Here is a 72,089-nt window from a genome sequence, read left to right as displayed (position 1 = left end):
AGTCTCTGTAGGAACACTCATTAGTAGATACAGTCTGGATGGAATGAGACAAGGGAATCCTGTATGCATTCCAACCACTGCCTCTCCTGCCTTGTACTGAAGGACCAAAAGAACTGGGCACTGTGAAATCTTATTTGGTGGCCCTTTTTCTACATGTGTCTTACCAAACATCCTTTTATATGAGTTTTATGAAAGGTTTGATTCACTTTCCCTACCAAGCAGGCTGTGATGCCATGGTTTTGCCTTAACTTGGTCTTGACATTTCTCCTGTGTACGCCGTTCGAGCCTATGCACAACCTGATCTCCTGACCTTGAAGAATGCTCTTCATTGGGATTATGTAAGAATGTTGCTTGAATGAACTGCAGGCACTGTTAGTGCCACTGCCCAACTCTGTCTATTTTTTTATAGACCAGTTGGTGCTGAGGACTCGAATGGCCTTTTTACCAATTGTCATGGCTCCCTATCACATTTGGTAATCCATTTCTCTAGTATACCAGGTTTCCTTGCTCCCCCTTTTACCCACGGCCTCCTTTGGTTGGAACTGAAAGGGCTTTTGTCTCTTACATAGATCATTCCAAGGATCATAGATTATAAACTATTTATGGGGTTTTCTGGACAAAGTAATACTGAACAGAAAATGACCTTGTTGAGGTGGATAGTCCTGTGCAGTAGGATCTGTTACAACCTTACCAAGAAGCAGTTCCTGGAAAATCTAAGATGCCATTCCACCATGGATAAGGTTGCTATCACTGAGTTGATGCGAGTTCTACCTGTCCTTGATATCAGCCAGGCTCTGTGAGCATTGGGTCATACGTTTACAAAGCACTACTGCCTTCACAGACAGATTTAACAGGAAGAACAATTTACCTACTCAGCTCTGCGAGATCTTTTGGTCTGAGCAGACTCCACAGATCCTTATCTTTGGGGATGTACTGATTTGGTATATGTATCAAGGTGAGGAATCTGTGGTTAGAAGTAGCCATCAGAAGAAGTTATTCATCTTTGGTAATACTCTTACTGGTGGCTACTCCATTTAGCTGCAGATTCCTCACTGCCCTCCCTTATCCTCATTCTGCGAAATAGTCTCTTTTATAACATCTAAAAAGGCTTCCAAACTAGTACTCGACACACTGTAACCCACAGTTGTTCACACAACTAAGGACACAGAAAGGTTGAAACCAAGAAGACAAGAAACTGATGTCAGCGTTCAGGAATGGCACTTATATGCAGCTCTACTCTCACTTCTGGGATGATATTGAGCCAACACAGGAGGAGAGCTGCACAACACCACCTAGTGATGTGCAGAAACACTGCTTAAAAAATGCTTCGCATCCAGTCTTGCACCTGTGGAGATGGTCTTAGATGAGGAACTATTAGTTTGTTAGATTATCCATAAGAAAGCAAATTATGGTGGGTAAATTACTTGTGCTTAAGGCATTCTTGAACTGACGTCAAGCTACTAATGTCATTCAACTGATGAAAGAAAAGATAGAGGGATACTTTTCAAGCAGTGTCAAGAAGCACGTTCTATACTGATTTCACCATCTCAAGACTGCCCACCTTGTGCAATAGTAGGATGGCTCCTTTGAGACATTGAAAGGAAGTAAGACTAATGTGAAGGTTCACCCTGGTTGGTTAAATCAGACTAAATGAGGTGTCAGTAAGGAGCAGCTGTGGTGTCACATGTGGGAATTTCAAACTGTAGCATGAAATAAGCAACACGTTCAAAGAGGAGAATCGATGCTTGTTAGTGGCTGCACATAAAGCTATCTGGTAATGTTAGGAGATACTACCAAATTTTCTGAACTTAATGTAGCACGTGTACTGAATGTAGATACAGCCAGTAATAGCACATTTTAGAACTTAGAAAGGATTCCCTATATAAAAGAAGAGCTTCAGTTGATGGCTTAGAGTCTACCCCCAGAAGAAGGGCTTATTCTTTACTGTTAAAATGCTCATTATCTTCCTGGAAAGTTTGAGTATCCACTAGTTGTATTTCCTGCATTTTCTCTTGCTTTCTAAAAAAGTTTGTCTTCTATTGAAGGAAGTTTTTAAAAGTGTGTATGTATTTGGATCTTAGTGACACTTTGTATGTGTGTACTTTGGCCTTCTCACTTATCTGTCTCTTGGGTGTTTTACTATGAAAATTTGTAATAACTTCGTTATTTTCATTATATGTTCATGGTTTCGCTTTTTCACTGGTATAACTAGCCCTTCCTCCTCTCACTAGTGAACAAAATTCTTGGTCGCAGTGTGATAATCCTGTCCAGCCTCCCAGGCAGACACTGCACCTGATTCATGTTAATATAAAATAGGAAAAGCAATGCTGTACAGTGCTGCAGTATGAGCTGGTGCCTCTTGTACACCAGCTTCTCCACTAGTGGCCCGTAGTTCTGTAAGAAAACAGACTTTATTCAGGTGTCCCCGCCCTTCCTTTTTGCCCAATTTGTACCACAATGCTAATGGTTTTTAACTCTGAAAGTGCACTGAAGCCTGCTAACCAGGCCCCAGTGCCAGTGCTCTGTTCCTAAAACTGATATATAAATGAATTGGTAACCCCAAATGGGAAGGACTTTAAACACCTTATTTGTACCTGGTAATTGGTACCAGTTGTGCCCATGGCATGGGGTTTAAAGGGGTCACTCGGGCCTGAAGCACTGTTTTTCTTCCACTTAGAGTTACTGAAGTAAACTTCTGACAGCAGTCCTGCCATTCCTGTTTCATGAGCAGTGCAAACTGCTTGAACTCAACTTCGCCCTCACCATGTGTGGCAAGGTCAAATCACTATTTTTAGCTCTTGCCTAGGCAGTGCTTGTGGTGTCTGTTCGAGACATATTGTATTAGGGATACGGGCATGAAGTTCCGCCTACTTTCCGCTCCTGTCACTGTCCTTTGTAAATGGTGGCTTTTCATTGGTCAATAGGCTTAGTAATCCCTCCTTACTACTGCCTTTTCCCTTCTTGTAACCTTCCATGAGGACACCCCATGTTACATGTGTTGTTACTCGGTATGTTTTAATTACAGCCTCGTGGCACTATTTTCTTTAATGGCTCTCCTGCAATGCTTTTTTTAAATTAAACCAGCGCTGCACGTGTCAGCTGGAATAATGGCAGCCGCACCTTTCTTTTTTAGATGGGATTGCTGAAAGCGGCTGCATGCCTTTTTTTCTGTTTATGTACTTTTCTTACAATGGCGTCATCCGCGCTTTATCTTTAAACATTGTTAGCTAAAGCATGAGTATCGTGATTGCTTCAGAACTAAAGAAAGAAAAAACAAATGTTTCGGTCTATTTCTTTACTTTTGAAGCAGTCGCAGCATCCGCCCTTTAGCTTAAAATGTTCAAAGCTAAAGCATGAGTGCTGTAATTAATTTACAATGCGAAAGGTTTCGCTTTACTGATAGTTTGAGATATTGGTGGTGCATTATTATTAGCAAAACCAATAGCTCAAACTTTCAGTAATGCGAGACCTAGTGCATTGCAAATGCTTGTACTTTTTTTTCTCCACAAGTGCTACATTCACCAGATGCAGCAACTTTGTGTCCGAATGCCATGCCAAGAATCACGTTTACAAGATGTATTTATCTATTCTCAAGATGTATTAATCTATGAAAGCAAACAGGCAGCAGTCGGTGCCGAGCAGGCCAGATATTTGCTCACAAGCATTCTATCTCTGCGCGTGACCTTCCTAAATACACAATTCAACCCTCAACGCAAACAGAGCACTCAGTTAACTGACAGAAATGTATGTATACAAATAGGCTAGGGTCCACCCTCTCACGTGACTGTAGTGGCAGTGTTTGCAGAGATTGCACACACTCAATGTAAGTAAGAAATGTCTGACACTTAAATTGATTTATATGTGATATAAATGTTGAGTTATATGTAGCGCGCCAGTTTAGGATTTGCAAGCTGGCTGCTGCCTGTTATAGGTTGAACATCTTTGATTTTTGGTTTACTTTTTCGTGATTAAGTCGTTGGATTTTTATGGTGTCCTGCACACTGCACATTCTGATGGGTTTACATCTCATCTAAAAACTCCTTCAATTTGATTTAAAGCCTCTTTGCTTTCATAGAGCAAATAGGTTTTGCACTTTAATACATTTATTTGTTCATACAACCTTTGTGATTGAAAGACGATGTAAAATATTTCGAAAGGCAGAGTCCACAAACCAATTCAGTCCAAAATCAACTGCCCCCCCCCCCCCACTCCGCCTCGGAAAAAATATGAATATTTGCATGCATCAACACTTTCGAAGAGTCGTAAATTGACTCTGTTACTCTGAGTCCAATTTAGTCATGCTAATTTGCTGCTGCGACATTGTTTTGAAGTTCATTGACTCTTTTTCTTAATAACAAGGCATTTTTGCCTCATTTCACCTGTGTGCAAGATTGCACATTTTAAATGGAACTCATTACCTGTAGGAAGAAAATACCTTAACAGTTTCATTCTGTTAATTGCAAATGATCAGGGCACTAAAAGTCCTAATTTTAGACAACAGTTCCGTGGAAGAAAACAATCCACATGCAAAACATTGGCAATAAAGATGATTGCCGTTTCCGTTTTCAAGCTGTTTGGTCACATTTCGCTGCTCGCTTGCTGGCTGTTGATGTTAGGCGCCTGGTGACTTTAAATGTTCTGCTGCCCCTAAATAAATAGAATAATCAGCCATACCATACAGCAGTTGTCCAATCCTTGGCTCCGGCCACGCAGTGCCATCTTCCTCACTGTTCCTCTGGGCATGTCTTCTAGACAGATGTCTCCCCCACTCTGTCCTTCCTATGTTGTCCGTTTCCTGCGCCATCATGCATAAACCTTCCCCCTGAATTCACCTACCAGCTCTGGAGTTTTCTTTTTTCTTCATGTATGGCATTTACACAAAAGAGGTATGAAAGGGCGCCTGTAGATATTTGTCTACTTTGAAAGCGTTGCATCAGGGTTTTAATACAGCAGTTTTACAGTGGATAACATTTAGCCTAGCCTGTTCATAATTACCCCATCATGAGCTTTGGTAGGTACTTCTCTCTCATATGAGCTTCAGTTTTAGGCCTCGGCAGCCAATGAGTTTAAAACGCAGTTTATTTGTCAGATTAAGCAATGTTAATTTTTGTGTCTTTTATTTGATGATTTTGAGGAAATAAAATCAGTTTAGTGAATTTGTTTTTGTCGATATCACTTTAATTGTATTTTTTATACTTTTAATTTAATCTGAAGCACAGCCAGGCACTTAACAAAGCGTCAAAAGTCCTGCAGAGTGCCTCATTGTGAACTGTCTCTTAAATCGGCTAGTGTTTTAAATGGGCAGGTACAGTCAGATACTGAGTGCCTGTACTTCTTTCATTTGTAAGGTAGAGTGCCTGCACTTCTCAGCATTCCTACAATACATTTAATGAGAGAGAGCTGGTACTTCTCAGGAGCAAACAGGTACTCTAAAGAGTAGCTGCACTTCTATATTTCCATTTAAAGCCCTGAGAACCGATGCCACAGATGTTGGCGACATCTAGTTTATGGAAAATATGGCCCATTACAAGTTGGATCCTGAGGGTCCAATAAGAAATGAGAAATTACCAGGGCAACTAGTAATTCCGAATCTCATTCACTGGTAATTCTTCAGACTTTCATTAGAAGATTTCGACCGCTTTTAGCACCAAAATCTCGAGGTGACAGTAAATAAATCTGAGGCATCCCCTTAGTTCCTTACGTGTGTTGAACCCCTTGTGTGGTGTGTATCAGGTGCAGAGGGAGACTGTGCTACATTTCCCAACACAGCATTGCAATGCCCCCTGATTTGAAAAGGCCTTGATAGAACTCAATAGTGCTCTTCAATTTGTAGGGGTGCATTATAATCATGAGTAGTTTGCACCTGCATATATTCATGTGTGGTGCTAACCTTTGATCATTAGAATGTGAAATGTAATAACATGTAAAGCACTGTGATAGAGGGATTGCGTGCTACTTGGAGGAATTCACATTGTAGCTGTGCTTTGAATGGTAAAGTCTTAATGCTCATTTTACAAATGACCAATGAGAAATTAATTTAATGCCATGTAATGCATTGATTTAGACATGCGCAGCAATAATGCTCACGTATATGTGTGTTCAGCGAACAACTATGGTGATTTTTATGTTATCAGATTTTCTGTAGGTCTCATGTGTAGTTTTCTTTGGCTCTCATAACTGAAGCATTTGTAATGTTCATGTGTATGCCGAATTTGTTCTTTCTCAGGTTTCTGTTGCAGGTGGAGAAATGCATCTTTATTAGTTAGAATAAGGCTTTTGTTTTAATAGTTAGGCATAGAGAGGAGAGGATACATTTGAACGAGGAGTGCTGATAATGTGGCATGGTGTTCTTTCTCACTGAAGAAGGTGTGGGAATCGAGCCAGAGGCTGGGAGGATCGAAATCAACTGGAAATGTAACTATGTGGAGGTGAACATCCAAATGGGATGATCTTGTGATGCAAAGATGGGTGTGTCCTAGGATTTTGATGCTGGAATTAGGGACAGTGTCCTGGAGGTTGAGTTAGGAGAGGAGATCTGTTGGAAAGAGAAGGAGTATCTTAGAACGAGCTCTGTACCTTTATGCTACTTGACCCATTCAATGTGAAAGTACTTCTTAGGTCTAATTAGGGGTGTCACATTAGTGGTAGTGTAGGGAAAGACTAATGCTTTTCACTTACAAACCTCAAATGAAGAATACTCTTGATGTTGGTGCAGTGATTATCTGCGTCCTGATTTTGTAGCTGGTCATTCTTTGCATGCTTCACAGATTAAACTTGGCCAGTAGGTTTGGCTTTGTTTTAGTTCCAATGTATTTCTACACCCTTGTTTGGAGGTGTTTGTATGTCCAATTGTTCTTGGCTTTGTAATAATCTAATTAAACTTAGAACCTGGAGTCAGTGATTCTTCGGAGTCATGGGTTATTTGAATAGTGAAATCCAATTAGACAAGTCATTTCTCCATTCTACTCTTTTAAGCAGGAACAAATGGTCTATTGACCAGGGGTTCCCGAGTAAATCTAGGATGCAAAACCCAGCCCCATCAGTTGGTAGCAATGTCGGATGGTTTCTTCTTGAAGTGAGAGGAGAATTTAGAAAGTTACAGAAGAGTAGAGCCCATAGGGCCCCAAAGTATGAGAGCCCAAAAGATTGAGGGCCGAGAATGACGCACTTTTGCGGAGACCGACGGATATTGGCAATGGGGCGACAACAGCGGTGAACGGTGGAGTAAGTATGACTAGGGATGTTGTGTTAGATTGTGGTGATGATTTGATTGTGTGATGTCTTGCAGAGTTGGGATGAGAGTCGAGGGAATGTGGTTTTGAGCCGAACGAGCACAGTCCATGATGATTTGATTTGCTCTGATGCCAGGCTCGGAGAGTAGCCTAAGATCCTAGTATAGATTTGTGGTGTAGAACACACCGATTTTATGTCATTGTCAGACCAATGATTTGTGGAATGTCGTGAAGCGCTATCAACGACCCGCCTCAGATAGGGAACTTTTGTTTGAGTGGATCTGTTAGAGTCGTCTAGGAAGCCTTGTGCACAAAGGTGGACTGTATAGACTCAAGTGGCCAACACAGGTCGCAGGTCACAGTGTGTGAATGTTCTTCAGTGACTAAATTCTATCGATTTTGCAGAGAAGAGACTTTTTATGTGACTGTCTAATCGTTTCTTGGGCAGACAGTTACTTGATTTGGTTTTTGTGACGTTCGGTCATTTAGTGGACAGACAGTTACTTGTTTCCATGATCGAGAGTGTGAATGTGTAAAGAGAGAGTGAGAAGAAGGGTGAACCGCTGTGAGGGGGAGAGTGATGTCAGAGTGTGCTGCCTGCGATAGGTCGGTTGGTGTAACACCACACTGGGATTGGTGGGTTGTCATCGGGAAATGAAAACAAAAATATATTGTTGGCAAAGAGTTTGATTCAATCATGTAATGCTTTAGAGTAGTACGAGATCTTTGTAGGGGAGATTGGGGAGTCGTGACTTGAGTGGGTGAGGAAGAACCACCCGAGGATACAACAGCAAATTACATGCCAACAAATGTAGGACTCCATACTATAGTTTGGCTTGAAAATTAGCACATTATTGCTGAAAAGGAAGGAGATTTGGCTTTTCCACATTACGGCTCCTTTCATTTGGAGGAGCTATATCAGTTGAGGGGAGTGATGGCTTCATTGCAACCTTCACCTAGGCCAACACAGTTTGAGGCATTAGACGCATGGATGCCAGCAGCACAGGCGAAGAGCAGGGAAAGAAGTCAGGTGAGGATGAAAAAAGCAAGGATGTGCGATGGGAAGCACATTTAAAGAGGTGGAGAGTAGATACCATTGAGGGAGAGAAGTTATACCCATTGTTGGTGAAAGAGGGAGATGCTCGGTACAGGAAGGACGATGATGATAGTGACACCGATGACAGTCTTTTAGACAAATTGTTAGCAGAGCGTCCTCCACCATACAACCCAGACTCGGATGAGGGAAGGCGGGAAATGGCAAACATAGCGAACATGGAGAGAATGGGAAGACTGCAGGATTAACGTAGTGTGAGGGCGGTGAGGAAGATTTCAACTGGAATGGAAGGAGCGTGGATATCAGTTGGAAGCACAGAGACAAGAGGAGTTCACGCTGCTATGCAACTACCAGAAGCCCTTATGCCGGTCACCATTGGATCTATAGCGTCAGTGTATGACCCAAACAGGGGGAAAGTAGTAGTCAGCTACAGTCAGGAACGGGGGAAAGAGTCAACTTAGGAGGAAATGTTACAGCAAACTGAAGTGATCCATATTTGGTGCCTGTAGAAGCTAGTACTCCATTGCTAGCAACTGCGGATTCTTCTAGGGTGCGCTTTGGGTCTAGAGCAGTACGATCAGTGTCATTGGTGGATTTACATTCTGATTTGAGGATGAGGGAAGCTCCAGTCAGGGGACCTGTCGGGAGGATGACAGAAGTAGGAGTCGATCTGGTAGCTTCTGGGGGTCAGCACGTATCGAAGAGTACAGTGACAGGAAATCGCCCCAGAAATCACAGCAGTGAAAGGAAAGAACAGGGCAGCATGTAAAGTCAGGAAACTATCAAGGCTGCAGTAAGGCCAAATGCTGGATGTTGTAAGACTGAAGGCAGAAGCGGAAGAGATAATCAGTGGGAGTCTACCCATGGAGAAGATGGAGCTTTATGAACAGGGCAAGTTGTTGTTTGTGGCGAAGTATGTTACTCGCAAGGCAAGGTGGGCACATGAGAAATTGACAGAATTGGCACAAAAGTATGATGTGGATTTGTAAAAAATGAAAATGTTACAGGGAAGTCACAGGTTAAATTACAGTGATCAGGAATTGGAAGAGAAAAGGGTCGAAGGGTTGAAAACACACATTCGAGAATTGGTTGTAGGAATACATGCATGGAGTATGCTTGATAAGTGGGAAGAAAGGTGGTTGAAGAAGAAGAATGTTAAGAAGGGGAAAGGGAATACACCACCTCCGGAAGGAGAGGGGACAGTAGGAGCAGAGGCTTACCCATTGCGAGAGGTACCGAGTGGTGGGTATGAGCATGTGCCTTAGAGCAGGGGTGGAGAGGTGTGGCTCACTAGTTAGAGGCGGCAGACCCGTAAGCTGAGAATCGGCCAGGGACCAGGGTTCAATTCCCGACGCGGCAGGGTCGTGGACCAGGGTAAAAAAGGACTCGATACTTCTCGACTCGGTACCTACTCTAACCAGGAACACACTCGGCAAGTCTGGGCATTAAGCTTGCCTCATCTCTACAACGGCCCCCCACATACGCTGGGGATGCCTGGTTTCACCTTGGAGATACCCAGAAAGGGACCATCTCACAGGGAGAGCCAGGACGGGTTCCCCAGTGGTCTACAGCGCCGGGACGCCCCGTTGCTGGGGTAGCCGTGCGCTTTACAAGTCTACAACATTTACATTTGGCAGCATTCACAAATGACTTTCCTTGGCTAAGAGAGAAACCTGCTGAATGGTACAAACAAGTAGATTGCTTCGTAAAGATCACAAAAGTATTGTGGATTGATTTGAATTTGCTGTTTGACATTGTGGTATCTAGTGATTTGTGGTCTGCTTGCAAAATTGCTGTTCATTGGCCATATGCCGAACTGGATCGAGACCCCATAATGCATGGTCCTTCACCCTTAGTCATGAAAATGTTTGAGTAGGTAATCACACGGTTACAGTCTAAGTCTCTCACAAGCCTTTAAGCAGTATAGTGGGTTGGACACTCTACAATCTAAGGACATGGGACAGTAAATTTCCAAGTTTGTCTTGGGATTGAGACCAGAAATTAGCTTCATGATTCAACAGCATCTGATTTGCTGACAGAATAAGTCTGTAGACGAGCGATATACCAAATATAGTAGTGACTAAGTGGATTCTAAGCATAAGAGAGTAAAAGATAAGCTAATGCTAGTCCAGAGGAGGAATGCAGATAGGGTGGAAAAAGTGAAGACAAGTGGAGGAACGTTGGGTAGGAAGCAAGGAAATAGTCATGGAGGGTCAGGGAAGAGGAAGACCCATGGATCCCAAGACAGGGAGTGAGATTGTTACCCTGAAGAAAACCACTGCATGTCATTATTATCTCAAAATTGAGCATTAGAAGCGCGAGTGTCGATTAAATCATGCAAACCAGCTTCAAGATGAGGAGGTAGCTCAGGTACCTGAGATTGTGAATTCTGTAATGAGACCCAAGTCCATGAGTGAAGGGGCCTCGGGTCCATAAATTCAGGTTCCCCAACCTCTGTGACTTCCACAGGGAAATCGAGTGTACCAGCAGATGCCTTTTATTGAGGCACTGGATGAGTTTGATCCAGACCCGTTACAACGACGGTGCCTGAGAGGGGAGGAAGACTGTACCCTTGGAGCAGTATTAGAGGTGAACCAGAGAGGGAGTTGTATGTGGAGGCAGATGTGGACAGTCATTCTATTACATTCTTGATTGATAATGGTGCAAGCTGTTCTACTGTGAGTTCTGCAGTAGTTCAAAACCTACCCCTCTCTGGACAACAGATCCAAGTCGTGGAATTGCCAACAGGAGAATGACGAATCCATAAACAGACAAGATACCTGTGAGAATAGGAACCTTTCAAGACCAACACTAATTTGTGGAGTGTGATTCGAGTCCAGTTTGTTTGTTGGGTAGTGACCTTTTGTGTAATTGAATTGTACTACCTATTGCATGCCCAAAGGAGTAGGGCTGCAAACTAATGATATGACATTGCATTCAAACTGGCGAGTCTGAATCTCTGCATAGAGATGTTCCCTTTCCTCACAGTAGAAGATTTAGTATAGGATTTGAGGGAATCTGTCTCTCCAGTAGTGTGGGATTTAACAGGAGAGAAACTGATTCGATGGGTTGAGCCAGTTAAGATACAGATGAAGCCGAATGCTGAGTTTACAAGAACCCCTCAGTACAAGCTAACTTCGGAAACAGAGCAAGGATTACACCTGGTTTGCACCTGCATATATTCTTGTATTGTGCTAATCTGAATCTTTTCTTTCTCACGTTTCTTTTGCAGGTGGAGAAATGCAACTTTATTAGTTAGAATAACACTTTTGTTTTAGCAGTTAGGCATAGGGAGGATAGGATACATTTGAATGAGGAGTGCTGATAATGTGGGACCATGTTCTTTCTCACTGGAGAAGGTCTGGGAATCATGGTCATCGAGCCAGAGACTAGGAGGATCGAAGTCAACTGGAAAGTCACCTACAATGAGGTGTCCAGCCGGATCGGATGATCTTGTGATGCAAAGATGGGTGTGTCCTAGGATTTTGATGTTGGAATTAGGGACAGCTCCCGAGGGGCTGAGTTAGGAGAGGAGATCTGTTGGAGAGAGAAGGTGCATCTTAGAACAAGCTCTGTTGCTTTATGCTACTTGACCCATTCAATGTGAGTGTACTTCTTCGGAAGTGTTCATGCACTGACACCTTTTCCTGAACTTGCTGGGAGAAATGCTAAGTAGGGATGTCATGTTAGTGATAGTGTAGGGATAGACTAATGCTTTTCACATACGAACCTTAAAATGAAGACTGCTCTTGATGTTGGCGCAGTGATTATCTGCATCCTGATTTTGGGGCTGGTCATTCTTTGCAGGCATCACAGATTGAACTTGGCCTCGTTCTGAGGTGCTTGTATATCCAATTGTTCTTGGTTTTGTAATAAGCTAAATAAACTTAGAACCTGGAGTCATGGGTTATTCGAATAGTGAAATCTAATTAGACAAGACATTTCTCCCCTCCACATTTTTAAGCAGGAACCCACGGTCTGTCGACCAGGGACTCCCGAGTAAATCTAGAACCCAGAACCCGGCACCATCAGCCTTCATGAGACCCGCCTGCCACAGTTCAGCACCATATTGAAGACTGCATGCTGTTTTACTGCCGAGCTGCAACAGGAAGTACTGTGGAAGACTAATTCCTACGATGGTGCCCATAACTGGAAAAAACACAATTTTAATTCAACCCATTTTGTTTCAGGTATCTGCTGACACATACCTGCCACTTCTGGTTGCAAATTCATAATAGTTATCATTTATTTATATAGCACTTTTATCTAAAGTGCTTTTTAAAGAACATAATGAATAGAAATATTTATATCTAAAAGTAATTGGTAATCCTTATACCAATCACTGATGAAGAAGTCGACATTGGCGGGACCCAAACCTGTTGATATCAACATGGAGAAACAACTCCATAGGCTCTCTTACCAGAAACAGGGATGGAAGGCTTTATAAGGCAATAGCGGGCAGTGTGGTATGAAAATAGGTAGGCTTTCTATCTTACTCCTCTTTGCACTGAAAAGTAGAGGTGGGTGGACAAACAAATTAACAGGGAGAGCTGAGCCAATGGTCTTTCTCGGATCTTAGAGCCCGTGCACGATCAGAGCCCTGAAAATGTTTGCTTTGTAAATCATACAACCAACATCATGTAAAATATGATAAAGTCACATCAAAATTATATTTGTGCAAGCTTTATGATATGTGTCACATACCCTCCTCATCTTCCTATCCATGTCCCATTCCACACTTGTGGAGGGAGTGTGCATAATCACTCCTCACATGACACCTGTAAAAAAGCTGATTTCTCCTTCTATGAAAGGGTCAAATGGAAGTTCTATAAAACCCCTCCTCTCTCTCTTCCTGTTTTAATTTTTGTGTTCCCTGTTTCCTGTATGGTTGTTGAGGGGTTGCTAGGCCCCCCTCTTGTAATTCAGTTATGTTATACAGCAGGCCTCAAAGCCACTCAGGCTGCCTCTGTCACCCCTGCTGGCTAAGTCAGAAACAAACAGCCCGTCAGAGGCAACTCGTGCTCATGCACTCAAAGCCAGGTTGCAAAGCAGCAACATACAAACCTTGAATCTGCGGTGCCCTCGCAACCACAGACACACAACCACTTGGTCCCCAGTAAGCACCAATTTACAGGTCCTAGAGAACCGTTTTGTAAGCCAAGTCACCCACGCAGCCGCCCGATCGTACTACCTGAAGAAGATGGGGCACCCAGGCAGGTAAACGAAACCAAAAACCATGTGTATGCAGCGCCTTTGCAGCCGTACGCAAATAACATAAACAGCTGTTAGGTCAGAAATATAAATCGAGCAGGATGCCGCAGGCCTCTTAGCACTTGCTGGGGCTTCAGTTTTTCAGGCGACCTGCTTGTCGATGTCTCAGCCAGCAGGGGCGGCATTGGAGGGCCCGCACTGTATTACAGTTGTGTGGCACTGTTTGTAGGTCTCGTCTAGGGAGCACTTGCGCAGTCCCTTCTAGACATGCTGTATTCAGAATATGGGCATGAAGCTCCGCCCATCTTTTTAATTGGCTCCTGCCACTATCCTTTGTAAATGGTGGTTTTTCATTGGTCAATAGGTTTAGTAGTCCCGCCTTAGTACCTCCTATTCTTTTCTTGTAACCTTCCATGAGGACACCCCCTGTTACATGTGTTGTTACTCAGTAGGCTTTAATTACAGCCTCCAAGCACTCTTGTCTTAAATAGTTTTCTCCTGACATGCTCTCCTGCAGCGCCTTTAAAAATTTTTTTTTAAAATGTAGGTAGCACAGCATGCAGTGTCTTTCTTTTATTATTTGCAGTGCCGAACGCAGCCTCATGCATTTCTTTTTCTGTTTATTATTTGACTTTATTATTTTTCAATTGCGGCACCGTGCTTTAGCTGTATACACCTTAAGCTAAACCTGGGGTGCTGCAATTGTTTCAAAAGTAAGGAAATAGAAAAATAAAATGTGCTTTTTTTCTATTTCTTTACTTTTGAAGCAATCGTTGCCTCCGTACTGTAACTTAAAATGTTCGGACACCATTATTTTTTCTATTTGTTTACCTTTGTTACAATCGTGGCACCTGCGCTTTAGCTTTTAACAGATTAAGCTAAAGTTCGGGTGCCACGATTGCTTTTTCTATTTCTTTACTTTTGAAGCAATCACAACACCCGCGCTTTAGCTTAAGATGTATAAAGCTAAGCACTAGTGCCACAATGGCTTTGCTACACAAGTATTTGCAATATAATAGGTCTCGCATTTGCGAGAATTTGAAATATTGGCATTGTAAATGACAATGCCAGTAGCTGAAACCTATTGCATTGCAAATGCTTGTTTACTGGGCTTCTGTGGCAACTTAGAACGTTCAGAGAATATATGAAGTCAAAAGGAAGTTGTGCCTTACCATCAGGCCTGGTTTCTGGGAGGTTACAGAACCTTCATCCCCCTTTCCCTTTAGTGAGCACTAAGGTGTCAATCAACCTGCCTGCACAAACTTTCTCTTTTTTAAGACATTAAGGACCTTTTTCACTAAATAGGCCCTCCTCTGTCTTTCTACTTTGTCTGTCCTGCATTTTGTGAAGTGAACATAGCCAGGCATACAAACAAGACATTTCACAGATCACCTTCCAGTGTCCTTCATGGAGTTTGTGAGAGTCATAAGCACTATTCCCTTTTATTCCAGAGGCTTGAATCCAGGGCATGGTGAAAAGGTTGTCAGAGGCCTACAACAAACATCATGACAGGAGTCCTCCTATGATTTCTCCTGCTTCTTCACTAGCTTTTCCTTGGTCTGTTTCTTCTCCCTCATCTGTATCTTCATGGTCCTCTCTAGAGTATGACGATGAGGAGGTAATTTTTCTTTTTGACTCTTCTTCTAGAGGAAAGTACATTATGAGTGAGGATTTGGAGCCAGTTGTTTCTTATCTTTTCTTTTAATCTTCAACTATCTCGCAATGATGATGATCAGCCCAGTATGAACGGGGAATGGTTCAGATAATTCCAGAGGCCTGCAATACCAAAGCTCTTGTTATTCCTGCCATTAAGAACTTGTTTAAGTGGAATTGGCGACATCTATAGAGAGTCTCTGTACCCAGGTTTATTGATACTCTTCTCTCTAACCTTGCTGGAAAGCCTTCTTTTCGGTCTGAAGACATTACCTTGAGTGACCCTGTGGATACGAAGGTGGAGACAGCATTAAAGAGTGCTCAAGCTGGTCTTAGCTTGTCCTTAAGATCAAACATTTACGCTGTCTATACCTCTCAGTCTTTGGCCAAGGACTTCCAGGTGCTCTTTTTCTATCCAAGAGGGAGAGATTTTTTTTACAGCTGTTTGGGCGTATGGAGGTTCAGGAAAAATGTATTTCTTATATCACTTTGATTATCTTAGAGCCTCAACTATGGTTTCCACCAGTTCTGTAGCTGCAAGAGCGTATTTACACCTGCGAGATTGAAAAGTGGAAGCGGGACAGAAGAATTGTTTTGTGAGAATGCCTTTTCCAGGCAACAAGCTTTTCGATAAAAAATTAGAGGAAGTACTTAAAAGGTCACTCAGATGTCAGAAACATGTCCAATCTTTCCACCATAGACAGAAGTCCTGGAAGTCTGGCAGAGGTAGATCTGACCAGCTCAGAAGAAGGAAGACTAGTTTTGGGCAGAGATTGTCTCGTTTTCAGCAGAAGCAATTGCAACTTTCTGAGTCCTCTCGGCAACCTGCTATGAAAGGTGGTCCAAAGCAAGCTTCCCAACTTGGCTTACCCCTCCAACCTGCCTGTGGGGGTTCGACACTTAGTATTTCAGGAGATATGGAAAGCTTACATTTGCGAAAATTGGGTTTCTCAATTTATATCACAGGGTTATGTATTTGACGTTTCTTCAGACTTTCAGGAACCCTGTCAGACACAATGGCGCAGGGTGGAGGCTCGGAGATAGGCTTTGGGGAACTACTGCAAAAGAAAACCATCACAGAAATTCCCTCTCAGGGGAGAGGTTACGGCTGTTATTCTAGAGCATTCCTTGTCAAAAAGATCTAAGGCGATTTTCGAATGAATTTAACCTTTCTTTTTAAAATAAGGTCTTTCAAACAGTCCATTTCAAGAAAAATACTCTACAGCAAGTGATTGCGCTTGTCTCACCAGGAGATTTTTTTATGAAAATTGACCTCTAGGATGCTTATCTCCTTGTTCCAGTAGCTTTCGCCTCACAAACATTTCTCAGATTCTCTCTCGGAGCATAACACTGGTAGTTTCAGGTGCTCCCATTTGGATTCAAGACGTCTCCTTGGGTCTTTACAAAATTTATTGAGCCAGTAATGGGTCTCTTGCACTTTTAGTCCCTATCTGGATGGCTTGCTAATCCAATCTCCCTCGGCAGAAAACCCAGGAAGTCACATCTCAAACTCTGGGGAAGTTTGGTGTTCTGATCAACCAGGCAAAGTCCATTCTTGTCTGTGTTCAGAGATTGGAATATATAGTGGCTGTCTTCAACACTCTCCAAGGAATGGTCTTCCAGATTGCACCAGATTGTGAATGCTCATTTGCTCCCTTCTACAGAAGAGAGAAGCTTCGGCAAGCAATTACTTACAACACCAAGGGCATATGGTAAGCGGAGTACTTACCCTCCCTTTTGTGTTGCTTTCTCTTTAGAAGTTCTATGGTTTATTTAATTTTTTTCTGTCTTTACTTTCAGGCAACACCTGTGGACGTTGTTCCATTGTTTCATCACTGGATGGGACACATATTCCCATGGTCTCATCACTAGCTGGCACATGTGGTTCGACATATAATTACACATTGAAATGTAGTTCAAGAGACATACAAGGAGTTGATTCCAGTTTCTACATTAATCCATCAGGAGAGGCTCTCCTCTCCTTCAACCACAATCTATGATATTGACTAGATGCCAGTAGTTTGAGGTGGGATGTTCTGCTAGAGAGCCAGACAGCTCATGGTCTAGACACTATTCGAACTGGAAAGAGTTGAGTGCTTTTCTTTTCTTTTCAACTCTCCTAAGGGGTTGGGCAGTGTTGGTTTGCATCGACAACAGTGTGGAATGACATGAAAAGTCTCTCTCTTCTCTCAACACGAAGGGTCTCCTTATCTGCAAATGGGTCGAGAACAATCTGCTGAGTCTCGGGGCCATTCACATTCAGGGGACTCTCAACACTTAAGCAGAACATTTAAGCAGAGCATTTCCCTCTTCTCAGGAGTTTGTTTTGAATCCCCAGGTCTTTCAGCAGATCTGCCACAGGTAGGGCGCTTTGGTAGTTGATCAGTTTGCCTCACCTCAGAACACACAATTTCACATTTCCTTTCAAGGTTCCGGACACAATGGACATTAAGAGTCAATGCTTTAGCAAGCCCCTGGCTGCCAGGCCTTCTGTACACCTTTCCTACCATTTCCCTGATGCTCAGGTTCCTTGCTTGCCTTTCTAAGGGAACCTGATTCTTCCTCTTTGGGTCAGGAGACCTTGGTTCCCCCTTCTTAGACTCATGTCCCTGCAACAGGGACATGAGTATAAGAAGGGGAGTGGAATCCACCTCCCTGCAGTGTCTCACTCCCTTCAGTCTTCCAGGAGGCTTTCTTCTAATAAAGCATATGATCATCATTGGGGTTCTTTTGATCATTGCTGTAGGCAGAGATCTTTATCTCCAGTCTCTGCTCCGATGCCTGATATTTTTGAATTTCCACAGAAAGTGTTTGAGATGGGTCTTTCTGTTTCCACCCTTAAACTTCAATGGTTTTCCAACATGACTTTTTGATCCCCTTGGGACAATCTATCTTCCATTCAGCAAATGGTCTCTAGATTATTTAAGGCTTTTCAGATTTTACCACCTACGGTCTGTCCATCTTTTCCTGCTGGGGATATTCCTTTAGTCCTCTCACACCTTCAGAAGCATCCCTATGAACCTTTGGAGGAGGTTCATTTCAAATGTCTCTCATTTAAAGTGTTCTTTTTGGTGGCCATCACCTCTGAAAGGCATCTGTGGAACTGAATGATCTTGTTTGCCATCCTCCTTATTTGAAAGTATTTAACAGCAGAATTGTCCAGCCTCTTGATCCTAAGTTTGATCTAAAGATTAATTATCTATTTCATTGTGACCAGGAAATCATTCTACCTGTTCTGTGGCAGGAGACTTCTGATTCTTTGGTTGATCTCTTGAATGTATTTATTTAATTTGTAGAGCACACTGTGACCACACTGGTATCCTGGCATTAAGATCTTTCATCGTCTAGAAGGAAGATAATGGCAGAGAATAATACACCAGCACAGACATCCATTACTTAGGGAACAACCAGGTCTTCAAAGCTTTCCTCAATTTAGGCGGCAGCCTATTCCATAGCTGAGCAGTTTTAAGTGAAAAGGCTTAACCACCTTGTGGGACCTTTAAGAACCTATGTTCATGAATGAGCTTAGCAGTAACTGAACATAGAGACCTTCTCAGAGCATATCTTTCCAGTCTTGTTGCAGCAGTGCAGGGCCCTTTTTCTATAGGGCCTTGAGCACAATACACATGCACTTGAAAAGGATCCTCTGCTCCACGGAAAGCCAGTGGAGTCCCCTGAGGGTATTGAATGGAGAGGAGCTGCAAGATCTATTTAGTGCCAATTTAGCTGCAGCTACCTGGACTCTTCTCAATCTCTTTACCAGGTAGTCAGGGGCTCCAGGGAGGACAGCATTACAATATTCCAGTCTACTGAGTAGGACCCTCCATGCAATTAAGGACTTAGCATGTGCAGGTATTACAGGAAACAGCTTTCTAAAGCCATGAAGCAATGCAAAGAAGACACCTGCCTCTTTATTTAATACTTCTCTAAGGAAAGGTGTTCATCAAAGGTGACTCCAAAATTGCATACTATCCTCAATGGGCGCAGCTCTGTCTCTGAGGTTAATGTCAAACAAATTGGGGTACTGCCATCAGAATGTTCTTTGCCAAGCAGCAGAGGAATTCTGTTTTATCCCCATTTAGTTTGAGGGAATTTGCATTCATCCATTTGACAATATCTACTAAACCGATCTAGAAAATGTTTTCATCATCCTGCTGACTATTATAAGTGAGAAGATCAGCAGTGTGTCATCTTCACAGTTAAGTACAGTGATATTGGGCACTTATATAAGAAAAATTAGTGACTCCATATAGACATCAAACAATTGCAGACTAAGTGCGAGCCTTGTGGCACTCCGTGTTGGATACATCGAAGGTCCAAGCAACAGAGGGGTAAAACCGCAGCCTGGCAGCAATCTTCAGATAGGAGTCCATCCACTTCAAAACTGTACCACCAACACCCAAAGGTGCTAGTCTTGCTAGCAGGGTGTGGTGGCTGGCAATATAGAAAGCAGCTGACAAATCAAACAAGATTAGCACTGTAGACTGGCCACTATCTACTCTCATAGAGATCTCGTCCATGGCAATCAGTAGAGCTGTCTCTGTGCTATGGCCAGGTCTAAAGCCAAATTGTTCCACCTCTAACAGGGAGTGAGACTCCAACTATTGAGATAGACTCCTACTGACATAGCCTTCCAATATTTTCACCCGCAAAGGGAGAAGAGAAATAGGCCTATAGTTACTCAGAAGAACAGCCGTGTCAGCTGAAGGCTTTTTCAACAAAGACGTAGCTATAGACTTCTTACAGCTTCGAGGTACCAACTCTGATTTTAAGGATCGATTGCAACACTGCTGCATTAGTGACACATCTGCCCAAATGTTCCACTGTCTGGGAAGGGGTGGGTCTAAAGGAGACCCAGACAGAGTGGACATAGCGTTAGAGTAAAAACTTTCCTAAGGGATTGGTTCAAAAGATTTAATCCTACAATTAGTATTCGCTGAGAGGTTCTGTCTATAAACATTCTTTAGATTGAGTGTCTCTGAAGCATCTATATTGGGCAGGGAACCAACAGCCATAGCAGTATTTCAGCTGGATAGTAACTGGTCCACATCAGGAGAACTTCCAATATCCTCTAGAGTCTTGCCAATCTTCTTTTCAAAGAAGATTGTCAAATCATCGCACAGATTCTGCAAAGATATTTTTTCTTGATTCAACAATGGGGTTGGATAGGTTACAGAAGATGTCAATGACCATTTTTGCACTATTTGAGGCAGCTAAAATAGAGTTTGTGTAAAAGCCTTTGCTTTACAGAACTCCTTTTTGTGATCATTCAAAGCAGTCTTCAGATATAGTTTATTTTCTTCTGTATAATGCAGACACTATTTCCTTTCCAATTGCCTACACACATATTATGTTGCTTTTAATGACTTGCTGTATCACGGGGCATATGGTCTGTGGTGGGTTCTTAAATTAGTGAGGGGATCATTTTATCTAAAGTTCCTGACAATTCTTCATTAAAGATAGTGCAGTTAGTTTCTATTGAATTCTTAGGATAAATAGAATTATATATGTGGAGGGTGAATGAGTTTATGCCATGTCCTTCTCTTTTTCCCTGAGTGTGCAGCCCTCTTGGGGGGAGGGCTTCCTGAATATATATGTGAAAGAAAGTTGGAGATGGCCCTTTTTGCAGGGTTATCCCAAAATCTTTTGCTTCTCCCTCCTACTTTTTCTGGACCTGCCTTTGTTCGTTTGAGGACTCTGGGCACTTTACCACTTCTAATCAATGCTAAAGTGCATATGCTTTCTGTTAGAGATGGGATTTCTGGTAGGCTAGAGCAAGGGCCAGAGCCAGGCAAACATCTCCACTCTAGTCAGGATAAAGAAGTTGCACTCCTAAAATAACCCCTGCTCACCCCCTTGGTAGCTTGGCACGAGCAGTCAGTCTTATCTTAGATGCAAAAAGAACTATTGATGGACAGAATGCAGAACAATGTCATACATTCACCCCAGTACAGAGATCTGGGCCTATATCCATTGTTTTTTTTCTCACCATGCCATTCCAGTTTGGACCCAGCCATATGCAAATAAGTCTTGACCCTGCGCCCAATGGAAACAGTCCAGCCCGAACTGCCAGGCCAGGTACTCCCTGGACTGGAAACAAGCATCCTAGGACCGGTTTCAGGGTTTCACCCCTCTTCAGCCAGGATAGCTTGATTCCAGTGACATGGAGAGCACGGGACTCACGTCTGAGCATACCCGTCCCACTCGGGGCGACAAATGCTCAGACGTGAATCCTGGGCTCACTGTGCCTCTGGAATCAAGCTATCCTGGCTGAAGAGGGGTGAAACCCCGAAACCGGTCCTAGCATGCTTGTTTCCGGTCCAGGGAGGACCTGGCTTGGCAGTTCGGGCTGGACTGTTCCCATGAGGCACAGGGTCAAGACTGATTTGCATATAGCCAAGGTCTAAACTGGGGTGGCATGGTGACCAAAAGAATGATAAATATATAACCCAGATCTTCTGACTGGGGGTGAGTGTTTTGATTTGTTCTGCATTCCGTCCATCAATTGTGTGTCTTTTGCTTTCTCACCCTAAGTGCGCCAGGTATGCTCAGAGGTGAGTCCTGGTCTCACTGTGCCACTGGAATCAAGCTATCCTGGCTGAAGAGGGGTGAAACCCCGAAACCGGTCCTAGGATGCTTGTTTCTGGTCCAGGGAGGACCTGGCTTGGCAGTTCGGGCTGGACTGTTCCCATGAGGCACAGGGTCAAGACTGATTTGCGTATAGCCAGGTCTAAACTGGGGTGGCATGGTGAGCAAAAGAATGATTGATATAACCCAGATCTCTTGACTGGGGGGGAATGTTTTGATTTGTTCTGCTTTCCGTCCATCAATTCTGTGTCTTAGGCTTATCTTAGAGGCAGTGTGTAAACCATTTGCACATAACCCACAGTAATACAATGTACACACTACAAAAGGACACCACACCAGTTTAGAAAAATATCCAATATTTTTATATAGTTAAAACAAGACCAAAAATGTCAAAAATCCACAATCCTATATGTAAACAAAAAGGTCTGTAGTTATCAAAAGTTTCAAACAAAGTTCCTCGATGTCGATAGCTCCGTCGGGGGTACCACGGCATTGTGAACAACAAATCCAACAGTTCTGGCTGGTCACGGGGTCGCGGGCCAGCTACGGTGTCGGGAAGCCCCCCCAACAGTACCTGTGAGAAATGCAGGGCGATGAGGCCCTTGAAGTCACTTGCATTGCAGGTCGAGCTCCTCTCTGATGGAATCAGGAGCACTGGCGTCGGCAGGTGTCGGGTGCTGCGGTGCGAAGTTCAGCGATGCGGTGCCCTCATGTCACGGTGCGAGCAGCGGCTTGGTGGCGGTGTCGGATGGCGCCGTTGGTGAGACCAGGGTCGCGTTGTGAGATGAAGGTGGTGCTCGTCACGGTGCTGGCAGGTCATGGTGCAAGAAGCGGCATCATCGTTGCTGAAGCGCTGTCGTCGGCTGACGAGCGGGAGTCGATGGTACCAGCGTCGGTGGGCCAAGGCTGCAGTGCGGGATGAGGGCAGTGCTTTGTGTGACTTATGAGCAGTGCCCTCGAACCACAGTGCAAGCAGCGGCATCGATTTCAGCGTGGAGCGGCGGCGCAAGGAAGGCCAAGGAGCCCTCGTGAAGCAAGGCGGTGCGGAGTGCACTGCCCACAGGTCGCGGTGCGAGCAGCGGCTCGGTGGCAGTGTCAACAGGCATCGTCGGTGAGACCAAGATCGCGATGCGGCATTGTGGCGGTGCTCCCTGCGGTGTCAAGGCTTTGGCGTGAAGTGAGGCAGTGCGGAGCCCACAGGTCACGGTGCAAGCAGCGGCTCGGTGGCGGCATCGACAGGCGTCGTCAGTGAGACCAAGGTTGCGGTGCGGCATTGCGGCGGTGCCCTCTGCGGTGCCTTCAGGACACAGAGTCGGCAGCGGTGTTGTAGACGACGTTGAGTTGCTTTTCCTCTGATACAGCACAAAACACACAGTCCCCAGTGCTGCAGCCAGAAGAGCTTGGAAGTCTTTGCTGTTCCTGAGACTTCGTGAACAGGGGGCAAGCTCTACTTCAAGCCCTTGGAGAGACTCACAAAATAGGTTGCAGAAATTCCAGTCCAGGCCTTTCACTGCCCAAGACAGAAACAGCCACTGCAGGTCAGCCCAGCAAAGCACACAGCAAAGTGGTAGTTCCTCCTCAGAGCTTCTCCAGCTCTTCTTCTTGGCAGTCTTCTTGATCCAGATGAGTTCTAAAGTTTAGGGGTCTGGGGCCCAGTATTTGTATCCAAAAATCCTTTGATCATCTAGGCAGAGGGTGTCTGTGCCCAGTTAGAACCAGTTCTGCCTTCTCTGGTGTGAATTCCTGGCAGGAGATGTAGACGGCATTATCAGAGGCAGATCAGGCCCTATGAGGTGCAAGGAAATCTCCTCCCCCTTCCCCTATTGCAGCCCAGGTCTATTCAACCCTTTCCTGATCCTACCTAGACTATCTGGAGCCCTCCTGCTCCCCAGCCTTCTTTCATCCGAAACCCAGACAGGCAATCCACATTCCAGCAAACGGGATGACTGAGCAAGAAAATACTGACTTTCTAAAAGTGGTATTTTCAAACACAGAATGTTACAATCACCTTCACTAAAAGATGTATTTTAACATTCTGAGTTCAGGCATACTAAACCCGAATTTCTACCTTGTTCCCTGGGTCAGTTTAGGATTATAAGATGTTATAATCACACTGCCCATTCTGGCCTATGAGAACAGATAGCCTTGCAATAGTGAAAAATAAAATGATTCACTATCAGGACATGCCACACACACACACAGGCATGTCTTACCTTTCACATACACTGCACCCTGCCCACAGGGCTACCTTGGGCCTACCTTAGGGGTGCCTGACATGTAAGAAAAGGAAAGGTTAGGGACTGGCAAGTGTGTGCACTGGCCAAGTCGTCATGGCAGTTACAAACTACGCGCAGACTCTGCAATGGCAGGTCTGAGGTACCTTTTCAGGGCTACTCACGTGGGTGGCACAATCAGTGCTGCAGGCCCACGTGTAGCATTTGATTCACAGGCCCTGGCACACTCAGATGCACCTTACTAGGGACTAACTAGTAAATCAAATATCCAATCGAGGAAACACCAATCCATAACACAATTGACACAGGGAGCGCCTGCATTTTCCTACTGATCAGCAGTGCGAAAAGTGCGCAGAAACGTTACGCCAGCAAAAACTGAGTCACAACCGGGAGGTCAGAAAGCAAAAACTCAGGGGAAACATGCCAAACGATGCCAAGTCTAACACTTTCTGTGTAAATTGTGTTATGGATTGGTGATTCCATGATTGGTTATTTGATTAACTAGTCAGTCCCTAGTTTAGTACACTGTGTGTGCCCAGGGCCTGTAAATCAAATGCTGCTAGTGGGCTTGCAGCACTGGTTGTGACACCCACACAAGCAGCCCTTCAAAGGTAAGTCAGACCTGCCACTGCAGTGTCTGTGTGCAGTCTATTACTACTCTGTCAAGTTGGCAAGTGCACCCCCTTGCCAGGCCCTAACCTTCCCTTTTCTTACAATTGAGTCACCCCTAAGGTAGGCCCAAGATACCCCTGTGGGCAGGGTGCAGTGCATGTGAAAGGTAGGACATGCCCTGATGTGTGTGGCATGTCCTGATAGTGAAATACTACCAATTTTGTTTATCACTATTGCAAGGCTATCTGTTTCCATAGGATAGAATTGGGAGTTTGCTTAAAACATTTTATAAACATAATTACCACTGGGAAAAAGGTAGGAAAATAAAGTTTAGTATGCCAGCACTCAGAATCTTAAAATGCATCTTTTAGTGAGGGGGATTTTTACATTCTGTGTTTGAAAATACCACTTTTAGAAAGTCAGTATTTTCTTGCTTAGCCATCCGGTGTGCCTCTGCTAGGATGTGTATTGACTGTCTGGCTTTGGAGTGACAGGGTCTGGGATGTGCAGTGGCTCCAGAGAGTCTGGATGAGTCAGGGCTGGACTGAATAGACATGGGCTGCATTTAGAGTAGGGGGAGGAGATTTTCCTTCATCTGAATGGGTCTGGTCTGCCTCTGACAATGCTGTCTCCACCGCCTGCAGGAAGTTACACCAGCCAGAGAGGACAGAACTGGTTCTGGGCGGGCAAAGTAATTTTCTGCCTCCAGAGAACAAAGGATTGTGTGGTATAAATATTGGGGTCCAGATCCCAGAACCTTATAACTCTTTGGGACCAAGAAGACTGCCAAGAAGAAGAGCTGGAGAAGCTTTGAGGAGGAAATACCACTTTGTTGAGTGCTTTACTGTGTTGGCCTGCAGTGGCTGCTTCTGTCTTGGGCAGTGAAAGGACTGGACTGAACTTTCTGCAAATGTTTTCTTGAGTACCTCCAAGGGCCTGAAATCTCAGGGACTGCAAAGACTTCACCAACCTCTGGGTAAGGCTTCTAGAACTGCTGTTTCAGCTCGCACAGAGAAGGGAAATGCAACCGACTCCGTCACCGATTCCCTCGCTGAATCCGTGTCCTGACGGCACCGCAGACCACACCATCCAAATCTCGCACCACAACCCTAATCTCACCGATGACGACCGCTGCGGCTGCCACCGAGTCCGTGCATTGTGACGGTGTGCACTGCACTCTGCACAGCCTCGCTCCACTTTGCCATCCTGGTCTCACCAACGTCATCGCTGCTACTGACTTTGACACCCGTAACCGCATCGTGGCTGGGTGCACCGCTCGTATGTTTCACGATGCACCACCTCATCTTACACAGTCATCTAGGCCGACCGACTCCAGGTCCCACTAACCGGCTCTGTCGCCTGCACCCCAACCTGCCAGCATCGCATCGAGCACCATCTCATCCTGCACCGTAAGCCTTGGTCTCAACGACGCCATCTGGATGATCGTCACTGAGACGCTGCCTGCATTGCTTCCATTTTGTAACACAACCACGATGGTTGCCACGACTGGCTCGCACCACTGTGTCAGCCGAAACGAGAAAGGTACTGTTACCGAGTCTGTCCACGCTTTTGCTGGCCCGTATTGAAGCGGTCGGCTGGAACTGTTAGACTCAGTTGTTTTCAGCATCGCGGTAGCCCCGGACGGAGATACAGACCCGTACAAACTGTGTTTTTCAAGTATTATTCCAAAGTATACCTATTTAAGTACTGTATTGTGGATTTTTATCGTTTTGGTCTTGTTTTAAGTAGGCCTGGGCTAAAATTTCATTCCGTTCGCGGAAATTGCGATAATTTGACATTTTTGTGTTCCGCGGAAAGCGCGAATATGTAAAAATTTCCGCATTCCGCAGCTTGGCGATAATTTGTTTCTTGCTCGCGCTGTAAAATAATACATTCTCGCGCACGCGCGATCGCCTTACCTGAATCCCTGCGTTCGCCGATAAGTTTTCTTGATCCGGTCGCTTTCTCCATGAGATGTTGTATTGTTTCTAGCCATTTGCGCTGTCTCGCGACAGTTCGCGCCCGCAGTGACATCATGCGTCGCGCTATCACGTCTTTCTTCTCGCGATCATGCACCGTGAAACAACTGAAAACAAGATGGCCGCGCCCGCGAGCAACCACATGGGTAAGTTGGCGAGCCGCAACCATGCAGAAAATCTCGCGAACATGCGGGAAAAAAACTTCCGCATCTTCGCGATATTTCTGCGTGTTTGCGATAATTTTTAACATTTTCGCGATAATTTGCGAAAGTGGATTTCGCAAATTCTGCCCACCCCTAGTTTTAAGTATATAAAATATTGGATATTTTTCTAAAACTGGTGTGGTGTCCTATGTAGTTTTTTCACTGTATTACTGTTGTTTATGTGCAAATTCTTTACACACTGCCTCTAAGATAAGCCTGACTGCTCGTGCCTAGCTACCAAGGGGGGGGTGAGAAGGGGTTATTTTAGGAGTGTAACTCCCTTACGCTGACTAAGAAGAAGGGCCCCTACTTGGACAAAGGTACAAACCATAGCCAACGAGAGACCCCCATTTCATGCATGGTCAGGTCAGCTCATTAACCGAGATCAGAACATCTGGGGCAAGTACGATGTGGACATAGTATGAGCTTTGAGAATTTACCTTGTCGGGTCAACTGAATTTCATCAATCTTACAGTCTTTTTGTGAATTTTGGGCCTCTGAAGAAAGGGTAAAAGCAGTCTTCCACAACACTATCCAGATAGGTGTAGACTGTTGTTTTCAGCTTCCTTGGTTTAGGATGAAGAGATACCTGGTGGAGTCAAGGTTTACTCTACTAGAGGGATAGCAGTTTCTTGGGCTGACGGGTCTGGTGTCTCTATAAAAGACAATTGTAGAGCTGCAACTTTGTCTTCCCCTTCCACCTTTAGTTGTAATTATCGGTTGAATATTGCCCAAGAGTCTGAACTGGATTTTGGTACAAGTGTCTTAAAAGCTTTCATGAATTCTTAGAGTATTTTTTTCTGCTACTTTCTTTATTTTTTGGCTTTTCTATATTGTGAGAAATTGTTGAGTTTTTTCTTTTGAATTTGATCATTAGAAGGCTGTGTATGACAATAAAATACATTCTTTCTAAGTGTTTGATATGATTGTTCTTTCTTTTGGTTGAATAAAGGTTTTATACCTCAACAAGTAAGGAATGGTATGAGGGTAGGAAAATGAGGAGGTAATGCTCAGATTTCTTACCAGTAATTACTCCAATTCTTCTCCTTACTCGTCCCTTTCCTTTCATGCCCTCCCAGCCCTCCCTATTCTTTCCTCAGCCTTTTCTTGGAGCTTATATAACAATTGGAAGAGATAGAGGAGGGGGAGGGATTTAATAGAACTTCCTTTCCCTTTCATAGAAAGGGAAGACAGCTTTTTATGGGTGTGATGTGAAGACTGATTGGGCACACTCACTCCACAAGTAAGGAATGGGACAAGAAAGGAAGAATTGCAGAAATGAAGATTGCCAGTAAATAATCTGAGCATTAAAAGCACAGCTCTTAGAAGTACTTATTAAATCATGAACCATCAGTAAACTAAAATGTGAGACAGTTGTCATGAAAACCCTGTAAGTGCCCCAGGTTATTATAGAGTGTAGTAAAATGCCTCTTTTGACATGGTTAGCTCCAACTTTTTGACTTCTGCATGATGTAATTTCGAACTGTAAGTGCACTGGGTCCCTGCAAACCAGGTTCCCAGTGCCAGATCTTCCTTAAACTGTACCACAATTAACACCATTTAAGCCAACCCTGTGAGCCCATAGTTAATGGTAGCCTTGTTACCTAGGGCATGGGTACTGAAGATGGTCCTCTGGGGATGCAGCATATACTGTGCTACCTCAGGGACCCCTCACCAAGACCAGGCAGACTTCCACTGCAGGCTGCATGTCTTGTTGCAGAGAAAACCAAAGAGTTGACATGGCACACAGCCCTGTGTGCCATGCCCACATGCACTGCATGAAGTATAGGTAAGTCACACCTACTACAGGCCTTATAGCCCTGAGGCAGGGTGCACTATAACCCATGTGTGGAGATATGCTTTAGCACATATGACCCTGCAATATCCAAGCCATTCTTTAATATTTTAAGTGCCCAGAGAAGCCATAGAGAGTACATGGTCTGGATACTTGTCATTACAAGTTTCCTAGCTCCAGGATGGCTTCACTATACCGTAAGATGTTTTGTACCAAACCTCTCATCTTTATAAATCCTCACCGATGCCAGTGTTGGATGTATTAATAAATGTACACAAGAGACCCTTTAAAGGGTCCCTTGAAAACCTACTAAGCACTTGTGTGGTCTCTGCCTAGTCTTAGCCAGCCTGCCATCACCAGACATGTTTCTTACCTCATGGGATGAGCACCAGTGCTCTCAGAGGCCAGGAACAAAGCTGGATCTGTGCGGAGGTGCTTCAGACCACCTCCGGGGCGGAATGGTACCTCAAGGCAGGAAGCTTTAAAGGCAGTGCTGCCTTAGAAATCCAAGCCAAGCATCTCCCGATAGTGGAGGATGCCACCCCCCCCCCCTCTTTCCTGCTCTACGTTTGGCGGGAGGAAAGGCGGAAAAATTCCTTCTATGAGGAGGAGTGCCCACTTAGCCAGAAACACCCCTAGGATGTGGCAGGCGATGTCGACACTACTTTTGCAAGTCTTCCATCGTGAGATGGTAGGAAATCAACCTATCAGGGCTAGGGTAGTGCCCCTTTTTACAGGAAGTGGTCACTTAGAGGGTATAGACAACGTAAAGGTAGGTAGCCCATTGGCTACTACCTGTCTTCCCCTTTAACTCCCGTAAATTAAGTATTTAGATGGCATCCCACATCTCTTAGACGCCCAGTGGTGGCACACCAGGGTGGCATTGGTGATCCATCTGTAACTCTCCCGGCCCCATCTGGTGCCCACCACCGGGCAATAGATGCAGCTGGAAAAACAGACACAGCGATGTTGCTTCTAATTACATTTCCCATTTTACTTCCTCTTGCTTTTCCTGAGAGTATTTGCTGTTTACGGGATGTTGTTTCTGTAGTTTTTTTTTACTCGTGTACAGTGTAAACTGTCTGTATAATTTACATTTGTGCACAAAATCCTTCATGGCTTCCCATTGTAGGCGGTTAAAAAAAGCCCCTATGTTTTTTCTCAACCCTCTGAACGGTCTATAAGAGTCTTCTTCAAGTACACAATTTGCGACTTCAGATGTATACCAAACCAGCGGAATGTAATAAGTTGAGTGTGGAAGAAATTGTAAAACAAATGCATCAACTCTGCAAAATTCCATTGAGACGCACATTGGAAACGAGCAATACATATTAATAGTTAAGATATGGTCTGTTTTGTCTGAAATGGTACAGTCCTTTCTGAATATTTGGACATGTTTGTAAAATTATTTACGTTTTTGGAGCTTCAATGTAAAGAAACATAGTGCTGATTTTGCTCAATTAAAATTTCGCAAAAATGTTAAGGTTTTACCTTAAAGGTATTGCTTTTGGTTTCATCAAGAACAATTTGTCAAGGTCAAATCCAGAGCCTCCTTTAACTTAAGGGTGGGAAATAGGGATGAGGAAAGTCGTCATTTTTTCTTTGTGCACTAGTTTGTCTGATTCGACCAGAATACAGCAATAAATCTGAACTCAATACTGCATTTTAAAGTGGCATTTTTGTGAAAAGCTGCAATTTCTTTAAAGTCGATTTCTTCTACCCTTTATAAAAGTTTCTAGTTGAAATCTTGTTTGAGACCGAAAAGTAAAATGAAATGTCGTAGAACGTGTCTGCTTTTTTCCAGGGCGAGAATACAATATTCATGCTGAGGCAGATGAAAGAAGCACACACTTGTCTGGCAGGAAACACCAGGGAGTTCACAGTCTGAACTGGGACACTGACAGGATGCGAGCTATCTCTTTGAGTGGCTGCAGGATGCATCGTGTCCCAGCCCAACGTTTATTGTTCAGAGAGCACGTGTACTTTCGCTCTTCCTGTACTCTTACTCGGTAAAGTAATGCAGGTTTTTAAATATTGACAAATCCTACCTTTTCTTTTGTGGCCGCCTTTTTTGAGGGCAGTTGCTGCAGAGGCGCCTTTTTATTACAATTGAATCCCATCTAGCAACTCGCCCGTCTCTGTGTGGTGGTTTGAGAAGGTGCAGTGCTATGCGGCGGTGTGAGAACAAGTCAAGTACTAACTAACTCGGTGATTTCTTGACATTCATCACGGTTGGCATCTGCACTTTTGGACTGCACCACGGCCTTAATGCTCTCCAAACAGCACTACTTAGCATTTAGAATTCAAGACTCCAGCCGTGTCTTCAAACTTGACTGTGAGACATCTCTCTGCTCTTTTTGATGGAAAAAGCCGTGCCTCGGGCTTCTCTTCTCCCTTCAAGCTCGTGGTATATGGAATAGTTTACAACAATTTATAGTTAAATGTATCTATATATTTCACAAATGTCCTTTGAATTTATGTCTTTTGTGATCTACTCCTATATGTTCTTCTGTGCATGAGTTTCTCCTATATGCCTTTTGTTAGGTTAAAATAAGCTAAAGGAAGAACTCATTCTGTTACAATATATATATTCTTAGGAATAAATGCTGAGTCTTGACCCATTGCCTGCGATATTTATGTATGTTGTAATTATTTAAATCTGGCAGGCCACTTCCGTTACTTTATGAGTATTGAGGTTGTACCTATTGCTACCTTTTCATTTCCTTTCTTTCAAAACAAAACATTTTAAACTCAAAAGCAAGTCTCCTTTCATCAGCACAGAGGAATATCTTTTACTCAATTGTTGCTATAGTTCATTTTATTTATAAGAAGAAAGTTTAAAAGCACTGGAGCGCACGTCATCATATGTTTACATTTAAGAATGCAGCTGATGAGATTTCATAAAAATACAGTCAATGCGTGCTGGTAGTTTTGGGTGCACCTAAAATATCCCCTTTATATAAAGATATTCGGGTTTTGTTAAACCTTTAAAACTAAAATGCCTTAATTGTTATTAACCTGGGTGTTTCTTAGGTTAAAAATTCGACAGGTGATCTGATTGATCTGAAAATGCAAACAGATACCTTTGGACGTTTGAAAAATAGTTTTGTGAACTTCTAGAAGATTTTGCATCTACAGAAAAAGTTCAAATGTTTAAAAACATCTCTGATTTTTCAAACCACTCAATACTGTTTCCACTCTACCAATAAGCAGGTATCTCGATGGAGTTTACTACTCCTGAGTGTCCTGCAATCTATATTTGATTGAGCTTGGTGCATTTTCCATTTAACATACATTTCTATAGGTAAAGAGTGTGTTATACCTGCTGCTCAGCCAGTGTGAATGTGGAGTGGAATGTTGGTATGAGAGTTGACTTTGGAATGTTGGATGAGTGCGAATGTCAGTTGCTGTATGGGCTAAGCAGTAAGGAGTCTGCTCCTGGTGGGGCTCTCTTCTACTTAAGATCATACCTGGAATAAAACTTAAAGATACTACCTGGACTGGATCATTTTCATCACAACATATTTTGGCGACGATTAACGAAGGAAGAACCTACGTATGCCACCTTATTGGACTGAAACCTGTCAAGCTTGAAGTAAGTGAATTTAAACTGAAGAAATTTTAGAGGAACTTGATGAATCTGGCACCCAGAGCCACACCAGTGACCACCCCATCAGTCGGCTACAACCCAACGGTGCCAGTTTCAAGCGTAATGTTCCAGTTCCTGCTCTGCTTCCCTCCTTCTGCAACTCCTTTGGGACAACCGTCCCCATCCTGCCACATTGGGACAGTTTCACTCCCTTGATTCCTGCTCTACTCCTGTGAAGGAGTTGTTTACAGCTCAACCCTTTTGTGCCAGTTACTACTGCATCTTTACTTGCCCCACAGCCTATTTGCTAGTTCCTGCTCGTCTCCCTGTCCCACTACATTGGGAGTCAGTTTCTTGTTGAAGTATGAATGTTCACAAGAGGCTAGGTAGTAGATTCCAAGTTGCAACTTTATTCGTATTCAAGTTACAGAAGCTTTAGGTTCTAGCCAAGATGGTAAGTAGGCCAGAATGTATGCCCCACCAGGAGCAGCCTCCTAGCTGCTCAGCCTGCAATCACCAACTGACTCAGATCAGGCACCCAACTTTCCAAGGCATCATCAAGATTCCACACATGCTCAGGCGGAACAGCAAGGGGAAAGAGAGAACACATAAAGAACAGGAAAAGTCACACTATCACATATCATCTTTATTTACACTGAAAGAAAAGACAAAGCAAGAAGATATGCAAAGAAGTAAATACTGAGCAAAAAAGTGCAGATAAAGATAAGAACAATGGTAAAAATATTCACACGCACCTAATGCAATAAAAGAAGGCATAAATACAATGCGATGAAGCAATAAATTGTGGCAAAAGCAAGCACACGAACACCATCCCCTTTTCTAACAAAGAAGTGGCAAAAGAAAGTAAAATAAAAGCAGAAAAGTACGTTGCACGTATACCTAGCACCTGAAGGGACAAAAGTCTCAGGAAGCAAACAACATGTACAGAACTTGTACGCCAGACGTCTCCGGCACCTCTATGATAAGTGAATCAAATCCGCCATATAGCACACAGTAAACCAGCACAGTAAGCATGACAGGATACAAAAGAAACTCAGAACATAGAAAAAAATGTACGTACGTGATAAACAATGAATGATAAGTAAACAACAGAATGGCGCAAAGAATGCACCCAAAATCAACGTACCGGGATACACTCACCCATCAATTAAAAACATGAACTGGGATACACTCACCCACAAGAAAAATACCGGGATACACTCACCCGTCAAGCAAAAACAAGAACTGGGATACACTCACCCACAAGCGAAATACCAGGATACACTCACCCGTCAAGCAAAAACAAGAACTCGAATACACTCACCCACAAGCAAAATACTGGGATACACTCACCCTTAAGAAGGAAGTACAGGGATACACTCACCCATTCAGAACGAAGGCCTAAAAAAAGGAAATAAAGAGATAAACTCACCCAAAAAGCAGAAAACAAGAACTGGGATGAACTCAACTAACCTCTCACCCAAGTAAACAGCAAAAGGAACTGCACTACCAGCGCAGGAAAAATAAACAACTCTGAAATACAAGAGTTACACTGTGCACTTGGTAAAACAAGTAGAATAACAGGCATGCACAGTAAGTATAATGCACCACGAACAGCGCACAATCACAGAAGTGTAACGAGAATAGTGAAATATCACAAACCTTGTAGCATAACAAACAATGCATTCAATAAGGACAAAGTAAGCATGGCAAAATAACACCACCATAAGAAAACAATTACCCCAACTATGAATAGAAAGAAAAGTACGAGATGTGACTAGAAGAGTTGATCATGAATATACCCCAAGCAAAAGCAAAGTACAATAGGCTACAAGCCACAAAGTAATAAAATTAACTAAAATAAATAATGTAGTCACCGTAGTCATCTGAATGATGGGAGACACATAGAGTCTGCTTGTAGTTCTAGGTCCAAATGACACATGAAACAACAAAAACAGTACCTGTAATTCTTAGTTACTGCTTGACGAGGATGTGGAGTAAAACGTGGAAATAGTTCCACATAATGCATAATAGTAGTTAGAAGAAAAAATTCAAGTAATTTCGGCCAGGCCGTGTGGACAAACTTGAAATTCTTCCACTCCCAACATCTTCTCCTCTTGACACGATGTTCGTGGTAGACTTCAAAGAGTAAGAAACGTTAATGAAAATGAGACGCATTAACATTAAAAAAAACATGGTTGGCAATAGGTGGGAATACTGGAAGATTGAAATATGCATGTAGGTCCCAACTGCAAGATGGCGGCACGTTTCCTGACGCTACCCTGGGTGGCTCATGGCGTGCAGAAGCAAGCAGGCGTCGATAGGCAGCTGAACGAGACAAGGAAAGACAGGCGTCACGAAGAAACGAGGCGTAACCAGGGCACCCTGCCTCCATGCAACATTAGAAGACAGGTGAGATGCGTGTGCATGTACTTGAATTTGAAAAATGCGCTGCCGTTTGTGAAGGTGGAGGTCTGCCTCAGAGTATAAATAACGGTGAAAGAAAATGTGGCCACTCACCAGAAAAGAATGGTCTTTGCCCTCGCAAATATGCGCATATGCTCACACTTTGGGTGAGCAGGGTGATCAAGCCAGGTGCGTCTCTGTGGGAATTGTAGTTGAAGAGGCTGTTAATAATATGCCGCGCTCCAGGCTGGGTAGGTGATCTAATCATACACCGGGAGTTCAGTGGTTAGCGATGAAAAGCCACAGCAGGAAAGTAAAATCAGTAGAAGACTCACCAAGCTTGAGTGGAGGTTGGAATGCCCAGGTAAGGCTGACCGGTGTCGTTTGGTCACTGGTGGGGCTGGGGCTGCCAGGTGGTAACGCAAAGATGGTTCACGCTTGGATTTCTTGAAGTAGTTGCAGTGTTTGTAGGTTTCTTAGTTGCTGTGAGAAGGTTACTTGTACTGTAAGTCCATTGAATTTGAATTCACGCAGGGTTTGAAGACCAGATCGTCGCCAAAATGTTGAAGTATGAATGTTCACAAGAGGCCAGGTAGTAGGTTCCAAGTTGCAACTTTATTCGGATTCAAGTTACAGAAGCTTTAGGTTATAGCCAAGATGGTAAGTAGGCCAGAATGTATACCCCATCAGGAGCAGCCTCCTAGCTGCCCAGCCTGCAATCACCAACTGACTCAGATCAGGCACCCAAAATTCCAAGGCGTCATCAAGATTCCACACATGCTCAGGCTGAACAGCAAGGGGAAAGAGAGAACACATAAAGAACAGGAAAAGTCACACTACCACACCTCTCTTAGGGGAATTTCATTTTGGAATGACTGTTTCCTGCATCTTTCTCTTTCTTGCTGCCATGTTGCCCAGACACCCACTGTAACCTGCACCAGTGCAGCGAGTGCCAAATGAGGTAGGAGGCAGTTTCTACGTGAATGCTCAGGTCTGTGATGATTTTAATGCTGACTCTGTTATTATGTACTTTGGACTTTACAACTAGTGAGCACCGTGCCTGCATTACCTGCTCTGCTTCGTGGTGCAAACCTCCCCGAAACCTGTAGGAATTTGAGGAGCGGCACCCCTGCCTAGCCAGTGTATTCATTTGGCATTGCAGTGATTCTTACTGCTGTTGTTTATCACTATTTAGTGGCATTTGGTCATTTTCTTTCTTGTTCCACACCATGACAGTTTAACAGTTTAAAAAAAATTCCATGAGCTATATTTAATGCGCTCACTCGGCGCGTGTGTTCCTACCTGCTCGAAAATTTCTGCAGCTCCGTGGGACCTTCTATGACGCAGTGTTCGTTGCTTCCTTGACCTTCTCTAGGACGTGTTGGTGCACAAGCGCACCGAGAGACACCCTGTAACCACATATGTAAACGTGCCGCCATCTTGGGCTTGGCAATGTTATTCTACCATTGCTGCAATGTTTTGTATGTTCTTTCTGCATTTCCACTTCCAACCACGATTTTTTTTTTGGGCTGTGACAATAAAGTTTATTGAAACCTCGTTGCTTTGGGGCGGCAAGACTTTGCTGGTGTTCCTCCCTGGCCTTTGTTTTTGTGTTCGTCTGCCTGGTGCCTCCTCCTTCGTGTTGTGGGAGCCGAGTCTTATTGAAATCATGACATACTTCGTTCCGCTTTCATTTCATGCACCTTTTTATCAGTTTCTCATGGCAATCTTCAACTTAAGGTACTGCTGTGTTTTTCCTCCTTCCAGCCATATATTTTTCAAGCAACATGTCTTCCTTTAAAGTCTCTATGGAGCCAGTGTTTTCTTCTTCTCCCAGATTTTCTGTGACTGCTTACTTGTCCCAGCAATGTGTTGGTACCGGACATTCTTAGCGAGCCTCGCAATTTAAACAATGCTGCTTATGCCTCATAAGAACTTTTTACTATTGCATCGTACTTGCTGTGTTTGGGACTGTACTTTACTCGGGTGATGTATTGATGATTTTACCCTGTGCCGTGTGGTGTCCCCCCACACATTCCACCCCAACCAGTGATGTTGGGGCAAGTTATTTTTATTGTTCCCTGTGGAATTACCTTCCACAGATTCTCATCTCTTTTCTGTTTGCTTTCCTACCATGTTTTCTTGTTGGTACTCTTTACCTCTTGTTGGCCTGGCCAGCCTGCTTGTTTGGTAGTGGAGTTTTAGCTTGTGCTTTGCAGCATGGTAGCGTGTGTTTTGCATTTATTTGGTTTGAATTGTGGAAAGGGAGATGTGGTGAGTGTGCTTGTGTGGCACTTATTTGATGTGATTGCTCGATTGCGCTTTTGTAACTCTTTCATAAATCTATTCTCTGTTACCTAGCATACATGCAAATTTTCCATCATTATCATCTCTACATGTATTACTTTGATTTTGCTTCCTTGCCCCAGTGCTGCATGTAATTATTGTATTACCTTCTTCTACTTGCACCATTAAGTTTTGTGATTCATTTGAAGTTGATTTTCATTTGTGTAAAAAAGGGAGATGTGTTATAGCTGCTGCTCAGCTAGTGTGAATGTGGAGTGGAATGTTGGTATGAGAGTTGACTTCGGAATGTTGGATGAGTGAGAATGTCAGTTGGTGTATGGGCTGAGCAGCAGGTGGGGCTCTCTTCTACTTAAGATCATACCTGGAATAAATACCTAAAGATACTACCTGGACTGAATCATTTTCATTACAACAGAGTGGTATCGCATTTACCTCCTGTGTGTCTTTGTTAGATAGCTGAGAAGACAATAGGGGTGTTTCCTAAAGATGAGCATGTGTAAGTCCGTCTTTCCAAATCACTTCGAGCAGTATCTCAAGACGAATAAGTGTCAAACGACTCAAAGGTGCCCGGTGTTCCAAGAACCAGAGTTTTCAGATGTGATTTTACAGCACCAAGTAATCTCGGGTGTTGGAACAGAGGGCTTGGTTTCTCTAGGTGTGTTTGTGCAATCAGTAACATCACAGGCAGCATCACAGGAGCAGGAAGGAATACTGGATTCACCTACCAAAGCCAAGTGACCCGCATTGGGTTCCATGATCCCATTTACCTATTGCCCGCGTTTAATTCAGAGGTCTTCAAACTTTTTTGCTCTGACCCCCCTAAGCAAAATGTTTTGAGGTCAGGCCCCCTCCAAAACGTAATGGCAAGATTTGGGGAAGCGCAAGGGACATGGCTGCCTGCAGGGCCTGTGAGTTGATTTCAGGAGTACTTTTTCTACAGCTTACAAACCGCACTAAATATGAGACTTATAAAACAGCAAATGCATGAAACAAAAACATGTATTATCCCAAACATACTGCTCCCCATAATTGGGGTGTTGTGAGCTTCTCACACTCTTAGACCCCAAAGCAACTACACTTGCTGCACTAATGATAACTGCAGTCCTGCGTAGCAGGCTATCTCCTCTGCATTGTTTACCTCTTCTCCACCATGATGGATCATCACCTCAGTCCTAATTCTAGAAAGAAAAATAAGCTCCCATGCCTCGTTTTGAAAGGTAGCAAGCCATAGTTGTGATGAAGTGGGCCCCTCAACCCCCTGGGCCCCAGTCCTCAGGGCCGGACTGGGAACCGAAACCGGCCCTGGCAAATTGCTCGGCTGCCCTCTTGGGGGCCAGGGGGGTGTGGCCGAGCTATTTGCTAGGGCCGGTTTCAGCCAATTTTGTTACAGGGGGCCGATATTGCCAGCCCCGGTAACAATAATAGCCCCCAGGGGCCCAAAACCGACCCTCACCCTGGCAGCCCACCGGGAAAACGCCCGGAGCCCGCTACGGTCTGTCCGGGCCTGCCAGTCCTGCTGTATATGCTTCCTTAATGATAACCAGCAGTGGCCACTTACACAGCCGGCAGTAGTACTCACTTCACTAATGAACGGCCACTTAATTTTTTTTTTTTAAAAGACCACTTAAATTGACCCTTTTTTTGGGTAACTCTCTGAAGAAGCTGTCTCTGGCCATTAGTAAACATAACAAGCATTTTTAATGCATTAGGTCTCGCATTTGATAGCTTTTAAGCAATTGGCCTTGTAAATGACAATGCCTTTTATTTATGTGGTTTAAAAAGCAGCACATATATAAAAGGTAGTGTTATTTTAGTGCCAAGAGCTCAACTATCACAAATGCAAGAGCACTTTAATGGTGGCTGCGCCCCTTTTTTTATATGCTACTCACATATTCAGGTTACAGTGAGCAGCGTCTAAACAAAGGGGTGCGGCCAACATTAAAGTGAAAGCGCGTATGGAGCTCTCACTCAAAGTGAAAAAAATTAAAATAATTTCAAAAGCTTCTGTAGCGCGGCCCTTGCTGGTAATTAAATAAGTGCAGCCTCTAAAGCGAAAGCGAACCATGCAGTATATAAAATAATTAAATTAGCGCGGCCACTATAGTTGAAGCTAAATAAATTACTATTAGAATAAAAGCAGGCGGGTGCTTCGATGTCGTGGGTGGGATAGGGGAAGAGCATTAATGAAAATAGTGCTTCCCGACTTATGAAGCAGACCATGTAACAACACCAGTAAAAGGTCCAGTTGTTATAGGAAGTAACAAATGCAGACAAGGCGGTACCAAGGAGGGACAATGACACAAGCCAATTAAAAATATGGGTAGAGAGTGGTCGGGGCTTCAAAACCATTCTCCACTATTGCATGCCTCGCAGCAGATGAAGGCGTTGCCCAGGCTCGACCTAGAAATAAGTCCCCATACAGTGCTCCCTATTCTGGGCCTTCGCTTTGTCAATATCTATGAATCTAGCTAGTTTCCTCTGTCTCCTGGACCATTACTGTGAGGCACCACGGGTTGAGAGGATTAGGACTCTGCACCTGAATGCAATCCTGCTGGCCTTCTACCTGCCACCCATGGACTACGCTTTCACAAAAACACTGCGCCTGAATGGTTAATTCTGACTTTGAGGTGCCTCTGCCTGAAAGCAAAGAGTGTGGTGTTAGTGCAGAAAGTTAAAAAAGAAACAAGCCTTCTTTCTAGCCATTAATTGATTTTCACTTTACGGCAGTGCCACTGGAATTATGAGTTTCTGCAGCAGCAGCATTTTCCACATAATTGTAAGTTTACTGCATTTGCTACATAATCCATAATCTACTGCATAACCTGCAGATTTCAACAAAGAAACTTGATTGTAGCTCAAAAGGAACAAAGGTTACTTAAAACATGGCGAAGTGCTCCTCGGGGCAATTTATGCCAGGAGAGTGTTAACAAGTGTAAAAATGGCAAAATAATCTAGTAATGCCATCACAAAACATGCAGCATTATGCAGCATAATTCGCCTTTGCTTGCTGAATAATTTAGTGAACCCTGCTGCATAATTTGGCCTTCTCCTGCTGTATAATTCCAGTGGCCCTGTTTATAGTGCTATGAAGTCCCAGCCTGTGGCAGAAAGCACTGTGAAAACGTAAGTCAATATTTAAAAATAGTATTTACATAGTCTAAGATAGAGTGCTGCAAAATGATACAGTAATTGAGATAAAAACAAGTTCTTACAAAATATACTTTTTAGTAATAAGTAATCAAACTATATCTAATGCAGACATTTTTGTAAGTGACTCCATTATTCCAGATCTCATTTGAGAAAACACCCCTACATTACATCTCAAAAATAATAAATCTTTGCCAGCATGAAGATTTAATCAGAGCCACTGGAATTATTCAGCAGGAGAGGACCACATTATGTGGCAGGGTTGACTAATTTATGCAGCAAGAAAAGGTAATTTATGCGGCGCAATGCAGCATATTTTGTGGTTAGCATTACTTCATTTTTATGTCATTTTAACTCATGATAATGCTGTCAGGGGAAATATTTCACCTCATTAGTACCAGTTTAACACCCAAATACAGCAGTAAGCAACTACAAGACTACTAGTCAATCTTTGCAATGGGCCTTCCACTGCTCCGGAACACCATATGTGGGTGTTAAAGTGTTACTTATGAGTACCACTTTAAAACCCATGTGTAGCAATAAGCAACATAAAGGTAACCAGTCAACCTTTAGAAAGGGCCTTCCACTGCAGGGTAATGTGTTACTGAATTTTTAGTAACTTTTGAACCGTTCGAGCTCGTAACAATTTGTTTTGTTAAAATCTGCAAATTATGCAGCAAGTGATGAATTATGAGGCAAATGGGGGAAATCCATACCTATGCGCACAATTGCATAATTTAGTGGCCCTGACTAAAAATACAAAGTTCACTATTCTTCTGCACCGACTATGGTTCAAGTATGTGTCACTGAGGTTTAACACACACATACATCTGCAGTGATGGCAGCTGCAGAGGTTTCTAAACCTAAATAAGTACATTTATCACCAGTTATTTAAGCTGTTAGTGCATTTTTTATACACACTTACATGACTGTGAAAACACAAAACACTTAGGGATATATTCACAAGAACGCGTGATAACTACCGCAAGAGTAGCGTAATGCAACTTTCATTATCGCAGCCCATCGCGGCAAAATAACCCTGTGTCAACATGACGGTACCATGCAATAGTCTGCCGAAAACGTGGAGAATGTCTGCAAAACAACCACGTCGATGGAGATAAAAACACAAACCACAACACCAGAAAACCTGCGATGAGCTCTTCCGCGATAAGGGGTAAGCAGGGATAAGCAGCGCGAGGGCAGCAAACTTATGCGCAATGCAGGAACAAGCACAAGAACAGCATACGGAAAATGCCACTGAACAAAATACAGCGTCAGCGGATTACCACGGATACACCCTGGCCAACTGCAGAGGACAACATGCACACCACTACATCCAAGCACCGTGGAAGGACAGAACCGACGGGCACACCGCATGAAAGAGACCAGTGGCAGACAAATCAGAGGTGCAGGAGCGACACACCCACCATGCAGCATACGCACATAATCAGAAGTGCACCTCGACATTGGCAACATCCTGGTACAAACAGCAACCCCTCCACCACTGAACACAGGACACAACTGGATCGGCAAATGTGAACAACCAGGCAAATCACATCTGTAAACCCAGGGATACATAACATGACAATAAACAATTCCAACCTGTAACCTGCAAATATGTTTTATTCACACATGCAGTGCAATTGGACAACAACTACTGTCCCATGATTGCCACGGATGGACACAATGTGACGTGCTCTTGAGAAGTAGGTGTCAAAGATGTAATTCCTGCCGCAGCTGCAGTGGGATGTGGGTCACCAGCCCCAGCCCCATCACCATCATAATTGTCCGGTACCTCTGGAACTGTGATCCATGCAACACACAACATGCAACGCTCCTCTTGCACATGACACCCGGGCTGTACAGAAGCTTCCCACCTGTGCAGTCTAGGCACCTGAAACATGACTTCAACGCGCCAAATGTGCGTTCAACTATGCCCCTGGTGCGTATGTGGGCTGCATTGTACTGCCTCTGGACGGGTGTGTTCGGGTCCCGGAGGGGTGTCATCATCCAAGGGCAGAGTGCATATCCTTGATCACCTGTGACAGTGCAGGGAGAAAAGAGTCACTACTTGGTTCGGCAGGATGTGATGGCAGGCCCACCAATTCAGTGACGCCTGTGCTGGCTGTGTGTGGGGTGAGTGTAAGCCAGCCCTCAGGGAGTAGCTGGTGCTGGCAACAACTTCAACAGTCATCAGGCACTCAGACATGCAATATCAGAACCACAAGGGGGGATGACTCGAGTCGCACAAGGAGAGTGTCCCCGGATGCACAGCGGCCGACACGGGCCCACCGCCACGGGATGCTGACCTGCGGGAGAATGGTGCAGGGTCATGAGGGCAGAGCAGTGCCTCACATGTGTCATGGCTGCATTCCGCATCTCCACACGGCAAGCCGTTGTGTGGCTGTGGTGCCATGTAATGTTTGTATTGGGTGCAGGGGTAGCCCAGGATGACCATGGAGTGGTGTAGTCGTGTCTGGTAGGTGGTTGTGTAGTCTGACATGTCGAATGTGGCTTGGTCACGTGTGCATTCCCACAGATGTGCGTTGTGCATTGGTGGCTGTGGGATGTGTGGTGTGTTGATTGGCACTTACCAACGAGCAGTCCCATTCCATATGTGCCATCCTGAAAGCGCTGGTTGATGATGGACTGTTGGAAGATGAAGGAATCGTGCACACTGCCTGGGTAGTTGGCAACGACATTGGTGAAGAGTACCCGGTAGTCGACTATTGCCTGCACATTGATGGAATGCGTGTGCTTTCTGTTGCGGTAGTGGTGTGCAGTATCCGCAGGGGGCACAAGCGGAACATATGTGCAGTCAATTGCCCCCAACATGGCCGGGAATCTGGCTATGGTGTAGAAGCCTTGCTTTGTCTCCAGCTGTTCCTGCGCAGTGTTGGGGAAGTGAAGGTACTGAGGTATGAAGCTGAGGATGGCATCCAGGACAGGTGTGATGAACTTTGATAGGGCTGGCTGTGAGACTCCTCCGACTCTGGAAGTTGTTTGTTGGAATGTCCCAGAGGCCAACAGGTGCAGCATAGCCAGCAGCTTTGTCTGAGTGGGGATGTTGGTTCTCCGCTGTGTTGGGACCGTCAGCCTGTGGGCAATGTGGGTCATGATGCGTAGAATGGTTTTCCGTTTGAGCCTGTAGTGGGCAATGACTTCCGCGGGCGTTAGGTCTGTGAGAGTGGTGTGTTTTCGGTAGGTCGACAGTCTCACTCTACGCTGCCTCTGTCATGGTCCGGGGGGGGGCAGGTCCGGGTTCTGGGGGTGGTGGAGGTCCTGGGGGTGGTGGTGGTGGGTGTTGTGGCCCTGTTGGGGCTCCGAGCTACATGATGAGTAGCTCCATGGCGTCATTTGTTCTTCGGGTATGGCTGTGTGCGGGGCTCCGTTGCCTACTGCAGGTAGGCATCTGTCTTTACACCTGCTTGAGGCAGGTGTTAAATACCTGCGGCCACCGCGGCTTATCGCCTGTTTTTGGTTCGCTTCGCAGTTCTGTCAGTTCGTTGTGAAAGTGGTGTTGTAGTTTTTTCGTGTGTTTTTGCATGGGAATGCCTAATCTGCATCTCATTAGAGTTAGTTGGTGGTGTCCGCCGTGGTGTTAGATATTGGGGCAGTTATCGTGGGAATACTGGCGATGTCTGCAGTTTGCACCTGCTTGTGAATGGGGTATTAAATCTATTTCCACTTTTGCTGCGTTAAGGTGGAGATAAATCGGAGATAAGTCCTTGTGAATATGCCCCTTAGACTTTAATTTTTTTTCAGCAACTTCTTTGGCCCTCAAGCACACTCACTGACCCCAGCCCCCAGAGCACTCCGATCACAGTTATCACTCAAGGGCTCAGAGTAAATGAAAACAGCCTGGAAATGAAGCAAATAAACATCTTCGCACTTCCAGGCCAGGCCATCTTAATTTACATGTACTTGCAGAGGCATTTGCGCCCCCCTAGGAACCCATTCACACCCTCTGAAGGGGGGGCACACCGCACAGTTTGAAGATCTCTGGCTTAATTTGAGCCAGTGGTTTCCGGTGTTCAGCACCGGCACTTAATTGTCAATACCAGCGCTTGTGACAGTCTTCCACTAGGTTGCACTGTCTAACTACTTTGGAGATAACCACAACAGTAAATTATTCATTCAATATACATTGAAAATGACTATTACCTGTTGCCCAAGCCATTCTTATAGCTTTGGGGGCCAGGAATAGTCCAAATTGTTACACTTGTAGGATTGTGATGGTCAGTAGTTGTTTTGTTACTATCATTGGCAGCACTGACAGGGGCAGTGTGTGATGCAAGCAGCAGTGGCCTCCTGGCGAGAGCCCTGGCCCTTATGTTTTATTACATTTTAAGCACTGCCTCTTGCTCACAGAGGTTGGCAAACTAAACTGGATAATAGATCATTCGGCCCAGGAGGGGGATCCACACGTGTTTTTGACTCTCTAAAACTGGCTCTGCTTGTTAATTCCCATCCTGGACTGAATAACTTGGTACAGACAGATTTAGGTGTGGTCATATTTAGGCTACACAAGATGATGTGGAAAAAGTGGATAGAAACAAATGAAGATGAGCATGATGGCGCTGAGATGAAGGGTACCGAGCAAAAAGGAAGAGGACGATTCTGTTAGAGAAAAAGTAGTATGATTTGAAAGCTGAAATGTAGAGGCAAAAAGTGGAGTTAAAAAGGGAGAAAGATGTTGTGGAGAGGGCGAACAATGGTGAATTGGTGAAAAGGAAAATAGGACCCACCATTCAGAGTCCTGATATGGGTATAGAATACTAAATAGTCTTGGCTTAAAAGAATAGTGTTGCTGATTTTAAAACACTGTAGTAACAAGTTAACAAGCATTGACATAGCCAGCAGGTCTCTTTGTGTTTTTCAAATGATAGTGCATTTGATTTGATCGACTAATTCATCTGTATGGTTGATTGAAAGAATAAGTGAACAGTTGAATAATCAGTTGGATGAGAGAGTGCATGAATGAGTTAGTGAGAGGATCTGTAAGTGCCTTGAGTGCATGTGGTAGATGAATAAGCTGGTGTGCAGGGATCAATCAATGAGTGAATGTGTATTTAGATGATTTTGGAATGAGAGAGTAAGATAAGAGCTGGGATTTCATTAAACAGTAGTATGATCATGGAGGTGAAATAAAAATGACAAACATTTTTATAATGACTGTTGGACCTGCCAACCCTAGGGTGGTCTTCCCCAAAATGTTTGCCTTCTTCCTCCATGTTTGCTGATATTGTTTTGCTGGCCTTAGGACTCTGCGACGTTTACCACTGCTAGACAGTCCTAAAGGGCATATACCTACTCCTTATAACATTGTAACATTAGCTTATCCCAATCATCATATTTAATTTACTTATACATCCCTAGTAAAGTGGTACTGCAAGTACCCAGGACCTGTAAATGAAATGCTATTAGTGGGTCTGCAGCACTTAAGTAGCCCCTTTAAACATGTCTCAGGTCTGCCATTCCAGCATCCATGTGCAGGTTTTAAACTGCCAGTTGAACCTAGCAAAAACAACCTTTTGCCAGGCCCAAATCTTCCTTTTTCACTTGTATATATTGCCCCTCGGCTAGGCCCTAAACAGCTCACAGGGCAAGGTGCTGTGTATTTAAAAAGTAGGACATATGCTTTTACGTTTTACATGTCTTCATTGTGAAAATCTCTTAAATTAGTTTTCACTACTGTAAGACCTACCTCTCCCATGAGATAACATTGGTGTTAACTTATTACATATATTGAGCTGTAATTTACAAATAGGCGCAGTCATGTTTGGTGTCTTTGGAATTGTAATGAAAAATACTAACTTATGGTGAAGTGGGATTTTAAATTCCAATTTTGAGAATGCCACTTTTATAAAGTTGGCATTTTACTGCCTTAGCCATTTAGTGCATGTAGCTTGTCTCTGGGTCACATGATTGTGCTTAATTGACAGTTGACGTGTATTCCTCCTATACAGCCACATACAAAAGAGAGCTTAGGTATACCTGGATATGGAATTACTGGCAGGATGGGAGCTGAGTACAGCCCTGCTTACACTTGACTAGGCTGTGTCATGCCTCCCCACAAAGGGCTGCAAACTTTCAGTAGTTAGTCTGGAGTCTGGTCAGAGGAGGCAGGAAACATGTGCACCTCAAAGGGAAACCTCTAGAAGTTTCTACCACTTCAAAGGAGACATCTGGTAGATACATTAGACCTCAGACACCAAATCTTCAGTACATTTCTGGACCTGTGGAGAATTAGCCTGGAAGAACGACTGCTGTGCCTCTAGACTGCAACCTTGCTGGACTACTGCCTTGCAGGACTGCTGACGTGCTGGATTGCTGCCCTGCTGCCTTTCTGCCTGAATCAAAGTTATTGGACCTGGACCTGCACCTGAACTCAGGACTCCCAGAGTGACTCCAAGGGCTAGTCTGCTGACTTCCTGTTGAGACCACCTGAACTAGCACCCAGATCCATCTGGAGCCAGCCCAAACCCACAAGGGGTGCCACTCAGGTCCTGGGCTCTTGGTGTGGCCACAGTAGAGATGAATTTAAGTTTTGGCTCTTTGGGACCATGAATGGGCCCGTTGGTACAAAAACCTTCTTGCTCATGTTGCCCACCAAAGTGAAGTTCCACTAACCCAAACCCTTTGCACTACAGCATCGACTGCTCACGGGGAGCGCCACACCAAAGCTTCAGCCTGTCCGTTCGCGACAACAACAGGATCTTCACGCTACCACAATTACAGTCTGCGCCGCCAGTCCTGTTCTTTGCGCTACATCAATGACCATCCGCAATGCTTCTCTGCCCTTGCAGCCCCCTCCACCGTGAACAGAACTCTTTACACTGGACTGAGAAGATAACCTTTCAGCAGGATTAACCTGGTCCCAGTATATGTCCCGCCCTCCATCGTGGTCAGCCTGAACATTTGACTTTCTCCCAGACTCACATGACCAGATAGCTGTGAGTTGCACTGTGGACTTTTTGGCATTATTTTCACTTAAATCTTTAAAATTGCATATCTCAGGTTATACTGATTGGACGTTTGTCATTGTGGTCTTGATTTATTCATTAAATTGTGCTCTGTGTTTCAAAATTAGTGTGGGTTTTTTCTTGTGTTGTGGTCTTACTTTATGACTGTTTTAAGTGCTGCATAAATACTTTACATATTGCCTCTAAGTTAAGACTGACTGCTCTGTGCCAAGCTACCAGAGGGTTGAGCACAGGTTAATTTAGGGATTTGCTTGTGCTTCACCCTGACAAGGATTCTGGTTTATGCATGAGTAGGATTTCCCCCCCCCGACCATTAACTGAATATGTTACAGGTGTCAACCCCGGAGTCCATGAAAAGAGGTTGGCAGACCATTCAACGCCTCTCTACACTCTCTCTGCTGCTCAGGAGCTAGCTGAACCCCTTACAAAGTGCTATTCTTCATGTCACTATGCAGTAAGTCAGGAAGAGTCTTCCTTAACTTCCTCTTCTTTAGCCATGACATTCACTGTGTATTCTCTCCAGAGGTAAGGTTTCAGCCTGTTCACATGGAACACCCTTTTGGGTTCCCTTGTGGCACCTCTGTCCACCAAGTAGTTTACCTCATGCACTCTGAAAACTGTCTTATACGGCCCAACACCATTTGTCATCCAAAGCCCTGTAAACAAATAGGCTTTAGCACCAACACCTCCTGACCTTCTTGATACCCAGTAAGTGTAGCATTCTGGTGATACCATTCCTTCATCAGCGCTTGGTCAGCCTAAAGATTTTCCTTTGCCTGACTGATGTGCTGTACCATCAGTTTCCAGAGGCCAATCACATAGTCTACCACATCCTTCTGTGGAGACTCTGAGGTTCCTTCCAACCGAGTCGACTCTGCATCTGTTGTCCATACAGAAGTTCAAATGGACGGAACTGTACTCCCTTCTGCTAAATCTCCTGGCAGACAAACAAGAGACATGCAGCAGAGAAGTGGTAGGTCACACCATCTTACTACCACATAGCTCTCATATAGGAAGAGGTGAAATTAGTTCCCCGATCAGAAATAACCATCCTTGGAAAGCTAACCCTAGAAAAAGTCCCTAGGAGAGCTCTCGCTACGACATTTGCAGTCATGCACCTCAGAGGGACTTTAAACCTGTCTCAGGCCTGCCACTGCAGAGCCTGTGTGAGCTATTTACATTGACATATAGACTTGGCATTTACAGCCCCTTTCCATGCCTTAAAATCCCCTTTTATTGCATATAAGTCACGGCTAAGGTAGGCCCTAGGTAGCCATTAGGGCAGTAGGCTGTGTAATTAAAAGACAGGACATGCACTTTTCAGTTTTGAATGTCCTGGAAGTGAAAAACCCCCAAATTTATTTTTCACTACTGTGAGGCCTGCCCATCGCATAGGTTAACATTTGGAAGTCCTTATTACATCTATAAGCTGTAATTCCTGATTGAGAAAAATTAGTTCTGTCATGTTTCATATCACTGGAATGGTGATGATAAATCCTCTTTTGCCGGAAAAGTTGAATTTATCATTACTATTTTAGAAATGCCACTTTTAGGAAGGTGGCTCTATTCTGTTCTTGCCTCTATATACCTGCACCTATCTTCAATACCCATTTGGGATGAGTGACAGCTTGACTTTGTGCAATCCCTCTAGACAGCCACACACCAAGGGAGGTTAGGTGTGGCTCAGTCATCTTGGGTTGGATCGTAGGGAGGAGCTGACACTTATACCTGAATATGCAGTGTCCTGTCCCAACACGAAGGGCTGCATACCACCCTGTACTGTACGCAGTCTGAAGCCAGAGCTGGGATGGAGGACCTCTGCACACTTCAAAGCCCCTCTGTGAAGTCACATGTACGTCAAAGGCACAACTGGGTATAAGTACTGGGTCTCTGACCCCACCAAATCAGACACTACTGGACCTGTGAAGAACTCTACCAGTTGGAAGGACTACTGTGCTGTGAGAAGGACTATCACTCTGCTGGACTGCTGCTCTGGAAGAACTGCTTTTCTGCTGTGCTGCCTGCTGCTATCTGCCCTGCTGAGGAATATCTGGACCAACTTACTTGAATCCATAGTGATCTCCAAGGGAATGCTGGCTTGCCTCCTGTTTTAAGACTCACGAATATCAAAGTCTTAGCCCCTACTCCTGTGCCTGGTCCATTAGAAGTGGATCCAGGTGCTTGCTCCAGTGGAACCGATGCTCCTCTGCTTCATGAGTCAGAACCAACACATCACCGCTGTTATGGGAACAGAACCAGCACATCACACTTGGAACCAGCTCATAGCCTTCAGAACCGATGGATAACTGTTACAGTGAGAGGCGATAAACGCATCCCCTCAACTGTGTGGAAAAACCCAGGGCCTCAGCTTCAGAGACAAAGTATCTCAGAAAATCAACATATCATCTTAACAGCGAGATTGGCACTGACGCATTGCTTGGCTGCACCCCGCATCTTGATGTTGCAACCAAAATCAAGGTACTTTTGCTCAGTGGGCCTTCGGTGGCTCCTGTGTCCAGCCGGTGCTCCATCATAGTCAGCCTGAACTCTTGACTTTGCCAGGTCGACTAGCTAATCCCATAGGTGCATATTGCTTCTAAGCACTATTTTTCCCTTTTAATGTTGACTAAGTCATATCTCGACTTCTACTTATTGGATTTTTGTTGTTTTTGTCTTGTTTTATATATAAAATCATAATCTATTTTTCTACACTGGTGTGGGGTTTTTCGTGTTGTTTTCACTGTGTTACTATTTGAAGAGATGCACAAATATATTACACATTGCCCCTTCAGTTAAGCCTGACTGCCCTGTGCTAAGCTACCAGAGGGTGAGCACAGGTTTATTTAAGATATGTATCTGATTTACCTTGACTAGGATTGTGGTTCCTGCTTGGACAGGTTGCATACCTTATTTTATTTATTTTTATTTATTTATTTTAGGAGTTTTATATAGCGCTGCCCTGACCCGGGGGTATCAGAGCGCTTTACAACAGTGTTTCATAAGAGATACTTAATAAAGCAATATTAAACAAACGTTCAGAAGTCCACGGGTGCTGCGTATTCTTGAGGTAGTAGAAGAGTCTTGGGGTGTCCTTGTTGTATGCATAGTTGAGGTAGTTCAAGGGACCTGAGGGAACCTCAATTTTGGCTGAGGTGAATCAGTTGGTGCGGAGCCAAAGCGTAACGGGGATAGGGTTTTGCGTGGGGGCGGGAGTTATCCCTTCGGGATGGAGCGGTTGAAGTGAGGGGGAGGGCTTTAAGGTGCATTTTAAATGTTGTGAAGGACGGGATCGTTCTGATGTCTGCTGGAATGGAGTTCCAGATTTTGGGCGCGTTTCCCACGAATGATCTAGCCGCGGTTGATTGTTTGCGTGTTCTCATGGGGATGAAGAGGGAGTTGGAGCTCCTGAGGTTCCTTGTCTGACCTGCCCTCTTGAGCTTGGCGGCCAGGTAGTCCAGTTTCCCTGTGTGTAAGGCTTTGTGTGTGAGGCAGGCCATTCTGAAGTACGCCCGCTGATCAATTGGGAGCCATTTTCGTTCTCTTAGTGCAGGAGAAATGGGATCATATTTCCTGATTCCAGTGACCATTCTGGCTGCAGCGTTGAGGGTTGTTTTGAGGGGAGCTAGGTGGGTTTTAGCGGTGCCGGTTAAGGTTGCGTTACTGTAGTCCAGTCTGGATAGCACCAGTGCTTGGTGGCTTGTTTGAGGTCGTTGTTAGGAATGAATGATTTAATCTTGTAGAGAAGCTTCAGGTTGAGGAAGGCGGTCTTTGCAGAATTTTTGATGTGTTTGGTCATGTCCAGTTTGGGGTCCAGGGTGATTCAGGGTGATTCCTAATGATTTTACGTAGTTAGCCAGGGTGAGATACCGTTTAGAGTATCCAAAGCTTTAAGCCATTCTGCAATTTGTGGGTTCTCTTCTTTGTTGGAGATGAGGAGGATCTCAGTTTTGTCCTTGTTAAGTTTGAGGTGATTTAGGGACAGCCAGTGTTGAATTTCTTTTAAGGTGTTGTTTAGTCTGAGGATGTCGTCTGGGGAGGAGGTTTCCAGATAGATCTGGGTGTCATCAGCATATAGGTGGAAGAGGATATTAGCATTTTTAAGTATGGAGGTGAGGGGTTCCATGTATATGTTGAACAGTTGCGGCGAGGGCACTGAGCCTTGGGGTATACCCCTGCTGACGGGGTGAAGGTCGGAGGTAAAGTTTTTGATTTGTATCCTTTGCGATCGGTTGTGGAGGAAGGAGGTGAACCAGCGGAGGACCGCCTCATCGGCACCCACCCTTTCTTGTAGGGCCTTGATGAGAAGATGGTGGTCAACCGTGTCAAATGCTGCCGATAGGTCAAGGAGAATGAGTAGGCAGCTGTGATCGTTATCGAGTGACTTGTGGATATCATCTGTGATGTTTAGGATCGGCGTCTCCGTGCGGTAGCCTTTTCTGAAACCTGATTGGTGTGGATCAAGAAGGTTGATGTTGTCCATATGCTGAGTCAATTGTTATAGGACGCATTTTTCGAGAATTTTGGACAGGAGGGGTAGATTGGAGACGGGTCTGAAGTTGTTCAGATCTGTGCAGTCCAGGCGTGTTTTTTTTAGGAGTGCCGTTATTTGGCCTACTTTAAGACAATCCGGTATGATGACGGTTCTCAGGGAGCTGTTGATGATTCTGCACCAGAACGGGGCTATTGTGAGTTTGAGTTTTTTAGTCATTTGGGAGGGAATGCGATCGAGGACGTGAGAAGCGGGTTTGGAGGTGGAGATTAGCTTGATAATCTCGGCTTCCGTGATTGGATTGAAGGATTTCCAAGTATTTTTGTGGTGCCTGTATGTGCTTTCAGTTGGGAGTGGGGGCAGGCTTTCGCAGGCATGCTTGGTGGTGATGTCTAGTGAGACCTCAATCTTGGAGATTTTTTCTTTGAAGAAGATGGCAAAGTGGTTTGTTGCTAGATGATTGTAAACAGTTTGTTGGGCCTTTTTTTTGCATTGTCCAAGGCGGAGCAGAAGAAGTTAGATTTTTCATTTCGGATGTGTTTTTTGTAGTTTCTTCGAGCTACTTTGTGTTGCTCGAGTAGGCTAGTGGAGGGGTTGTTTCTCCACAGTCTTTCTGTGGCTCTGAGTTGTCTCCTTTCATTATTGATGTCAGTATTGAACCAGGATCTGGATGGGATGTTCCCGGCTTTTTTTTGTTTCAGAGGGGCTATCTGGTCAAGAATGGATATCAGGGATGTGTTGTAACGGTCGGTGAGTTCTGTCGTGGATAGATCCCCCGTGGAGGTGGTGAGGAGGGAATTTACTTTTTCTTCCAGTTCGATCATGTTGATCTGGGTGAGGTTTCTGGTCCATTTGGGCTCTTCTTGGTTGCGGGGTTGTAGAGTGGCTGGCTGAGTGAGATGGAAGAGGATTAAGTGGTGGTCAGACCAGTCTACGGGCAGGGTGTGGATTATCTTCACTGTGTCACATTTGCCAATAATGGCATCAAGGATTGCTCCTTTGTTGTGAGTTTCTTCTGTGCAGTGTTGCGTAAGGTTGTTATGTAGCAACTCGCTCAAGTTTTGAATTAGCAGGTTGCTCTCTTCATTCCAGTGTAGGTTGAGGTCTCCCAGAATTAGGTTATTCGCCTCTCGTAGTGAGCATTGGGCAATCAGGTTAGACAGGTGTTCAGCGAAAGTGGTGGGGTTGCCTGGGGGGTGGTAAATAAGGTGGCAGGTTAGAGTTCTTGTTGCTCGTGTTGATGTTGACTGTTAGGCAATCAAAGGTGTTGTAATTGTCAGTTTCCGACACAGAAATATTGTCACTGTGGATGATTGCTATTCCTCCTCCTCTTTGGCCTTTTCTGTCTTTGTTGGTGATAGTGAAGCGTGGGGGAACGAGAGTGTCCAGGAGAAGTGTGGAGGAGTCGTTGAGCCAGGTTTCAGTGATGAATGCTATGTCTATGTCGTGAGTGAGGATGGATTCTGCTAATTCAGTGGCATGTTTGATGGCTGATCTGCAGTTTATGAGCATGCAGTTAGTGGGGGTCATCTCTGCTTTGGGTTTTTTCATTAGGGGGGCTGTGGGGATGCTAGTGCGGGTGAACGGCGGTTTGGGTGAGTTCGGAGGGGCTTGGACTCTTCCCAGTCCAGTGATCACCTGGATTTTGAATTGGAGGGTGACAGCTAAAGGATTGTCATATGAGGAGGCGAGGTCCGCCGCGTCGCTCTCAGACATGGCGTCTCTAGTTCTTTTGGGTCTTTGTGCCAGAGAGGGGATGGGGTTGGCTACCCATCTCCGCTGAGGGACTGCGGACGGTCTTTGTTGTGTGTGGGTGGTGGAGGAGTGGGTGTGCTGAGGCTGCTGGGGCACCGCGAGGTTGGCTAGGGTATCGCTAAATCCCCGGATAATAGTAGCTATCTGGGTTTCTAGCTTGGAGAGACGCTGCTCAGTCTTGAGGTCATTGAGATATCGGGGCTGGTCCTGAGCGAGAGTGTTGGGTCTAGAGGGGGGTGTCCCGGGGTATTGAGTAGCTTAGTGGTGGCTGAGTTGTTTGTTTTGGGTCCGGGAGGAAGGAGTCTCAGGGAATTGGACCACCTTGTTTTGGGTGTGTTGTCCGTGTGGGGTCTGGGTGGGGCCGTGAGAGCAGGATGGTGGGGGTCTTGTTGGGGCGTGAGTTTAATGTTGCCTGTGGGTTTGGGGAGGTGGGCATTCAGGTAGTTCGTAGTGTGTTGGGTTACGTGGAGGGTCAGCGGGAGGTGGGGGTGGGAGCTGTAGTTGGGGGGGTGGTTGGGTCTTGTTCTCAATGGGGGTGAGGGGGATGTCATGTGGCGAGGGGTCTTGCTGGGGAGTAGATGCTTTGTTGCCTGTGGGTTTGGGGAGGTTGGTGTTCAGGTTGCTCGTAGTGGGTTGGGGTGGGTGGGTCTTGTTCTCTAGGAGGGTGAGGGGGATGTCATGTGATGAGGGGATGTGCTGTATTGCCTGTGTGTTTGGGGGAGGTTAGTGTTCAGACTGTTCGTGTAGGATTGGAGAGGGTGGGAGGCAGGTACTTTATTGCCTGTGGGTTTGGGGAGGTTGGTGTTCATGTTACTCGTAGTGGTTTGGGGTTGGTGGGAGGCAGGTGGTGGGTGAGGGTGCATGCCTGTAGGTAAAGGATGAGAGAGGGAGTCTAAGGCGGGAAGAAGAGGGGTCCTGTTTCCTCTGGGGGTGGTGAGCCGGATGTCACGTGGTGGGGGAGTGAGGTTGTTAGGGAGGGTCGGGTCGTAGGTGGTGGGTGGCAGTGGGAGCTGTCAGGGGGAGGAGGAGGGGTCCTGATCTCCCTGGGGTGGTTGGGGGGATGCCACGTAGAGAAGGGTGTGTGTGATTGCTAGGGATTACCAGAGCGGAGGGTGCGTTCTGTTGCCACTTTCGGTTCTTCTGAAGGGGGAGTAGGGGAGGTTGGGGGTCGGGTTCGTGGGAGGGTGTTTTCCAGAGAGAGGGGTGTTTCCAGTGTTCCTTGAGCGGTACGGGAGTGCGATTTACAATTTGCAGCTATGTGAAGTGTTGGTGGTTTTTGAAATGTTGAGCTGCGATATGAGGATGGATTTCCATGCTTCTTGACTCTCAGTGTGAAAGATAAGGTCCATTTTTACCTTTCCTTTGGAGGAGCAGTGGTAGATGTCTACAAAAAGTGATTCAGGATGCTGCCTGATCAGTTTCTGCTTAAAGCTCTTCTTCGCTTTAGGTGAGAGGTCAGGCAGGAAACTAATCGTGAGGGAGTTCAGGCCGTGCAGAGTTACATGGTTCGCAGAGGGTGGGACGGTGTGTGTTGCTGCGGCAGAGGGCATTGTGAGAGAGTGGCACTGTAGAGCTCCACCCCTTGGGAGAGGCCAGGGTGGTCGTAGGTTGTGGCGAGGGATGGTCATGCTGCATCAAGGGCAGGTCGTAGTTTGCCAACAGTTGTCAACGCTCCTCGACTGAGGGTTCTGGAGGGGTTGAGCCAGAACTTGAAGTCAGGTCGTATTTTGCCAACAGTTTTCAACGCTCCTCGACTGAGGGTTCTGGAGGGGTTGAGCCAGGACTTGATATCAGCATGTAGGGGTGGCTCATCTATGCAGCTCTACTTCATCACTTACGAGGCAGCACAGAGCCAGCGCAGAGTGGCATAGCGCATAGTAGTCTTCTCCTTACTTCTTGAATTCCACAAGCAGCAGAAGATTTGGCTGTTTCGAGTGGTCCTTCGAGGCCCAATGAGCGATTAGGTTCACACCTGTTCAGGACCGGGCAACCTTCCTGGGTGTGAGTGCTCTCTGCGTATCTACAGGACATAGCAGCCAGTGGTGCATGGGAGTAATGCAGAATCCAGTCTGGCACCACGGAGGTATTCTACTGTGAGGAGCCAGCCGTTAAATGGAGTATTCTTCAGAGAGAAGGTCGGTAGCTTGTTCCTATCATATCTTGTGTGTCGTGGGAGCAGAGGATGGGGTACCTCTGCCAACCAGAAACCCAATGTCTAATAGACAGATTCTACAGAACCTCTTTGGGTCTCACTCTCTGCACATCTCTGGCCAGTAGAACAGAGGGAAATCCTGTCCTGGGTTTTTCTAATCCCCAAGTGTCCTGCTAAAGGCACGTAATGGGCCAGTGGCAACAGGAAGTTCCTGTGCATTAAAGGAACTAAGAGCCTCTTGCTAGTACCTGGCTCAGGATTTACTGGCTCACTATAAAGTCGATCACCCTAACAACCAACATAGTGTTTCGTGCACATTCCTTTACTGACCTGATTCTGGGGTTCCTTCTGAAGTCCCACAAGACATGAACTCTCCTCCTGTGTCTTTGTGGAAATCTTCCTGGGTAGGCTCTCCAGCTGCTAACAAACCCTGCATCTCTGGAAGTAACCCAGACTCCAGCAAATAGTATGGTTCAGGAGCCTCACCCTCCTTATCTCTTTCTGGAGCAGAAGTGATGACCTCCACACCACTGGCTTCCCAAAGTCTGCACTGTCCTGCAAACTACCTTGTCCTAGTTCCTGCAAATCTGGGATGTCCTCAGCCTCACTCTGAAACTGATATGCAGCCTGTGCTCTGGTCAACACAGTTGACATTGCCCAGCCATAAAGGCTTCTTTTTCTGGCACCAAGTCAGGGGCAATCAAATAATTGCCCAAGAGACATCTAGCTCCTGCTTTGCCCTTACTCAGACATAAATCATGGCCTCCTTGCCATTGAACTCAGTGTGAACCCTCACAAGTGGATACACCATGCATTTCCCATTGGCTACCAATCCTCTATCCTTGGTTCCAGGGAATATCTCCTCAGGCTTAAGGTACTTCCTCTCAACCATAGTGCTCCAGGATCCCTCAGGGCAGGCACTTTCCTCCTATTGACGGTAACTTCCTGCACAAACCCCATTGAATTAAGGTATATGTGCTTCAGAGCATAGCATCTGTGTCCCTTTCCCAAATGTCCATAGCTACTTGGTGGAGCGCAACCAGCCCCCCTCAGGTACCTTCACCCATGTGTAACATGCTTGCTATCACAGGTGTTGCTGCAACACGTTTTTTCTCTTGACAGTCTCTCCTGCAGTTTTGCACCTTGTGGTACTTAAAACAAATCACCACCTTGGACTTAGAAGGGCTTCCTTACCTTCCCTTCTCATGATGCTCCGTCCTGGACACACCGTTACCAATCCCATGTTTCCTGGGCCCTTCCCAAGCCCCATGAGAATCCCCCTGGCCCTTACCCTATGGATTAGAACCAATCTGAGAGTTTTTTTCCCTCTTTTTCTTAGAGCCATGCTGTTCCAACCCTTTGTGAGCCCTGTTAGACAACCGCTTATCTGCTACCACTGCAAGTTTGGTTGGATCCCTCTCTCTCAGATCAGACAGGTATTGTCTAAGTGGGGTAGAAAACTGCTCCTTGAGTCACTCAGTCACCATCAACTGGTTAAGGGACTAAAAATCCTTGGCTCCATACTTCTTACCCTGTCACACCACCACGTAACACAATAAATCCAAGTCTCAAATGGAACACCATCTACTTTCTCGCAGTGACATAATCTCTGCAGGTATTGAGCTGGTGTCAGGAAAAACTGCTGAATGAAAGCTTCCTTCTTTTGCTCATTGACCATCTCATCTGCCACAGGCATCCTCCCAATGACAGCTATCCCTTCCAATGGCATGCATTCCATTAAGGTAGCTGCTAATATTCCTCATTTGAGGCCTGCACTATCAAAGCCCACAAAAATGTCCAAAATATCCTGACCTTCCACAAACACATGTACTAGATTTTTAGAACCTTGGCCACAACCTGGACCGAATGGGAAGTTGAGTCACTTACCCCAGATGGAGTCATCATTGCTGCCATCCTGAGTATCTCTCTCTCAAGAGCTATAATTTCCCTTCTCAGCTCTCTTTCCTTTCCCTTCTGTTTTTCCTCCCACTCTCTCTCTTTTTCATCCTTTCTCTCAGTTTCTTCTCTCTTACAATTTCTCTTTCTTGACCCATTCCTCCTGTTACTCCCTCCTCTTTTCCTCTTGTTCCCGGTAAGCTAGTCTCAGCTTCTCCCTCTCAAAGCCTCTGGTCTTCTCATCTTTCTCAGCCTTAGCTTTCTGAAGTGCCAACTGCAATCTCAGAGTCTCTGCTAGACTCAACCAACTCAAGCTATTTCTTCTTGGAATTGGGGCAGTGCTAGCTGTAAATTTTGAGGTGGTGTACAGACCTGAGATATTCTAGAGACTAAAAGTGGTGAATGTCTTAATGAAACTCTGGAAAATGTATTAGGGGACACACTTGGCTTATGTCTGGTATATATTTGTACTAAAGTGATTATAGAGCCTGAGTCCACAGCACACTCTTCCTGGATCCTTACCATGATTTCCTCCCCAGAGTCAGATACTGCCTCTTCCCTTTCACTCAATATCTCAAACCTCCTTCCTTATGTAAATTCTTCATCTGTTCTATGGACATAGTGCCGAGGTAAATTCCCACACCGTGTGTTATCCATTGCCAATGCGTGTCGCATTTGTGTGTAGAAGAAAAAAAACTGCACTTATTGCAGTACTGATGCAAACTTGGAAACGGGCAATGCCACCTCCGTATCTGTGAATCCTAAATGTTAATCATCCCACCACTTTCTGCCAATTGTCAGAACCCCTTGCATAGGTCCACGAGACATGCAGGGGTTATTGAGTTCAACCGTGGTGGTTAAGGCCTTTTACTTCTGATGTTCCAGGGCTTGACCTACTATGGATCCCACACAACTGGGCCAAGTACCCCTACTGCGCTTGACTCTCAGTGGTAGCTGTGGTCAAGCAATCAAGGCTCCCTCAGAGGGGATGCACATACAGCTTAGTGAAAATGACTTATAACTCAAAGTGCAAACATTACGAACAATACATCAATATGCAGCCAAATATTTCCTTTCACAAGAAAAGTAGTATTTTATTTCTAACTCTACACATGCAATGAAGTACAACATAATTCCCCTTGAGTTCAGGTTTCTAGCAGTTGTCAGACAACTCCCTGTCCCACCCTCCTTCATGTAAGGTGTTCAGGGTTATTCCTCATTAACTGGTGGCCACATCAGGGAATGTAAACTATTAGCTACTATACACTCAAAAGTTCTCCCTTTGACTCTAAGAATTTAGTCAAGTGTCTATAGTGTTGCAGCACCGTTAGCAGGAAGTTCGCCTGGGCCCACTTGGCCCAGTTCACATCTTACTCACTCTTAGAGCACAGAAGAGTCCAGCGATGCTCAAAGTCGTCTGGCTGCTTACCGCCCAAGCAGTAGCACCTGGCGGAGCAGGTGCTCTCGCCTGCCAGAGGACACTCAGATGTTGGAGCAGCTTCCTGCTCGCGAAGACAAGTTAAGTTTACTTTGCTCAATGGAAGGCAAGGGAATCCTTTCTGCAGCTCCTGACTGGAGCCAGCGAGCCCAAATTATTTGCCAACATAGATAGCAGCAGCCCCTCCTAGCATATGGGGCTACCATGGTATGTAGTTATACAGCTGCATGCTGGCCCAGCATAAGTACCCTGGCCCAGACTATCACTAGTGCTGGCACTCTTCTAAGTGGTAAATTTACTGGCGACCTCCTCTGGCATACGGGTGACCACAGCACAGCTGCACAAGAGTAGAAGACCTGTATGGCACTCAATATATAGAGCACAGTCTAAAGCTGTCCTCTCCTGGCATGCATGTGTCGCCGGAAGCAGTCGTTCACATGGGCGATGGCCTGATTGGTGCACAGCCGAATCCTGACACCTGCACAGATAGTCCTCACGGTAGGCCTCCCCACTGGACCTTAATCCCTCCAACGCTCTCCTCCTTCACACCGGGCACACCGTTCTCGGCAGGCAGTCACACACTGGTACTCCACCCTCAAGTGCAGGTGGTCTTGGATTCCCTGGGTGATGTTCCCACATCAAGCAGGGAGATTAGAAGATCTTGGCCCCCAATCCTGGTCACAGGCAGAAGCCTTGCAGAGCTTCCCCTTCTCACACAACTCGTCTGGCAGTTTGGCAGATGACACATTTTTGGAGACTCATCCTTCTCTTATTATACTACTTTTCTAGACATGGGTCTTTGATGTTTTATGTCGGGATTCTGCTTCTTTAGATGTGGGCACTTCTTTTCTTCTTTCTTCATGAAAGAGGTCTGTCACAGGAGGCTCAACTCTCAAGCTAATTGTCCATAACACAATTCACAATTCACATCTGGATATCAGCCACAGTGATATGTGCATCAAAAGGTTAATCCTAGAACCCCAATGCTACTCTTTATGATTCCTTTATCATACCCAGCTCCTTCCTGAAGTGTGTCCTGACCCCTTCCTTGTGATCAACCACTGAATCAAAGAGCAGCCGATTTAATATGTAGAGGAAGTCTATTCCTTTTCCCTCCAGTGTGTCCCCACCTAGCTCACAGGAATGCAGCAATACACACATCTGTGTGAGGGGGTTCCTCTTCTCATGTCTTCAACAGGCAGGCCAGATTGCCCAAAATAGAACCAAGGGTCCTCCATGTAATGTACCATTGCAGGCACACTTACTTAGTGGACATCCACAGCACACTCTCTGTTCAGAACTGTTCCATACATTGTACCCTTACATGTACACATGCATTTAGCACACACACTCTGTGTGCATGCACTGTTCAGCACTGAAGCATTTCTATATTTAACCAGGGTGTGCTCTTTACAAACACACACACTGCCCGCACACACACTCACTATGTGCATGCTGCACAACACTTCACCCTTCATGTATTTTACTTCTCACAAGCACACATAAACTCAGCACATGCTTTTCCTGGGCACGCACTGTTCAGCGCTACATCTCTCATGTAATGTATTCCTCTCAGGCATACATACACCTTGTATATGTTATAACTACATATGCTCTGCAGAGTTCTGCTCCCTCCTTGTGCTGTACCCTACCAAGACGCACATACAACTAACGCAGAGTCACTACTTCTGTGCTGTGCAGCACTCCACATCATACCTGATATAGGCCAAGGGTGAATGAAGCACTCAGCAGTGGAACTCTTAAAAAATGTGAGAGAACTTGTCCTCCTCACTCTAGTGACACAGGATAAAATGGTTCTGTTCACTACTACTGATCACTATACAATATGCTGCAACCACCACATTTGTGTTGCTTAACTTCTGGTGAAGTCAGTAGCCTTTCACCCATACGGGGGTAGCGCTTTGGGTGCCCATTACAGTCCAACAAGACCACAATCCTGGTGACAGGCCTATTTCATGACACACAAACGTGATCTGTGCTTGCCTACGACAAACAAAATCAGCATTAGGGATCCGATGAACTGTACAGTTGAACCCTCAGGGCAAGGGTTCACGCCTTTACCATGCAGAGGACTTTTCGATCCCAACACTGTATAAAAACCTGTCTCTAATTTCCTTTTTACAAGTGACTTATGATATCTCTAGTCATCTGTAATAAAGAATGATGTAGCTTTTCAACTGTAGTAAGTTAGTGCAGTTGAGTTCTTATTTCACCTGCCAGAGCCCGTAGCCAGGGTGAAAGGTATATTTACAGCTGCAATTTATACAAGGAAAATGGTAACCGCCTTTTCTTTCTTTTAATATGTTTTCAAAAATAAAAAACATTCCACAGAAAGGAGATATTTATAGCATTGTATATTTTTTATGTGCTGTAGGTCATTACTAGAAAGATACAAATTTTTCTCTTTTCAACACAGCATTTTCTAGATCTGACTTACATGAGATTGAACCTAATATGTTTTTGCCATAATAAATGTAACTGCTTTTTGTTTTGTTTAATTTCGCAGCACAGATTATTCTTTTAATCTTCGTGTCTGAAATGAGAATAAAAGAGCAAGACAAGAAGGATTTAACTAGTGTGTTGGCAGGGAGATGGTGAGACCATGTATTAGAAGGAATACATTACTCTCTGCCATTCACTAAAACGAATTTGGAAGTTACGTTAGTCTTCCATGACCTTCTTAACGAACTCGGCCTCAATTGTTGTTCTATATGGTCATGGAACTCTTCGGTGACTCGCGATATCCTTATAATATATGGCAGAGTGTACTTTTTTTTCAATATATACAGTAGCAGACTTGAACAGGACATGCTATGACTTTGATACACTGGTACCTATAGTGCCAGCCATTTGCTCCTAGATGAAGAATATTACAACAGAATGACATGTTAGAATGCTATATAGAGTAAATAGTATGTTCTGCATCTGTACTGTGAAAGGATGCTGCTTACTGCGTTTATATTGACATGGTTGCTGAGCAGTCTATTGTATTCCTAAAAGGTTTTAGCCATCAGCACTTTGCATATTGTGATTTGTGCTTATTAAAATACAGCTCCCTCATAATTAGAATATTGCCTGGTGTTATCACACATTAACATACTATGAACCTTTATAAGGAGTATACCATATGTAACAAGACAGGGTGGTGCTCAGAGATGGTGTGTACTTGACCAGTATTGCTAGGATTTGGAAGGGGCACTATCACAACACAGTAGGGCGTCTACCCTGTAACATGCCCTTTAGTGGCAGCATTCAAGAGGGTTGCTTTGAGTGGACAGTGTGCACTGTATCTCCTATTTCTAGCCTAAAAGTGGGCCACTGTGGCAGGATGATGAGGATGAACTCTATCTTACTATTCCTATTGTGCACTCAACATGGACCTGCCTGAGCCTCCTCTCCTTCGTAGCTTATGTGGGGATGTGGGTTATACTCATCTTTACACTTCTGGCTCTGGGCCTCGACTGTCACTCACTGTGAAACTCCTGGAAACGTGTCTATGACCTTCAGCTCCCTCTGCCCACCTTGCAGTTCAAGGTCAGTTATCAACGGGCAGCTAGAGAAAGTGGCTGGTTGCAGGATGTACATGACGTTTGTACATACGCGTACACATGTAGGCTGTGTGAGGGCTGCTGTCTGATTCTGCCTGTCATCCACACACAGTCTAAACTTTACCAGGCTTGATATTTAGAGATGCGAAGACATTTTTATTTCTGTATTTACCATAAAGAAACTTTCCTTTTCTTTTGGGCAAGGTGTATAATCCTGTGCGTTTTTCCCAGAGAGCACTTCTTGTCTAACATGGGCGTGGTACATACATGTGTTTCCTTGTTCTCTCGTTTCACAGGATGCACGTTCTGTTTGCTTCCTTTGAATGCACCTTTCATTCAGAGTATCCTTTTCCGTGGGGTGCACCGAGCTGCTGCTCCTGGAACAATAACAATGTTATTGCTACAATAACAATTGTAGCAATAATATTTCAAGTTTACTACTCACAGTCATCGTACAGAGCTTAAATTACTTTATTGTTTTCAGAGTATCTGCATTAATATTGTGTCCTATGTATCGTCGACAAAAAATACTCTCACTGCAGTTAATGACAGAAAATATACGCCAAATAGGAGAACATTTACATTAACGATGTTTAGGACACCAGATTTATGTCAGGCGGAATGTCTGTGTGTGATGTTCTAACATACAACTATAAAATTAGGAAATGTGTTGAGGGCAAGAGTCAGTTTCTTGTATACATTTGTCTTGGTCTAGAATCCAGAGGCGAGGTCTGTTTTATCCCAGCCAGATTCTTTCATGTTCTTGAGTGTGTAGTTTGTTTAACACTCATGAAGTTCACTCTTCCTCTGCCTGTCTAGGTAGAGGTCATTGTTGAACTCCCAAGCTGGCAGATCAAAGTGATTAACTCTGCTACTAAAGGGAGGGGCGCGAGGGGGGTGGGGGGAGTGTTGTAAATTGAAGATGTTGGTGGCAGTCATCTCTTGTTAATTTGGTTAGTTGATGTTCTGCCCTGAGGAATAGAGAGAACGGATTCATGTCCCCAGTGCACTTAAGGTGACCACCTTGACATTTGAGAGAAGGTGACTTTGAAATTTGAGATGAAAAGCCATGACGGTATGGGGAAGAATACAGCAGGGTTCTTGTGGCCTTATTTTGGAAAGATTCAACACATTTTATAGAAAATTCACTGGGCTTACCCCTGTTAGTGTACATTAGACATAGAGAGATAATATGGCCCAGTAGATTGGATAGCTTTCAGCCAGTGATGGAATTCTGAACCTTCATTAGTAACATTCTTTGCAGGCGGGATGGCGTGAGGAAACGGAAGGACCGCCTTTGCCATTTGTGCCCAGCCACAAGGTCTAGTGGTTCCTGGCTTGTCTCTCTGACTTTCTAATGGACACTCTTCAGGGCTGGTGGCATCAAATCATTGATTCTGCCACATCACCAGTGGGTATAGGTGCCTGTTGAGCCCTTCTGGTAACCCTTCTGATCTGGCTTATAAAAGAGGTGACACTGCGGGTTCTTGCCACTGCCCTCTGTTACTCCGGATGAGGCTGTGGGCCTGTGCGGCAGGAGATTACTGGCACAGAGTATGATCTGCAGCTGTGAAGTCGTAGGTTGTTGCTGTGGAGCGTACCCAAACTTTGAATTGCCCCAGCACAGATGACAGGGCTGGACAGGAGGGCATTCTTTGAGCCTTTACTGTGGAGCTGCTATTACTATCAAGAGGAGGTAGTGGCCCAGAGACTGTACAGGGCTGAAGACATTCACTGGATGTGTCTGACTGAGGTAAAGGATCCCTGCATGTCTTGGCTGTGGTGAGCCCCCTTAGCCCCAGGTCCAGTGCCCCTATTTTACCCCCTGTTAGCAGAGTGAGACTCCTCAAAGCCAGACACTGAAAACCCCAGCAAATATCATTCAGTGGGGGTAGAAATATTGACTAATAGAAATGTCACTTGTGTGAAGCTTTCCCACTATTCCTGTGGATAGCATGAGGCTGAGGGTATCTGTCAGCATTGATAAATCAAGACGGTACAGTGATATCTGCCTTTGAAGTAGGCAGCGTTTGGGAAAACTAAAGAATGATTGCGCATTGGAAAAACTGACTCTGTTTACTTCCATTGTCACTGCCATGCCCAGGGGATCACTAAATTTATGCTGGAGGGTTTGTCCTACTTTTTTGGAAAGGTGTCCTTCTGGGATTGCTTAGCATAAGTGTTTGAGCGTCACCAAGTGTGGCATGTCCATGTCACCTGGTCAACTGGACATAAAGTTGGCAGAAGTGAATAACTCCAGGCTTGCATTGCAACAGAACAGATGTCTTAACATATATAGAATGAATAAAATACAAAACATTTCTGGTGGTTATGTTGACGTTAGGCTTGTTGGAGACAAAAAATCCTTGTCTTCTTATACTACATTTCTAGACATGGGTCTTTGATGTTTTATGTCGGGATTCTACTTCTTTAGATGTGGGCACTTCTTTTCTTCTTTCTTTATGAAAGAGGTCTGTCACAGGAGGCTCAACTCTCAAGCTAATTGTCCATAACACAATTCACAATTCACATCTGGATATCAGCCACAGTGATATGTGCATCAAAAGGTTAATCCTAGAACCCCAGTGCTACTCTTTATGATTCCTTTATCATACCCAGCTCCTTCCTGAAGTGTGTCCTGACCCCTTCCTTGTGATCAACCACTGAATCAAAGAGCAGCCAATTTAATATGTAGAGGAAGTCTATTCCTTTTCCCTCCAGTGTGTCCCCACCCAGCTCACAGGAATGCAGCAATACACACATCTGTGTGAGGGGATTCCTCTTCTCATGTCTTCAACAGGCAGGCCGGATTGCCCAAAATAGAACCAAGGGTCCTCCATGTAATGTACCATTGCAGGCACACTTACTCAGTGGACATCCACAGCACACTCTCTGTTCAGAACTGTTCCATACATTGTACCCTTACATGTACACATGCATTTAGCACACACACTCTGTGTGCATGCACTGTTCAGCACTGAAGCATTTCTATATTTAACCAGGGTGTGCTCTTTACAAACACACACACTGCCCGCACACACACTCACTATGTGCATGCTGCACAACACTTCACCCTTCATGTATTTTACTTCTCACAAGCACACATAAACTCAGCACATGCTTTCCCTGGGCACGCACTGTTCAGCGCTAAATCTCTCATGTAATGTATTCCTCTCAGGCATACATACACCTTGTATATGTTATAACTACATATGCTCTGCATAGTTCTGCTTCCTCCTTGTGCTGTACCCTACCAAGACGCACATACAACTAACGCAGAGTCACTACTTCTGTGCTGCGCAGCACTCCACATCATACCTGATATAGGCTAAGGGTGAATGAAGCACTCAGCAGTGGAACTCTTGAAAAAGGTGAGAGAACTTGTCCTCTTCACTCTAGTGACACAGGATAAAATGGTTCTGTTCACTACTACTGATCACTACACAATATGCTGCAACCACCACATTTGTGTTGCTTAACTCCTGGTGAAGTCAGTAGCCTTTCACCCATACGGGGGTAGCGCTTTGGGTGCCCATTACAGTCCAACAAGACCACAATCCTGGTGACAGGCCTATTTCATGGCACACAAACGTGATCCGTGTTTGCCTACGACAAACAAAATCAGCATTAGGGATTCGATGAACTGTACAGTTGAACCCTCAGGGCAAGGGTTCACGCCTTTACCATGCAGAGAACTTTTCGATCCCAACACTGTATAAAAAACTGTCTCTAATTTCCTTTTTACAGGTGACTTCTGATGTCTCTAGTCATCTGTAATAAAGAATGATGTAGCTTTTCAACTGTAATAAGTTAGTGCAGTTGAGTTCTTATTTCACCTGCCAGAGCCCGTAGCCAGGGTGAAAGGTATATTTACAGCTGCAATTTATACAAGGAAAATGGTAACCGCCTTTTCTTTCTTTTAATATGTTTTCAAAAATAAAAAAACATTCCACAGAAAGGAGATATTTATAGCATTGTATATTTTTTTGTGCTGCAGGTCATTACTAGAAAGATGCAATTTCTTCTCTTTTCAACACAGCATTTTCTAGATCAGACTTACATGAGATTGAACCTAATATGTTTTTGCCATAATAAATGTAACTGCTTTTTGTTTTGTTTAATTTCGCAGTACAGATTATGCTTTTGATCTTCGTGTCTGAAATGAGAATAAAAGAGCAAGACAAGAAGGATTTAACTAGTGTGTTGGAAGGGAGATGGTGAGACCATGTATTAGAAGGAATACATTACTCTCTGCCATTCACTAAAACGAATTTGGAAGTTACGTTAGTCTTCCATGACCTTCTTAACAAACTCGGCCTCAATTGTTGTTCTATATGGTCATGGAACTCTTCGGTGACTTGCGATATCCTTATAATATATGGCAGAGTGTACTTTTTTTTCAATATATACAGTAGCAGACTTGAACAGGACATGCTATGACTTTGATACACTGGTACCTATAGTGCCAGCCATTTGCTCCTAGATGAAGAATATTACAACAGAATGACATGTTAGAATGCTATATAGAGTAAATAATATGTACTGCATCTGTACTGTGAAAGGATGCTGCTTACTGCATTTATATTGACATGGTTGCTGAGCAGTTTATTGTATTCCTGAAAGGTTTTAGCCATCAGCACTTTGCATATTGTGATTTGTGCTTATTAAAATACAGCTCCCTCATAATTAGAATATTGCCTGGTGTTATCACACATTAACATACTATGAACCTTTATAAGGAGTATACCATATGTAACAAGACAGGGTGGTGCTCAGAGATGGTGTGTACTTGACCAGTATTGCTAGGATTTGGAAGGGGCACTATCACAATACAGTAGGGCGTCTACCCTGTAACATGCCCTTTAGTGGCAGCATTCAAGAGGGTTGCTTTGAGTGGACAGCGTGCACTGTATCTCCTATTTCTAGCCTAAAAGTGGGCCACTGTGGCAGGATGATGAGGATGAACTCTATCTTACTATTGCTATTGTGCACTCAACATGGACTGCCTGAGCCTCCTCTCCTTCGTACCTTATGTGGGGATGTGGGTTATACTCATCTTTACACTTCTGGCTCTGGGCCTCGACTGTCACTCACTGTAAAACTCCTGGAAACGTGTCTATGACCTTCAGCTCCCTCTGCCCACCTTGCAGTTCAAGGTCAGTTATCAACGGGCAGCTAGAGAAAGTGTCTGGTTGCAGGATGTACATGACGTTTGTAAATACGCGTACACATGTGGGCTGTGTGAGGGCTGCTGTCTGATTCTGCCTGTCATCCACACACAGTCTAAACTTTACCAGGCTTGATATTTAGAGATGCGAAGACATTTTTATTTCTGTATTTACCATAAAGAAACTTTCCTTTTCTTTTGGGCAAGGTGTATAATCCTGTGTGTTTTTCCCAGAGAGCACTTCTTGTCTAACATGGGCGTGGTACATACATGTGTTTCCTTGTTCTCTCGTTTCACAGGATGCACGTTCTTTTTGCTTCCTTTGAATGCACCTTTCATTCAGAGTATCCTTTTCCGTGGGGTGCACCGACCTGCTGCTCCTGGAACAATAACAAAGTTATTGCTACAATAACAATTGTAGCAATAATATTTCAAGTTTACTACTCACAGTCATCGTACAGAGCTTAAATTACTTTATTGTTTTCAGAGTATCTGCATTAATATTGTGTCCTATGTATCGTCGACAAAAAATACTCTCACTGCAGTTAATGACAGAAAATATACGCCAAATAGGAGAACATTTACATTAACGATGTTTAGGACACCAGATTTATGTCAGGCGGAATGTCTGTGTGTGATGTTCTAACATACAACTATAAAATTAGGAAATGTGTTGAGGGCAAGAGTCAGTTTCTTGTATACATTTGTCTTGGTCTAGAATCCAGAGGCGAGGTCTGTTTTATCCCAGCCAGATTCTTTCATGTTCTTGAGTGTGTAGTTTGTTTAACACTCATGAAGTTCACTCTTCCTCTGCCTGTCTAGGTAGAGGTCATTGTTGAACTCCCAAGCTGGCAGATCAAAGTGATTAACTCTGCTACTAAAGGGAGGGGCGCGAGGGGGGTGGGGGGAGTGTTGTAAATTGAAGATGTTGGTGGCAGTCATGTCTTGTTAATTTGGTTAGGTGATGTTCTGCCCTGACGAATAGAGAGAACGGATTCATGTCCCCAGTGCACTTAAGGTGACCACCTTGACATTTGAGAGAAGGTGACTTTGAAATTTGAGATGAAAAGCCATGACGGTATGGGGAAGAATACAGCAGGGTTCTTGTGGCCTTATTTTGGAAAGATTCAACATATTTTATAGAAAATTCACTGGGCTTACCCCTGTTAGTGTACATTAGACATAGAGAGATAATATGGCCCAGTAGATTGGATAGCTTTCAGCCAGTGATGGAATTCTGAACCTTCATTAGTAACATTCTTTGCAGGCGGGATGGCGTGAGGAAACGGAAGGACCGCCTTTGCCATTTGTCCCCAGCCACAAGGTCTAGTGGTTCCTGGCTTGTCTCTCTGACTTTCTAATGGACACTCTTCAGGGCTGGTGGCATCAAATCATTGATTCTGCCACATCACCAGCGGGTATAGGTGCCTGTTGAGCCCTTCTGGTAACCCTTCTGATCTGGCTTATAAAAGAGGTGACACTGCGGGTTCTTGCCACTGCCCTCTGTTACTCCGGATGAGGCTGTGGGCCTGTGCGGCAGGAGAGTACTGGCACAGAGTATGATCTGCAGCTGTGAAGTCGTAGGTTGTTGCTGTGGAGCGTACCCAAACTTTGAATTGCCCCAGCACAGATGTCAGGGCTGGACAGGAGGGCATTCTTTGAGCCGTTACTGTGGAGCTGCTATTACTATCAAGAGGAGGTAGTGGCCCAGAGACTGTACAGGGCTGAAGACATTCACTGGATGTGTCTGACTGAGGTAAAGGATCCCTGCATGTCTTGGCTGTGGTGAGCCCCCTTAGTCCCAGGCCCAGTGGCCCCTATTTTACCCCCTGTTAGCAGAGTGAGACTCCTCAAAGCCAGACACTGAAAACCCCAGCAAATATCATTCAGTGGGGGTAGAAATATTGACTAATATAAATGTCACTTGTGTGAAGCTTTCCCACTATTCCTGTGGATAGCATGAGGCTGAGGGTATCTGTCAGCATTGATAAATCAAGACGGTACAGTGATATCTGCCTTTGAAGTAGGCAGCGTTTGGGAAAACTAAAGAATGATTGCGCATTGGAAAAACGGACTCTTTTTACTTCCATTGTCACTGCCATGACCAGGGGATCACTAAATTTATGCTGGAGGGTTTGTCCTACTTTTTTGGAAAGGTGTCCTTCTGGGATTGCTTAGCATAAGTGTTTGAGCGTCACCAAGTGTGGCATGTCCATGTCACCTGGTCAACTGGACATAAAGTTGGCAGAAGTGAATAACTCCAGGCTTGCATTGCAACAGAACAGATGTCTTAACATATATAGAATGAATAAAATACAAAACATTTCTGGTGGTTATGTTGACGTTAGGCTTGTTGGAGACATTATGGTGATATTATGAGTTTCGGACAGGAGATTGTTTTGTCTCTTGAGACACCTAACGTTCTGATAAAGGCAGCACCCATGTTGGATTTCTTGGAAAAAAGTGGTGTTAACACTGCAAGTGTGTTTTAATTGATGTGAAACGACATGGTAAAGCCGGTTTTCAGTCAAAATATTAAATTTGAAATGTAGAATTACACTAATTTCGAGTATTAAAATATCGTGACACAGAAATATCAGCAGCAAGAATATCGTGTTCAAGAATATTGACTTTAAGTTATGAAATATCTATTTTAAAAATATAGAAGTCATTAATATTGTTTGCAAAAATATAGTTGTTTTAAATATCGATTATTTAATAAGTTTTTGTATTTTAGTGTACATTTTAAATATATGTGATGTATTTTTTTAAGTATTATTTATGTTTTTTAAAATATGTGTCAAATGTCTAGTACTTATTAACTTTATTTTAATAAACGTTTGTGTTTTTTTGTTCAGTAGTGGGTTGTGGGTTCATAGGGGAGTAGGATAGAAAGTAATTAATTATAATACATTAATGAATATATGTATATATTAATATTTTTTTAATTGAGATTTTATAATGTTAGTTGTGTTTTTTTATTTTGGGGTACATTTAGGTGCTGGTTGTGGGATTTATAGGGGTAAAGGGTGGGAAGTAATTAATTTGTATTTCATTAGTAATTAATATTAATTAATTGACAATTAATGATGGCAATTGTGTAATTCATTTTAGGTGTGGATTGTGGGGTTTGTAGGGGTAAAGGGTGAGAAGTAATTTATTTTCAATTAATGATTAGTTGATAATAATAATTAATTGATAATTATGGTAATTGTTTAATTATCTTTTTGTGTGTTGGTTTTGGGTTTATAGGGGTGAAGGGTGGGAAGCAAATTAATTTTACATAGTTGTTAAATACTATTAGTTATTTAATTGAAGCTTTTGTTTGTGTGTAATTAATTGTTTTACAGTTTCATTTTAGGCATGGGTTGTGGGGATTATAGGTGCAAAGGGTGGGAAGTTAATTAAATTGTATGTGTTTTGATTTGTTTTTAATTAATAATATTTATTTAAGTGATAATTAACCATGTTAATTATGTAAATACTTTTCTTTAGATGTGGGTTGTGAGTTTTATGGTGTTTTAGGGTGGGAATGAAATAGACTAAATTAATGTAATAATTAATGTTTTTGTTAATAACAAATTTCTAATTAACAGTATTTATTTGATTGAAAATTATTTTTTACTTTATTTAATGTAATATCTGTAGGTATCTGTGATATGTAGTTAACATTATAATATGTTTTTACTTTTTAATATTAAATATATTTTAATTTTTATTTGTGACATCTTTATATTTTTTATCTACTTTTAAAATATATATTTTTATTTTGTTGACAATATTTTGTTTTGTTTAAAATTTTGAACTGACTGGAGTGACAATAGTAAATTTTAACCACCCGCAATCCAAAACTTTCCCTATTGATGCACTGACTGGAGTGGGAATAATAAATGTTGTCCCTCCGCTATCCAACCCTTTCCCTATTGATGCACTGACTGGAGTGGGAATAGTAATTTTTAGCCCTCCACTGTCCAACACTTACCCTACTGTTGCACTCACTGGAGTGGGAATAGTAAGTTTAAAGATTTTTAAATAGATGAATATTTTAATTTATAATGGAATGTTTTTTCTAAATGATTTGATGTCATTGGTGTATGTATATATATATATATATACATCCATATAAATTTATATATTCAAAGGTTTATAGAAATTAAGCGCACTCTCGAAGGTCTTGGTGCGAAGGCAAATTGCTCTTTATTGCTCAAGCGTTACGTGTTTCGACAAGTAAATGTCTTGATCAATAGAATGTTTTTAAAAATAGATTTCATGTTATTGGTATATATCTGCTTCCCAAACGACCAGGATTTCCAAAGTCTATGGCCCATAGACAGGTGGCAAGTCAAACCGGGCAAGTCTCCCGGTAAATATATCACGCACAGCAATCTTCTTCGAAGAAGGACTCGCACTCAGGGAAAAACCAAGATTTATTCACCACGGTAACGCGTTTCGACAGACAAGCTGTCTTGATCACACAAAGTCGTGTACATTGCAGAGGAATCTTTATAGGTACAGACATAAAAGAAAGACTGCTGTTTGTCAAATGATAATGACCGGCAAACGTGGCGGCCATGTCTAAATGTCAAAAAACACTAACATTGCTTTTCATGTTATACTGAGTTAATTA

This window comes from Triturus cristatus, chromosome 2_2 (assembly GCF_964204655.1).
Source record: "Triturus cristatus chromosome 2_2, aTriCri1.1, whole genome shotgun sequence".
Classification (NCBI taxonomy): domain Eukaryota; kingdom Metazoa; phylum Chordata; class Amphibia; order Caudata; family Salamandridae; genus Triturus; species Triturus cristatus.
The sequence above is the reverse complement of the archived record's forward strand: the minus strand, read 5'-3'. Positions refer to the sequence as shown.